Below are 72089 nucleotides of genomic sequence, written 5' to 3' on the forward strand. Positions count from 1 at the left end.
TACTTGAAGGGTATGGAATTAAACAGGTCTTCTCCATTATCTACTATCCTTAAGGAAACGGACAAGCGGAGAGTACCAACAAGACACTGATCCAGATCATCAGTCGAACAGTGCATGACAATCCTAGAGAATGGCATGACTAGTTACCAATGACGCTATGGGCATATCGAACGTCACCCAGAAGCTCCATTGGAGTTTCTCCATACTCACTTGTTTATGGTGCAGACGCAATTCTCCCAACAGAGATCAAAATCCCATCAACCTTTTCTTCTTCCAAGATAACCGGGGTCCAGAGCCGGCTCGATCAACCTTGATGATGTCAAGACGCTGACGCAACCAACCCACATTGAATTCCATCAATTCACATGTAGACACCATGTTCTCCCACTCTTCAAATTTTTATTCAGCAACGTTATGGATGGAGATACCCTCCATCTCAGCAATCAGGGGAAGAAGGCAGTTTACCGTGGTAACCAAAGCAGATGCACAGTGTTGAACTACATTCCTGGTTGCAATATGGCCATACCTCTTCCATACTTTTGTGTATAAGGGTACGAACTTCTTCCGCACCAAGAATCCGCCGACGGTTCGATAGCTAGAAGACAGACATTTCATGTGAATATCGAATGGAAGACCTGCGTTGGGGTATTCGTAAGACGAGATACCTAGATCAGCATCAGCGAGATCCGCAGGAGTGGGCGTATTCGAATTTGAAGGAAGGGGACTGGTCAAATCATCATCATCGACCACTGTCACACATAGGCGTCTCTGCAAAAAAGAGGAGGAGCGAACTGGTACGGTCTTCCGGCGAACACGAACAGGAGAGTCATCGCAAAGATGTTCATCCTGAACCTCAGATGGGTGTACACGTTTAACAAAAGGTCCTGGGTAATATGCAGAAGATGATCTGCTGTTGTTCGACATGTCAAAGAGATAGAGTTTCTGCAAGAAAAGCCTAACAATGAATAACGGTTTTTAAACCCCGCATACATGTTGAAGGAAACCCTAAAGGAAGACCAAATCAGCTACAACAGAGTTTATCCGGAGGTCTCGACGCCGACCGAGTCGTGCTTTTCTCCCAAACCCTAATTTGACCAGCTCCACCTGGCGATGTCTATCTATGCGGTAAATGCGTATTTACTTTAACTTAGTCATTTCCTTATACAAATTTGTCACCATCTCATGCCTAAACCACAATAGTGCAACCATTATGTGCTAGGCAGGGGACTTAATGTTGATGGTGGATTTTCATTTAAGATAAAATTGAAAAAGCCAAAACTATGCGCTAACATCCCGCAAACGATAAAGACACTAATAAAGTAGAGAATACTTCTTCACTATAAACTTATAGCATTACCAATTAATGCATGACCAGCCTTGTATTTCCTGTACTACTACATTCTCATTATTGGTGCGGCATGACGACTGAGTGATCGCTCTCAGCAGAGCAACACGAACCTCCAAGCATTAAATAAGGAGGCATGTACGAAATTCCCGTACAGGCTATAACTCTCGGAGTGTTATACTAGACCGATAGAGCATCTGGACTGTCCGTATCAGTCTCAGAAACGATCACGACCATCCAACTTCCCCAGCATGATTGGATGGCTTAGATCGAATCCATAACCCTCAAGCAGGTATTGGAATGTTCAATACCGCACCAATGGGGACCCCGCATGGTCGGCCTCCCCAAAAGGGTAGCATGGATTTCCAATTCGTCCAGCCAAAGCAGCGTGGACGAGAAACCCTAAATTAAGGTTTGCAGCACATTACATTTGTCGCAAATCAGTCTCAACCATCCATCTTCGCAGGCATAGATGAAGGGTGTAGATGTAGATTCAAAGGGCCAAGAGCATGTCAACAGAAACATTGTGGGCCCGCCTACATACATGACCGATCGGTCAGGACCAAACATGGATGGTCGTCCCAATTAGTGCGCCCAAACAAGGCATGACACACGGATGGAAGAACCATAATTAGGGTTTTCGATCACAAGCGTCCATTTTCACCTGATCGAACGAAGGGCCTAGGAGTCGATTAAGCAGGTCCAGTAAGTATCAACACGATCACTGTGGGCCTACATATCTCCACACCCGATCTTCAAAGGCATATCATGCCTGGTCGTCTCGATTCGCACTCCCAAACTAGGCGTGGTCACACCTCCCAATTGCAAACTAATCTCGACCACTCAATTTTGCCGGACAAATTGAGTGGCTCAGTTCACGTTTCTATGGGGTATTAAGGTATGAACGTGTACACCAGCCCGTCGTCTGTATACCAGACTAATCGGCCAAGACCTACCAAGCTTGGTCGTCTCGAAATGCGCGCCCGAAGTTGGCATGACACGCGGCTTTTGCAGCACCGGATTTCTGTCGCATATTGATCTCAACCACTCAACTTCGCAGGACAAATTGAGTGGCTTAGATCACACTTTCACGAGAAAATGAGGTATGGGCGCCTACACTGGCATGCCGTCTACACGCGTGCACGATCGGCCCGACCAAAATTGTGTCCCAAGCTTGGTTCGACCAAGCTGAAGAGTGATGCTTGCGCACCTCTTCATAAACCCTAATTCCACTAACGGTCACAGATGAATGTCTCAAAGATCATCTCGTCCGTTCAATTTCACCTGCTTGGTTATACAACCCTGGTCAGGAGTTAACTGGTCAATGAGGTGTTGTGGTGGTTACCATCCGCCACTCTACCACACCAAATGATCGGTCAAGTCAGGACTTACCTGTACAACCCCAAACGATCACTTGAAGATGGCTAGACACGCATCTATTTTAAGACGCTTAATCGTGACTTACTCCATTAAGCCTTAAAACAGCGATGCTTCATACATGCTGAATATATTCGATGCATTACATGCATAGAATTCACGTGATATTTTACAAGTATCAAATTCCAAATAACTTAGTTATTTAACCTAGCATTACATGCCACCTTCTGTGTGTCCCACGATCCACACACTCGAGACATCAATCATGTCACAAACTGGGGGATACATACTGGGGTATTGGTCTGGCGGTTTACAGTGTGCAGCGCACAACGCGCCATCACAAGAACGTGTCAGGAAGTCATGGACGGTTAGTGATGATGGGAGAAGTGGGCAAGACTGATTGTGTAACACTAACACCCGCAACTCCACTACTCCATCACTCCACTTTCTCCACTTCCCACGAGATACGTGAGTAAGGCTCAATGACTTGTATAAATAGGTTCTCCTCCCTATTTCGACGGGACAAGACAACAGAAATCAAGTGTTGATACAATCGTATTCAAACACCAGAACTGATAGCTTACACTCTGCAAGCCAGTTCGGTCTTCTGATACAAGTCATACATAGCCAACACCTTCACAATATCAACACCTTCTTCGCTTCCCTCCCTAAGACCAACCTCATCTCCTTCACTTTGTGACCGAAACAAGTCTGGAACGGCCATTTCTTGGTTTAGGCCGGACTTGCACAAATTGATTTCTCGAATCACAAGAACTCCCGTGCAGTGCATTTGTTTAGGGTTTAGATTCATTTCTCATCCACACACCCCAAATTACCAAAACCGGCAGAAATAGTTTTCACCCATACACAACTTGATTTCTAGTCTACTTATAGCTATGTATCGGATTAGGATAGAAGTGTGTAGTTGAGCTTTAGACTTCACGGCGTAGACCAATTGAAGAAGAATATCTACTAAAGAGGTGGAGGAACTTCATCAATAAAAGGTATGTGGAGACTAAAATTTATATATCATTGAGAAGTCGTATAGCTAAAGAGACTAAGTCGTATAGTTATAGAGTTTTACATAATACACATTTGATATTTTGAGCTGAGTTTATCTCTCTTATCTATTTCTCGAAATATGTGCTAGAAGCTTTTAACTTTAGCTAAGTTCATCGTATAATTGATGAATTTAGTTGGAGACAATTTATTTGATGAAAACTAAATATTAAGTCAAAGATGATCATGTAAAAATTACCTTGAACATTTTACATGATTTGTGTGAGATAGTCATTTGATGTTAACTTGGGAAGTTTCGTATTAATCGATTAATCACTTGAGATTTTCTTCAAGCTAGTGGTATGTGTAAGATTACCATTGTTTTCTTCTACGAATGTTCCAATGATTAAATGAGAGTTTAGAACGACTACCAATACCTGGATATATTACAGTATGTGCACTTTGGAAGTCTAGTTCAGGTCCGGAACTATTGTTTGCGAACCTTGTTTGCGAACTGGTTTACCTGTAAAAAGGTACGGAACTGTTTTTCGCGTACCCTGTTTGCGAATGTCTAGACAAAGGCCAAGTACGGAACTGTTGTTCGCGTACTCTGTTTTCGAACAGCTGGACAAAGCCAAAGTCCGGAACTGTTTTTCGCGTACTCAGTTCGCGAACACATTGATCAAGTTCTAAAATCGGTAAAGTGTGATTTCCATACTCATGAACTCAGGTTCGTTTGCGAACTTAAGTCCCTGGAAATTTAATGATTAAGTTATGTGAACTAGTTTTACAAACCGTGGCATTATGTTCAGGAATTGGCTCTTGTATAATACTTTGTTTAATTACAAACCAAACCGATTTTGTTTCAAATGGTTCATATATATTTCTATGAGATGATGAACATTTGAACAAATCTCTTAAAACACATTTAGATTCATTTGATTATCTATCATGATTGATTGATCATCATATTCGATCTAGAAGTGTTAGATGAATATGACTCAGTTATAAGTGTTAATATGGCCAACTTCGGTTAACTATTATTGAGCCAACAAGGTATACACCGTTTGGGTACGGTTCATCCATATCTAAATATAATTATATTTCATTTGTGTGTATCAAGATAATACCATCTAACGATGGAGATTGATTGCTTAGTTTCTAAGAAGACTTAGCTTGAATCTTAAATCAAGAGTTCATCTAACGGTGAATATCAATTGCTTTGTTACTAAGCTTTCTTACCTTTGATTGTAAGAAACCTTGATTTGAAAGACTATATACGGGAGAACTCTAACAGCTGGGAAGCCTAATCCTGACACGCTCGTGTGTCCTAGTTGTAAACTAGAGTCGGTTCTCCTTTAACCTAGGTTTTTCCAAAGCCATTATTAGGTTAAAGACTTGAAGACTTCATTTGGGATTCATGAAGCCAGATCCAACTATTTTCTTTGTAGTTGTGTATTCTGATCTTACTTGTTCTATCGTATTGAGTTTTATCTTCTATAAGATTTACTCGAGAATCATCTCCGATATGTAAGATATAAAAATTAATCACAACAGTTCTTCATCTCGGACTTTTATGATTCCGTAATAACTTCTTTTGTTAATCAGTTAAGTTATTGTGAGGTGACTAATATTTCTAGGCTGCTCTTCGGGAGTGTAAGACCGGATGATTAGTTGGTTCCTATTCACCTTGATCTTTATATCAAAAGAAGAGTAAAATTAATAAAAGATAGACATATTTGTGGGAGACAGATTTGTTTATAAGTCTTCGACTTTGGATCGTAGCAACTCTTAGTTGTGAGTGAGATCAACTAAGGTAATTAAGTGCGCAGAGTCCTACTGGGATTCAAGAGGCATAAGGAACGCGGCTGTACTTTAATCGGTGTGAGACTTGGTTAGGGCTCAACTACATTCTAGTCCAAAGTTAACTTGTAGTAGGCTAGAGTATGTAGCGGCTTAATACAGTGTGGTGTTCAAATCTGAACTAGGTCCCGGGGTTTTTCTACATTTGCGGTTTCCTCGTTAACAAAAATTCTGGTGTCTATGTTATTATTTTTCGCATTATATTTGTTTACATAATTGAAATATTACAGGTTATGCGTAGTTCAATCAGTTGATAAATCCGACCTTGATTGTTGGATAGAACTTGATTGACACTTGGCCATTGGTCTTTGGTAGCATCCGATTTATTCTCATATCAATCAGTCTCATGGATTTCTATCCAGTTGATTTACTGATAGTATTGATAAAGCTCTTTGATATCATTCTTGATTAACTCTCACTTTTAAGTTGGTGCTCTCAGAATTATATTGGAGTTTAGTCCATACAGATTGTCGAACGAAATATTGGGTGTGGTTGTTATACCCCCGCATTTTCAATTGGTATTAGAGTAGGTAAACATGCTAAGACATTATAAGTTTCTGTTTGTAGCAATCCGACTCTATGGACATAAGTGCTATCTCTATATATGTACCACCTGTCTTCGATGACTCGAATTACTTATGGTAGAAAATTGATATGCGTGCCTTTCTACAAGCACGTGATTTTCAATCATGGGTTTGTGTTGTTAATGACTATGATCCTCCAATGGTTACAGTAGACAGTGTAACTGTTGCAAAGGATATTTGTAGATATAGTGAAGTCGAGATTAGTGCTGCAAAGCAAAATTCTGACGGACTAAATGCTACCAACCATGCCATTACCCCAGATCTTCAGCACAATGTGACTACGTGCACTAAGTCTAAAGATGCTTGGGATATCTTAGAAACCGTATTTGAAGGAATACCTCTGAGAAAGAAGCTAGGCTTCAAAACCTAAATTCTGACTGGGAAAACCTTCGTATGGATGATGAAGATTCATTTGATGAGTTTAATCACAAAGTGTCTAATAATGTTAATGCATCATTTGTATTGGGTAAGACTATTCCTGAAAAGGACATTTTGCTGAAAATCCTCAGATCTCTACCATCTAGATATGATCTAAGAAGCATGCCATCGTTGAGGGAAATAACCTTGTAACTCTTTTCAGGAATACTCTCGTTGGAAATCTTTGATCATGAACATCTATCCAAAACTGGAAAGGATAGTGCGTTCAAAGCATAAAAGAACACTAAACTACTCGATAAAAGTAATTGGAAACTCTATGGATGATCCTATTGAAACCGTATCATCAGATGAAGATCTTGAAAATTAAGTTTCCCTGATCACAAGACAGTTTAAAGATCTCCTTTTGAAGAGAAGTAAACGGTTCACTAGAGATAAACCTAGATCATAAGTTAAACCTCATGATCGTGTTCCTCCTAAAAACAGGGTTACTGTCAACACTGATGATGAGGATATGTCACAATGCTTCAAGTGTAAAGGATTTGGTCATTTTTCTAATGAGTGCCCAAATCGTAGAAAATGCACTGGGAAAAAAGGTCTTGTTGCAACTCTTGATGAAACATCTGATCACTATGATTCAACTGAAGATGAAAAATCAAGTGTATCACTCCTTGGTGAAAACATCAATTTTGATAACTGTAGCAATACTCATATTAACCTTGATATTTTTCCTGGAGAAACATCATCGACCGCATTGAAGGATGCAATGGATTTTCCCCTGTCTAACGAAAACTCTACCTCTTTTGATTGAGGTACTTCACTTTGTTTAGCAGCATGTTCGGCTATGGTGCCCGAACCATCCTCCACATTGACATGTCCTTATTGTATAATTAAGGGTCACGAACTCTCAAATTGTTTCAAGTACAAACATAAAGTAAGATATGTAAACAAACTGCAACGGAGAGTCATTCGATTAGCAAACAAGCTCAAAATTGTTTTAAAATCAAATCCATCCGAGGTATGTAAATTTAACTCATCTCCTATGAAGTTGATTTCTAAGGAAAAGGTTAAAACACTACAGAAAAGAATTAGGTCTAAACGATCTACGAAAAGGGATGTTGATAATTCCGTGCAGGAATCCTGTGGTGAGCAAATTATTGTTCATCCCAACACAGTCTAACTGTGTTGAAAGTGCTTCTTGTCTCATGTGCCCGCATTTAGAAAAGAGACAAGAATTGTGCACAATCAGGTTTCAGGGTCAGAAACTACTCTAGTTTGTATCTTGAATATTGTTACTTGAATTTCTTATTTCAAATACTGGTGTCGAAAATATTTCACCCTATTTGAATAAAAAGGTTAAAATCGAAATTTCTACCCTTTTAGGGTTCTTCATGTTGATTGTACGTGAACCTTACATATCTTGTATATAGGTTCCGTTACCTTATAACCTTTTTCCTTCTCCAAAACTTTTTTCATCAAAAGATTGCTTGTGGAGCTGTTTTTCTTGTGATTATTTTCACAAACCCATATTCCAAAATTATGGAGACTCCAAGTATCATCTCTTCGCATATAAAAATATTAATATGATTGTTAAGCCACCAATCATGAAGGAAAAAGAGAAATCCCATTCTTCTACAACTTTGAAGAGAAAAAGGAAGAATATGAAGAAACCAAGGGCTAACACCTCAAATCTTCAAAAGTTTTTTGTTGTTCTTGAAGAGTTAAAAGAAAAAAGGATGGAAATACAGCAAATAAAGGCTATTGTTTTAAGATCTCTTGAAATTCAGAAGGCCTTGGTTCGACAACAGTCAAGAAGGAGTTCGGGGACGATAATTTTTTTTCTTCAAGAATCTTAATGTCTAGGAAACTTCTTATGAGAATTTATTCTTATGTTTAAGAAGGATAACCAGAGTTTGGTATAGCAAATATTGTAACTACACATAGCTATTTCCAACATTTTTCATCTTGCACTGTTTTTGGATTTATTTATTTAAATTCTAAGTTATTTGGAAGATGATCTTGCAGTATTTAATCTTATTGGTTTTATATATTGCAAATGAATGAGATATATATGTGTTTATGTTCGTGAACCGTTCTTATCTCATATATGCTCAAAAGTTAAGTCTATTATGTCTTTATACAAATATTGATAAAAGATATAATGAACTTTTTCAGAAAATTCCGCAGTATTAATCTTTCCCTGATCCGCTTTTATGTGAAAGAACTGTATTGACTCCGTAAGTTTTCTTTTGTTGAGTGATTTCCGGTTAACTTAACCATAAAGGTTCCCTTGTGATTACTTTAATCGATGATATTTTGGACATTAACAAATCGCGTCCAAATAAATTCTTTTTTTTCTCTTAAAAGTAAGGTCGCTCATGTTGTTCTCTTGGGAATGACATCAAATGGGGGAGAGTTCTTAAATGAACTTGTGGTTAATTGCCATATCTTTGTGGGGAGAGCGGTTGTGGAATTTTGTAGGAGTTCACTTGGATCTTAATAAACTCCTTGATGAATACACTAAGTTTCGACTATGTGAAATCATAGAAACAAAGTTGATATGTCCCTTTTTAGTCCTGAATTATCTTTTGAGATTTTCATTATGATCCCATAATTTTCGTACCTTTGCCAATTTATATTGACAAAAAGTGGGAGAATTATTTAATAGTTCACCATATACATATGGTTTACGGATCATTATATAAGGGGGAGTGGTTTTCATTATAAGATGGAAGTATTGACGAGATACATATCACCATAGTATTATTTAAAAATTGTGATGTAATGGGAGTTTGATTCTATATAATAATACTATGACACTGAATAACAATACGAAAACATATACATTGTTACATATTGTTATTGATGCGGATCTTAAACAACAATGATGTTGAGTTGAACACATTCAGAATTGATGGTGACTTGAAGTAACGAAGAATTCAAGGAAGTTGAAGAGCCAAGGAAATCAAGCATGATGGATCAGAAGCTACAAAGTTTATTTATATTGTGATCCATATGTATTAATAGTTTGTCACTAAAATTGACAAAGGGGGAGATTGTTAGAGCACTGCTCGGTCGAACTCGCAAGCGTTGTTATCTCAAGCTTGTTTGTCAAGTTTAGTTGATCAAAACTATATACTTGATTTCTAGTCTACTTATAGCTATGTCTCGGTGATCGCTGTCGTAGGCGTCAAAAATAATTACACTTTCTTACTACTCAAAATATATAATGAAGCAAGGGAAAGAAAGATTCGTTCCCACAGAGAGGTCTTGGGTTGTCAAGATGTTTCGGTTTCATATATAAAACAATGGGGGTTTTCTGATTTTTATAAACTAAGTTATTCTAAAAACAAATAAAGCAGCAAAACACTCAAATCAAGATGTAAAGATATTGGTTAAGGATTTCATTTTTAGTCACAAACATGTTTTTTAACAATAACTAGAATTGATTTTTAATCTCAACTTAATCAAAGGCCCTAGGATACCTTGATCGCAAGAATATCCCGCTAATTTCCTCTTGTCATCAACAAACACATTAAAAGATGCGAGTATGAGTTCTATCTAAGAGAACAACCTAACGTGTAAAAGCACTAATCAAGTTTAATTCCCTAGATAAATTAAATTCTATGAGATCAGGCCAATCAAAGCAATCGAACGTGTAAAAGCACTAATCCGATTTAACAAAGGTTATGATCCACTTGTGACTACTAGGATGTATCACTACAAGCAATATTCACAATTATACTACTTGCAATCAGAAATTTATCACTTTTGCGTATAATAAATTCTAATCTAGCAATAGAGATGAAAGTAAACTCAATCGATTCACGACTCGACTAAATAAGCATTCAAATCATGTGACGATATTAATGTGAATCATAAACGATAAAGCATGGAGACAAAACTAATTCATTGCATAAAAACTAGGTTTGGAATTCCAACATATTCCTTAACCAAAAGAAAATTAAGTAAACATAATAATGGAGTTCATGACAAGAAGGAAGAGAACACCTATCATGTTTCTAAACCATAAAAGTAAAAGTAGAAGAAAAGATAAATTCTCCCTCCTCGAGAGATGTTAGGTTTAGAGAGAACTACTCTTTTATATGTTTCTGAATTCTGCCGATTAAAAACCAAACTTCCAAATCCCGTCCATCCAATCTGTCTGGCCCAGTTCAGGCCTCAACAAAGTTCACAAGCCCATAAATTCTAAGCTTGTCAGTATTGTAGAACTGACAAGCTCCATCCCATCCAGCAACATCAAGACCACAGCTAGATGAAACTAAGTCTTGGTAAAGATGTCATAGACCAACCCATGTTGCCTTCTGTCATTCCCGTCCACAATGCAACACCATATCATGCCAGAAACAAAAAAACTCAAACAATAATCCTTTTCATTCTTGCATCTTCTCAGGTTCAGAGCCGCTGTCTTAGTCCATTGTAGATCCAAGACTGAGCTCATAACCTCATACCCAGCTTTTTCGCAGCAGCAACAGCATCACCAACCTTTCCAGCTCCACACAACAGCAAGACACCACTTGAATTGTAGTTGTACATTCATTATCACTTGCAACATACCACCAGAACTGCCTGTAAATTCATCTTAAGTTCAGCTTTCCTGCTTGTATCTTCTTAGCAATAACTCAGGCAATTCACATCCCTGCTCAAAGTTAATTACGAGCACCAGTTTTTCAATCACAATTCGAGAAACCCAGCGAATACCCATTTCGGATTCTTATGCTTCTTCCCTTGTACCCAACAGAGACATGTTCTCAAAACCAAACCTAACCCTTGAACATCAGCACCATCAATTCCAACTGAACCATTACCAACTATTCCCAGTCACATTCACTGTTCTTCTCTGCAATTCCATGAGCAACAACAACACTCCATTCCAACCTTGCCTTTACTAGAATCAACTGCACCACCAGATTCCTTCTCTTCCTTTTGATTTCGGCATCAACACAATCCACGCTGTCAACTCCTCCACTGAGTATTTCATGCCAGTCTAAACACCCACCAGATACTCAAGCCATAAAACCCTTGTAAAATCCATGGAAGCAAACAAAATTTAGTCAACTCATTTACTTCAACAGCAGTAACATTTCATATATCTCATGGATGGTTTTGTTCCCATATGATTCCAATTTCTTCATTCTGCTACCTGCAAGTCAAGCCACAACACCAGACCAACACTTGACCTGAAACCATACCTGTAGCTTATTCTTGTAGTCTTATCATCACCTGCACAATCCATTAACCGCGAACAAACTCTTCTACCTGAACCCCTGTCCTAAAACAAAGCATACAATCAACAAAAACATCATCTCAGCTCCCATTGCACAACCACTGCATCACTCCAACTCCATTTCAACCTTAGTGATTCTTGTCAAATTCAGTCTCAACTCAAACCCTTACTTCCTTGTTCTTCATTTAAATCAAGCTACAAATTCAATCTCCAGCCTTCCTGCAATTTCAGTTCACAAGAAAACCACCAAGTTCACCACGGTATCGAACAACAGCCTCCATCAGCATAATTGCAGCAGAAATCATCCATTTGACTGAAACCCATCTCTTCAATTTCATCTCTTCTTCATCAGATCAACAGTCGTAACAAACCCTAACTCCATATTCTATAAACGCATTTCTTCACAGCTTCAATTAATCAAACTCAGGTCTTACGAAACCCTGAATTTGAATCCTCTCTGATTCATGTTTTCCCTGCTACTGAATTCAAATCAAACCCTCTGTTTTATCACAGCATCTCGATCTCTTTCATCTTCCTCATCAATTCATACTCTGAATCTGCATTTCCAACTCTAAAACAGCCATCACTGGTTTCGGGTAAAAGAAGAAATAAATGTCTCTTCTCTAAATTTCAGGTTATCTGTAGGAATGGGAATTGACAGAAGCACCCATCAAAGCGAAACAGGCCACCAAAGTGATATTTTTCCTATCAGTTTCAGATAACTGACAGCCTACTCTGTTTGCTTACTCAATTGTCAGTTGAGAGGAACTGATAGTTATTCTTCACCTCCTTTGGTGCATGACCTTCGCTGGTTCCAAGTGTCACTAGTGAATTGACCTTTTTTCCTTCTTGCTCAAAATGGACGCTTTCTCATTCTCTTGCTCCCAAGGACTCAATTGCACCTAATAAACTCAAACTCACACATAAGATACATAATTTACATGAAAACTCGCAAAAAAAGCATAAAAAATAGATAAATATCAAGGTGTTTATGACACCTATCACTCGGATTAGGATAAAAGTATGTAGTTGAGCTTTAGGGTTCATGGCATTCACCAATCGAAGAAGAAGATCTACTGAAGAGCTTGGAGGAACTTCATCAACAAAAGTTATGTGAATACTGAAACTTATCTATTACTCAGAAGTCTATTATATTCTATTTCTAAAAAGACTAAGTCGTATATATATATATATATATACTTTTATATTATATACATTTGATATTTCGATCTGAGTCTATCTCGCTTATTTATTTCTCGAAATATCTGTTGGAAGCTTTTAGCTTTAGCTAAGTTCATCGTATACTTGACGAGTTTAGTTGAAGATGATTTATTTGTTGGAAACTAAATATTAAGTCAAAGATGATCATGTGAGACAGTCATTTGATGTTAACTTGGGAAGTTTCGTATAGATCGATTAATCACTTGAAAATTGCTTGACGCTAGTGGTATGTGTAAGATTACCATTGTTGTCTTCTAAGAATGTTTCAATGATTAAATGAGAGTTTAGAACGACTACCAATACCTGGATATATCACAGTATGTGCACTTTTGAAGTCTAGTTCAGGTCCGGAACTATTGTTTGCAAACCTTTTTTGCGAACTGGTTTACCTGTGAAAAATCAAAAGGTCCGGAACTGTTGTTCGTGCACCCTGTTTACGAACGGATAGACAATGGCCAAGTCTATAACTATTGTTCGCGTATCCTTTTTGCGAACGGCTGGACAAACCCAAAGTCCAGAACTGTTATTCGCGTACTCAGTTCGCTAACACAGTGGTCAAGTTCTAAAATCGGTAAAGTGTGATTTCCATACTCATGAACTCAGGTTCGTTTGCGAACTCAGTTTGCGAACTTAAGACCCTGGAACTTTAATGATTAAGGTATGTGAACTAGTTTTACAAACCGTGGCATTATGTTCATGAATTGGTTCTTGTGTAGTACTTTGTACAATTACAAACCATCAAATGGTTCATATGTATTTCTATGAGATGATGAACATTTGAACAAATCTCTTGAAACACATTTAGATTCATCTGATTATGTATCATGATTGGTTGATCATCATATTTGATCTAGAAGTGTTAGATGAATATGGCTAAGTTATAAGTGTTAATATGGCTAACTTCGGTTAACTATGTTAGAGCATAGCTCGGTTGAACCCACCAAGCGTTGTAATGTCAAGTTCGGTTGTCATATTTTAGTGAGCCAAAACTCATTTAAGAGTCGCTTGATTATGTACTAGAGTCAACTTCGTATAGGTTAGCTTGAAAGTATTAGGATATGAGACATTACAAGTATTGCGAAGACTTGAAGAATTGAAGAAGTAAGGAGCTACAATAATAACGTCATCCTTCCACTTGAGGTTAGTGATATTTGACTTGTACGGTTTCATTCCCTAACGTATCTTTCAAGTCGTGCATATTGAAAACAAAACTGCGAAGCATGAATGATTATACTCTATCTAGACATAGTATTAAGGAATACAATATGAGGTTTATTGCTTAACCATTAAACTTTGTAGATAAGACATCGACATAATCGGTTGCATGCTATTGTGATTATGTATGGGTATAAGGTGAAGATTTCATCTTAGGAATCAATGTTTTACATTTTTTTTAAGGAAGTAAATTCACGAACTTGTTTTTTGAACCGAAAGAGAAATCGCCAGGCATTATTGGTATTGTTATTCATTGCATATCTTTTAAAATACAAATATGTGTGTGTTAAAGCATAGCTCGGTCGACCTTGCATGTGTTGCTATATCAAGCATGTTTGTCAATGTTAGTGATCAAAACTATGAGTCTTGATTTCTAGTCTATTATAGCTAAGTCTCGAACTAGGATAGAAAAGTGTAGTTGAGCTTAAGGACTTCATGGCGATTCATCATACAACGACGAAGATCTACTCAAGTGTATATGGGGAAAAACGATTTGATGGTTTTTAAGGAATTGAGGAGATGATCGTACGGAGGAGACTCCTCGAACCGAGCGAAATATTAAACCTCACACAGATCCACCGCTGCAAAGGGGGTGCTTTAGATTCGAGAGATCAATCTCTAGTACTCCGGCCTAAATCAAGACAATGACCATTCCAGAGTAAATTCGGTCACAAGAGAGGATGGGTTGATCTGTAGGAGGGAAGCTGGGAAATGTATGGAAGCAATGGTAATCAAAGATTGTGGGTATGTGAATTCTGAATATGATAAGCTCTGAATGATTGAAATTGCTCAATTGAGAGTAGTTACTCAATTGATGAGTTGATGATCTCGTGTTTTCGATGAGACGTGAGATTGATGATACTGATGATACTTCAATCATGATTCAGAGACTTATTTATATTGCTGGAATTTTAGACACCATGATCCCATGAAGTGTGACAGTTGATGGAATCAAGGAGTGGGGAAGTGGAGATCGTGTTTGAAACCAGTTTCTCAACGTGTGGAGACTTGGTCGATTTTCCACCCACTACCTCGTGAATTCCTTCAACTGATTGCACGACTTTCTCATATTCCATCATGTGTTTGAACACACGTGTCGCAGACCGCCAGACCAAAACCCTAAGTGATATCCCCCCAAGTGACACGATTGACGTCTCGTGGTTTGTTAGTCAATTGATGACTTCGTGGTTTGATGGGACGATGAGTCCATGTAGTCGTTGAGTTGAACATGATGTTCTGAAACTCGTGAATTGAACATGTCATGAGACAGAGGTATAGTTCTTACGATGAAGTGAGCAAGTATTGCTCATTCGGTGGATCGTTGAATATTGATTGTTGAACCAATATTCCTTGGTTTGAACAAGTATTTATCATCTGAGAAAGTGTTGCTCATGTGATGAATTGTTGAATATTTGATCGTCTGAGCATGTGTTGCTAGTCTGATGGATTATTGGCAGCGTATCAAAAATATTAATTAGAATACTGGTCGTTGAACCGAGCATAATTAATAAAATTAATGACCATGAGGTCGTCGTAAAATTATTAAGGTTGGAATCCGGAATGATGATCCTTGGATTCAGAAACCCTAATTTGATCAATTGATGATCAATTCATGGTTCGTCGGAATTTTAACCATGGGACGAAGGAGGGAGCGACTACATGGGACCGTGGATCAACCATGTAGTGTCCATATGCTCACGTGAGCAAATACGAAGAACTCCTGAAGAGTTGACGATTCGTTGGTGGAAGAATGATTAAATGCTGGCTTAATCATTTATTTAGGTGAAAAAACCTGATTAATTATGACGAGGCGAGGGACCGACCATGGAGTCCTGAAACCGTCCCTGGGTTGTCCCGTGACCGCCTGACGATCACTTCATGAAAATCCGAAGTGTTTGGGAGAGTTTTGGACCTAATACGAGCAATTGTGCAAATTAGGTCAAAACTTGTGAAAATTGATGGGACCGGCTTCCGTGAGCCAAAGAGCCAATCTTGGTCAGTCAAGATAGCGTGCTCGTGTCCCCAAGGCGTCCGCGTCTCAGTCCTGAGAATTTTGATATTTTTTGGCGTGCAATTGAGCATCCATTCGAGAAAATATGCCAAAATTAGGGTTTCGACGAAACTGAGGAAAATACCATGAGATGATGAAATATAATTATAAAATAAGGAAGGAGGCGTGGGACCGCCGTGGTCAAGGCATGGTCGGACGGTCGTGACCACGGTCCTGTGGTGCCTTTTCCTTAATTTTATAATATTTGATGATTTTATGAAAAATTCATGAATTTTGAGAAATTTGATGAATTTTGGGAGTTTCCATGAATTGAAGGAGTTTTCATGAGTTCAAGGAAGCAAAAAATATTAAAATAATAAAATAAGGGCGTGTGGGACCGTGGAAGGCATGGTCGGCCGGCTAGGGCCCGGTCCCACGAGTTTCCCTAATTTTATAATGATTTTATGAAAAATTCATGAATTTTGAGAAATTTGATGAATTTTGGGAGTTTCCATGAATTGAAGGAGTTTTCATGAGTTCAAGGAAGGAAAAAATATTAAAAAAATAAAAAACAAGAGTGTGAGGGACCGTGGAAGGCATGGTCGGCCAGCTAGGACCCGGTCCCACGAGTTTTCCTAATTTTTTTAATATTTTTAGGTATTTTGATGATTTGACGGTCGGTCGGTCGTGTGTCCGTGCTCCGAGCACCCTGGTCAAAATTTTTAATTATTTATTATTTTCTTCTCTATTTTGCATAGATTCATCGTTTCGTTGTATTTTTGAAATACTCGTTCATGCGGTGACTGTTAGTGTATCATCGTTGAATACACCTTCACCATTTGAATCGGGGCTTACTCAGAGGTAGCTCAGACGCCCGGTTGTTGATTATTTATTACTAATTGTGGAATTCAGTGAGAATAATTCACAAAACTGAGTAATAAGATGTTTATTATTAATTCATAGGATCAGCTGAGGTTTCGACTACGAATTCAGAATAATAAAGTGAGCATTACCATTCCATGGGATCGTAGATTCGACCATAGAATCGGAGTAATTAAGGTTTATCTATTACCATTTATGATACCAGTTGTGGATTCGATCATGAAATCGGAGTAATGAGATAATATAGTTATTGCTATTCTATGAGATCAAGCTGTGGATTCGATCATAGAATCCGAACAATTGTTATTGTCATTCCATGAGACCAGTCGTGGATTCGACCATGGAATAGGAGCGATTGTAATTAGGAATAATTAACTTTGTGGCTCTATACTAGCAGAGCAAGCTGTCTAGGAGCATTAATTATCCTGATACGAGCTTGCCGGTAAGTCATATCCTTTATATAGTCAGGGTAAACTTGTTGTTTGTTCATGAAGACGTTATCGCTCTATTCTAGCAGAGCAAGCTGTCTAGGAGATGTCCATCTCGTGATACTACATAGAAATAATCACTGAAAGTATTCAGTATTCATGAGATATGTCGTTGTCCAGTCGTGAGACTACATACCTACATGTACTCTGAGAGAAGGTACTCTCCGTTGATAATTCGATGAGAGACCCGTGTCTCGATATTCACGTTTGATTGCTGAATCAGAGCTTCGTATAATTATGAGTTTACGAATTTAGCCTTTGTCGAAAATCCACCATCTACATTAAGTCCCCTGCTTACTGAAGAAAGTTGTGTTCCTCAGTCAGCATTAAATGGTGATTTTCCGGCCATAAATAATAATACCAGTAATTGAACTTAGTAGTAAGTTGAGACGTTACCGGATTTAGAGAACATGAGCAAGACACGACTTGATGAAGGCTTCAATGTCATGATAGGAGCGTCGTTTGATGAGCATAAATTGGTGTTGAACCGCTGGTTTGGACGACGAGTCCGTGGTCGGTTAGAATTCGCGGGTCGGGCCCAATAAGGAAATCCTTAGAAAATTAGGTTTTGGAAATAAAAATTGATATAAAAGGGATTAATCCTTTTTTTTTTATTCCTCCCTCACAATACCAGCACCTTGATCAACTCTTCATCTTCATCATGCCAGCAGTAGGAAGTCGCCGAGTTCCAGCGCCGCCAGCCGATTTCCGGCCGAACTATCCACGTGCGTTTTTTTTTTTTTTTGATGTTTGCTGATTCTATGACCTTCATGAATTGTTCATGCTTTTACCATGATGAAATTATATACATGTGTGTATATTAGTGTGAGTTTTATGCAAAAAATCCTCATTTTTTGAAAACGTACGTTCGTTCGATCGTTAGTTTTAAAAACTAACTATAATCCCTGATTTAGGAGAGCTTTTTTTTTTTAGTATATGAACCCAGGTCCAGTGATAAAATTTAGTTTATGAGCTTTCATGTGTACCAAGGTTTTATCATAAAAGAAGTGAATTTTCATGAAATCGGAATAATCCTTCGTTTTAAAGACAAATAACGATGACACGAAGGAAAATATGTATGATGAACTTGTGTCCAGTGATAAAATTTTGCTTATAAGATTTCATGTAAATACAAAACTTTATCATATGTATGAGATGTGAGCTTTCGCAATATTTTTGAAATAAACCTTCGTTTTTAAAGACAAATAACGACGATACGAAGGAAAAATAATTTTTTTTATATATATATATGTAGCCGTGACATATATTGTGTAAAATATGATGGAATATTTTATTTTCATGAATTTGTTTTCATTAGATAAAATTCTTGAGAATTTATGTAAGCAATGTTACATTAATTGTTGTTTATTCGAAAAATCAGAAACGTGGGTTTTGAGGAACCTTCGAAGATAGACAATATCTATGATGAAATATTTTATTGTTGTAAACTTCATAGGTCAGTTGTGTGAATGTTCACATTACGAAAATTGTGTTCGTGATTTCATGAAAAATTAGTTTCGGAAATTAAATAAAGTTTCGTTCGTTTTTAGCAGTTTTCGAAGAGACGAACGATTTTGAGGTGTTAACTCTAGCATTACTATCACTATTGTTAGTGGAAGTATAAAAGGTAAGAGTTAAGAGTTACCATTTTTGCTTGTATTTCCTTGATTTATATCTGGACGGCATATTGAAGTAGAATGTAGTGTGAACCTTTTCAGCTACTTAGCAAAGATGTCCAATTCCCAAGCTGACGACGCCTCGAGGGAAGAGATGTGTGTTGATGATGGTATCTCCATATATGAGACATGCATGGATGAAACTTCCGTTTGGGGAGACGAAGACGAAATCCCTGGGATTAAGAATGTCCCTAACATAGATGATGCATTCTTTGAAAAAGATATTCCAGGAGCTGAGCAATATTTGAAATCCCCAGTGTATCGTCTTTTGATAAATCCCAGAACTGTTACTCAGAAGAAATTGGTGACTCCTAAGACATTGATTCGATTTTTTCTTGAACGAGGAGTCTTCGCCTCATCAATCATAGAGTTTAAGCTTTCTCGACGAACTTTGGAGAAATTTTCCGGCTGGGCGAGGCACATGTTGGGTTTTCCTCATGTGAGGACTATGCTCGACCAGGCGCAGATGATGAGAGCTATTCAAGCTTCTGGAGAGTTGTTCATTTATCATGACGCAAGTGGTATTGTGGCTCTGTTTGCTCGCTAGTGCATTCCCACTCACACTTTCATATGTAGATGGGGAGAGTTTACCATTACCTTGGAAGACGTGGTGGCTCTGATGCATCTCCCGATCACGAGCAATCTTCCTGGGGATCTTTCAGATGAGGAGACCGTCGTTTCTTATGTCTTGACAGCTGCAATGGAGAAAGCGAATAAGGCTGGTAGTAAAGGATGATATGCTTCCTGGTTGACACACTGGTGGCCCAAAGACGAGGTTTCTGATAAACCCATCGACGGTATGTTACCCATTGCTGCTTTCTTATGTTTATGGTTGTCCAGAGACGTTTTTGAAGACAGTCGAAACTTGTTGAAGCCTTTTGTGATTCCCTTTGCTATTAAGATGGCTCAAGGTGAGCAACTTCCGATAGGTAGTTTATTCTTAGGCTCCTTGTATTACAACCTGGACTCCTTGATTATAGACTCCAGTGTGTCGAACGGCTCTATGAAGATTGAGTGTTATGCCAACACGATGTTTCTTCAAGCTTTGATGTGGGAGCATTTTAAGAATTATGCACCTACTCCACGTAATGTTCTGCAAGGACCGAATACTGATGCGCGCCATACTTTCCCTGAGAAAGATAATGCTAGGATCATGCGTTGGTCCACCAAGCAGCCTCGTTCTAAAATACGTTTTATTGATGTGTTAGATGAAGAATCTGAGTTCAATTTTCCCGTGGGTGTCAGTCCCTGATTATGTTTCTCAGCCGATGACTTTCAATACTGGAGAAGGCACGAGTTTGACGTCTGGTGCGCATCTGAGTGATGGCGAAAGATCTTTCATGTTGAGTTGCACTCCTGGTCATTTGCTATCAGTCACGTTTGGAGAGCTTTCAGTGGAGGAGTATAATATTGATAGAGCAGCTCGACAAATGGGTATGGATCAGTGTGTTCCAACCATACGGAGAAGGAAGCCATCAGTTGAGCAACTCAGGACTCATTTGGATCATACTCACGTGGAAGGGAGTAGCTACTGGTTTCCTGGTTCTGATAGATTCGCCTATGTAACCCCAGGTTATGTAGAATTCTGGGACCAGCAACTTGGGCGTTTGCGTGGCTTTGTAAGATTTCCCAGACCTCCATTCAAGGATTTCCTTCGGCTGAGATGATTTCCAGTCGACCAAGATTGAAGTATCTTTCTGGTGATAAACGAAAGTCGTCTCCAGGATGCTCTCAGGTATGTTTCTTCATATAATCTTCACGAAATTATAAGAACTGTATTCTGATTATATTACTGGATTTCACCAGGACGGTCGTAATATACGACCTCGAATCGGTGTAGATTTCTCAGAGACTGAGGCGGTTATTCATGGCGGAGAAGGAGGCATAAAGGTTATAATGTTACCTAATACCGTAAAGTCCCCAGTTGGTGCTTTGGTGAGTTCCCAATATTTCTCACTGTGACTTTCATTGCTATTAGCATTAGAATCATGAAGCCAACGTTGTTAATTTTGTTGCAGTTTTACTCCATCAAGTCTTGAAGGTCTTCAATTTTCTGCTACTGAACAAGCAATCGCTGATTTGAGTGACGAAGAAACTGTAAGTATTTCTTCACATGTTCAAATGGGTGCTTCATAGATGAAAATATTGATTGTAAAGGACGTGTACAGGAGGATGTCGTCATGGAGATGGAGAATTCTGGAACTCAATCATCCTCTGGGATAGGAATGGAGGTAATTCCCAAGATTCGGAGCCGGATGGAAGTGATGTTATCGGTGGATTCAGCGTTCCCATTGGATATGCACGCTTGTACGAGACGATATGGAAGAAGTTTGGCCACATGACCGTTGACAGGAACCCTGGGCGTGCTTATGCTTTAACCATGAAAGTAGGCGTTATCTTGCGTGTCGTGAGTGATATTCATATGAGACCCAGGAATACCGTGACTCCAGATATACTCTTTGATTGGGAGTTTAACTTGGAGAATTCAGAAAGACTTGGCCTCAACGAGAAATGGCTTCGTAAGCAAATAAACGTTATCAAGGATTCATGTGAGAAGAACATACCCTTTACAAATGATGTTGTGAAGGAGAAGGAGGAAAAGATTTCCAAGCTGACCGAGGAGTTGAACAAGGAGGGGGCGGCTTTGCAAATCTTTAAGGATGTTGATGAGCGAAAGCCTTTTCTTGTTGATCTCTTGAACTTCTGAACTTCTGAGAAATGTGAGGTTTATACTTGGGTTTTGATATTTAGATGGTTTTGGATTGACTGATGGTTAAGGATTTTCTTGTAGATTCGATAGAGATTTTCTTTTACGAAATATGAACTGAATTTTGATAAATTGTTGAATTCAAATACTGATTGCAAATGTTTTGGAGGAATTGAAATACGAATGAAAGAAAATCCTAAATGTTAAATCCCAACGCCATGAGTGCTTCAAACGCCCAATACCTTAAATGTCCAATAATTTCAGATAAACGCCTTGAGCCAATTTTCGTGAATTACTGGTAGGGTTCTGCCATCCGTGTTGGTCAATTTGTAGTATCCTCCGGCCACGGACTCAACAACCATGAATGGTCCTTCCCAATTGGAGTTCCTTGTAGAATGAAGACCGCGCTGAACTGCTTTGAGAACCAGGTCCCCTTCATGAAACTTGTTGGGCTTGGTCGATCGTGCTTTGAATATCTTCCGCTGATTCGGAATTCCCTGCTTGATGGAATTCCACGATTGTGGACCATATGGACAATCGCGCGGAAGAGAGTATCCAGCATAGTGTTGATCATGCTTAGCCAAGTCTTCAGCAATAAACCTCTCGATGGAGTGACCGATTTGAAGAAGTTCTGAACCCAACCATTGAGTGTAATATTTCTAAGGTGAAGTTACCCACTCATAGCTTTTGATGACTGCTAAATTATTCATGGGGAGAAGTCCTTGGACCATAGTAGCGTATTTGAACATTGGTAATATTGGAGCAAGAGGAGGAATAAGACTTTCCTGAGCTCGAAACCTTCTGACAAAGGTGTGCGGATTATCTCCAAGTTCCTGTGTAAGTCCCATCAGAGTTTTTACTTCTTCCAGATGCTCAAACGGTGGTGCGTCCTCTGCTTCGTCTTCCGACTCGGAATCCTTGTCGATGACATGATGTGTTGAAGGCATCGTTTTCCTTTCAGCATGAATCCAAGTTCTCCCAAGGACCATGTCGTATCCAGGGTCTTCCTGGATTATGAAAAACTTGGCCTCAGTGCAGATCGATCTTTACGTAACTTTGAGAGTGATGAAGCCGTATGCGTTTCTGGAGATTCCTTCGTGGTCCCTGATTGCTATGGGAGCGTGGGTGGCTTCCCGTCGAGTAATACCAGCAACTATGAGAGTTTTCAAAGGGATGATGTTGACGGCGGTACCAACATCGATGAACACCCTCTTGAACTCATTTCCTTTAATGTACACTGTGGTAAGCAGTCCCCAGTCATACATTTCTGTGTCAGTGGATGAAGGTCCGGTGATAGTCTCTTGGATCAGCGGACGTCTTCCGGACACGATGTGGTTCAGTGCAGCAAACATGTCTTTCCTTTGAGCTTTCGAAAGATACAAAATCTCGCAGACATGTTCGATCAGAGGAGGTTCGGAGATGGTAAAAGTTCTGACTGGGAGGGGTTTTTTGTGCACCCCCTCAGTCCCCAGGTTGAGCTCTCCTGATTCGACCTTTTCTTTGAATATGCGCTTCAAAATTTTGCAATCACTCGTGGGATGGATGACGTATCTATGGAAGCGACAATATCGAGGATTTTCCATGGCCTCTTCAGTTGGTTCCTTCTTGACATAAGTCAATTTGATTGCGCCGTCTTGAATCCATTCATCGAGTAGTTCATTAACTTATTCCATTGAACAGGGAAAATCAGGTGCTTCTGGATCTTCCGTATGCTGAGGAGGGATTTTCGAATTCTCCTTCTTGTGTGTCTTTGAAGGGGTGGAGGAAGTCTTCTTGTATTGTGGTTCTTCTTTTCGCTTACTCCCTTCCGCGACAACATTCGTTGAAGGTTGCAGGTTATACTGCTTGTTGATCAGACGTCTGCTTCCTCGAGTGTCTTTTGAATCTTCAGTCTTTGTAGACTTTGCTCTTTCCAAAAGAGCGGGTGCAGTGGTTGCCTACCTTTTCGCGGCTTCTTGAAGCTATGAGAAAGTCTGGAATCGAAGGTTTTATAGCAAGGCCCTGTAGACCGGGAGCATGCCATTGATGCACAAGTCCACCATTTGTTGCTCCGTGACGTTTGGGTCATGACAATGCAGGGCTTGGACTCTGAACCTTTTCACATAATCATTGGGATTTTCACTGACCCTCTGAAACATTCTTCCAAGGTCGGAGAGGGTGACTTGTTCTGACACGAAGAAGTATTTCCTTTAAAATGCGTTAACCATTACTCATCAATTGTTGATGGTCCCTGGTGTGATGCTTTTATACCAGGTGTATGCCCTGCCTTTCAGAGATTTTGAGAATTCCTTGAGACAGACGACATGATTATGTTCATGTTCTCCCAAGGCTTTGAGAAAACGAGAGACATGTTCCCGAGCATTGCCAGTTCCACCATACAAGGTGAAAGTTGGAGAAACGTAACCTTTGGGGAGTGGAATCCTCTGCGTAGTGGCAGAATAAGGAGGTTGATGACGATGGTCATGCGATGTCTTGACTTTTCCATGGTTCTCTAAGAGGTGCTCCAGATCCTCGCGAGTGATGAAATTCGGTGATCCCTTCGCTGATGAGTTGTCTGCAGCAGTTTTGTGGACTTCGTCGTCTTCTACTGTATGAATTGGAATTACTTCAGGGCCGTCGTCCGAGGATTTCTCCTTCTCCTTTCCCTTCTCTTGAGTCTTCTCTGACATCTTTTCAGTAAGAGTTTTGAGATAATTACACAGCTCCTTCTATGTAGCATCCATGTCAGTCTGGTTCTTTGCAAGAGTCTCCTGCGCTTTGATAAGATCAGCAATGGTAGGCGGTGGATCTCCTCTGACTTCTTCAGGGTATCGTCCGGACAGTGGATGACCTTCGGTGTGAGGAGGAGTAGTGTCACCACCATCAGTTTTGGAGGTCGGAATTGTCTCCGGGATATTCTGATTGTTGTTGTTGCTAGTGCTAGCACGGTTTGTGTTAGGATTTGTAACTGAACCTGACCTGAGATCAACCATCTTGTGAAATTGTGAGATTGCAACCGATAGAATGATCTCCCACTGTGGTCGCCAATCTATATATGGGGAAAAACGATTTGCTGGTTTTTAAGGAATTGAGGAGACGACCGTATGGAGGAGACTCCTCGAACCGAGCGAAATGTTAAACCTCACACAGATGTACCGCTGCAAAGGGGGTTCTTTAGATTCGAGAGATCAATCTGTAGTACTCCGTCCTAAATCAAGACAATGACCGTTCCAGAGTAAATTCGGTCACAAGAGAGGATGGGTTGATCTGTAAGAGGAAAGCTGGGAGATGTATGTAATCAATGGTAATCAAAGATTGTGGGTGTGTGAATTCTGAATATGATAAGCTATGAATGATTGAAATTGCTCAATTGAGAGTAGTTGCTCAATTGATGAGTTGATGATCTCGTGTTGTCGATGAGACGTGAGATTGATGATACTGATGATACTTCAATCATGATTCAGAGACTTATTTATATTGCTGGAATTTTAGACACCATGATCCCATGAAGTGTGACAGTTGATGGAATCAAGGAGTGGGGAAGTGGATATCGTGTTTGAAACCAGTTTCTCAACGTGTGGAGACTTGGTTGATTTTCCACCCACTACCTCGTGAATTCCTTCAACTGATTGCACAACTTGCTCACATTCCATCGTGTGTTTGAACACACGTGTCGTACACCGCCAGACCAAAACCCTAAGTGATATCCCCCCATTTGACACGATTGACGTCTCGTGGTTTGTTAGTCAATTGATGACTTCGTGGTTTGATGGAACGATGAGTCCATGTAGTCGTTGAGTTGAACATGTTGTTCTGAAACTCGTGAATTGAATATGTCATGAGACAGAGGTATAGTTCTTACAATGAGCAAGTATTGCTCATTCGGTGGATCGTTGAATATTGATTGTTGAACCAATATTCCTTGGTTTGAACAAGTATTTATCATCTGAGCAAGTGTTTCTCATGTGATGAATTGTTGAATATTTGATCGCCTGAGCATGTGTTGCTCGTATGATGGATTATTGGCAGCGTACCAAAAATATTAATTAGAATACTGGTCGTTGAACTGAGCATAATTAATAAAATTAATGACCATGAGGTCGTCGTAAAATTATTAAGGTTGGAATCCGGAATGATGTTCCTTGGATTCAGAAACCTTAATTTGATCAATTGATGATCAATTCATGGTTCGTCAGAATTTTAACCATAGGACGAAGGAGGGAGCGACTACATGGGACCGTGGATCAACCATGTAGTGTCCATATGCTCACGTGAGAAAATACGAAGAACTCCTGAAGAGTTGACGATTTGTTGGTGGAAGAATGATTAAATGCTGGCTTAATCATTTATTTAGGTGAGAAAACCTGATTAATTATGACGAGGCGAGGGACCGACCATGGAGTCATGAAACCTGCCCTGGGTTGTCCCTTGACCGCCTGACGATCACTTCATGAAAATCCATAGTGTTTGGGAGAGTTTTGGACCTAATACGAGCAATTATGCAAATTAGGTCAAAACTTGTGAAAATTGATGGGACCGGCTTCCGTGAGCCAAAGAGCCAATCTTGGTCGGTCAAGATAGCGTGCTCGTGTCCCCAAGGCGTCCGCGTCTCAGTCCTGAGAATTTTGATATTTTCTGGCGTGCAATTGAGCATCCATTCGAGAAAATATGCCAAAATTAGGGTTTCGACGAAACTGAGGAAAACACCATGAGATGATGAAAAATAATTATAAAATAAGGAAGGAGGCGTAGGACCGCCGTGGTTAAGGCATGGTCGGCCAGTCGTCACCATGGTCCCGTGGTTCCTTTTCCTTAATTTTAGAATATTTTAATGATTTTATGAAAAAATCATGAATTTCGAGAAATTTGATGAATTTTGGGAGTTTCCATGAATTGAAGGAGTTTTCATGAGTTCAAGGAAGCAAAAAATATTAAAATAATAAAACAAGGGCGTGTGGGACCGTGGAAGGCATGGCCGGCCGGCTAGGGCCCGGTCCCACGAGTTTCCCTAATTTTATAATGATTTTATGAAAAATTCATGAATTTTGAGAAATTTGATGAATTTTGGGAGTTTCCATGAATTGAAGGAGTTTTCATGAGTTTAAGGAAGCAAAAAAATATAAAAATAATAAAAAAACAAGGGTGTTTGGGACCGTGGAAGGCATGGCCGGTTGGCTAGGGCCCGGTCCCACGAGTTTCCTAATTTTTTAATATTTTTAGGTATTTTGTTGATTTGAGGGGATTTTTCCTAATTTGAGAGAAATACCATGAAATCAAGGAATTTGATGAATTCAAGGAAAACTAATAATAAAATAATAAAACAAAGGGGCGTGTGGGACCAGCTAGGGCATGGCCGGACGGCCAAGGCCCGGTCCCACAAGTTTTCATAATTTATTTTATTTTATTCTTATTTGATGATTTGTGCAAAAATACCATGAAATCAAGGAATTGTTTCATGAAATTAGAGAAATAATAATAATAATATTAAAATAATTAGGAACCGTGGGTGTGGGGCCTGTTGGGACCAAGGCATGGCCGGTTGGCCAATGGTCACGCCCCACACTCCTTTCCTCAATTTTATATTATTTTTTTTGGATTTATGGAAGTACCATGAAACCGAGGAGTTTCCTCAAGACGAAGGAGATTTGATAAAATGAGAGAATTTTCATCAAATCATGGAAAATAATAAAAATGCATTAAAAATATAAAACTGGCGTGATTGACCACGACACGGTCGGTCGGTCGTGTGTCCGTGCTCCGAGCACCCTGGTCAATATTTTTAATTATTTATTATTTTCTTCTCTATTTTGCATAGACTCATCGTTTCGTTGTATTTTTGAAATACTCGTTCATGCGGTGACTGTTAGTGTATCATCGTTGAATACACCTTCACCATTTGAATCGGGGCTTACTCAGAGGTAGCTCAGACGCCCGGTTGTTGATTATTTATTATTAATTGTGGAATTCAGTGGAGAATAATTCACAAAACTGAGTAATAAGATGTTTATTATTAATTCATAAGATCAGCTTAGGATTCGACTACGAATTCAGAATAATAAAGTGAGCATTACCATTCCATGGGATCGTATATTCGACCATAGAATCGGAGTAATTAAGGTTTATCTATTACCATTTATGAGACCAGTTGTGGATTCGATCATGAAATCGGAGTAACGAGATAATATAGTTATTGCTATTCTATGAGATCAAGCTGTGGATTCGATCATAGAATCAGAACAATTGTTATTGTCATTCCATGGGACCAGTCGTGGATTCGACCATGGAATAAGAGCGATTGTAATTAGGAATAATTAACTTTGTGGCTCTATACTAGCAGAGCAAGCTGTCTAGGAGCATTAATTATCCTGATACGAACTTGCCGGTAAGTCATATCCTTTATATAGTCAGGGTAAACTTGTTGTTTGTTCATGAAGACGTTATCGCTCTATTCTAGCAGAGCAAGCTGTCTAGGAGCCGTCCATCTCGTGATGCTACATAGAAATAATCACTGAAAGTATTCAGCATTCATGAGATATGCCGTTGTCCAGTCGTGAGACTACATACCTACATGTACTCTGAGAGAAGGTACTCTCCGTTGAGAATTCGATGAGAGACTCGTGTCTCGATATTCATATTTGATTGCTGAATCAGAGCTTCGTATAATTATGAGTTTACGAATTTAGCCTTTGTCGAAAATCCACAATCTACATCAAAGAACCGTGGAACTTCATCAACAAAAAGGTATGTGGTGACTTGAACTTATCTATCACTCAAAAGTCTATCTATTCTGTCTCCTACTTCTTATGAGACAAAAAGTCGTATGCTATATAGACTAGATCATACACATTTGACATTTTGAGCTGAGTATTCACTACTTATCTTTTTCTCGAAACCGTGTGTTGGTAAAAGCGTTTCGCTTTGATCAAGTTTACCTTCACCTAGTGACGAAAGTCATGAAAAGTTTCAATTACTTTGAGAATTGCTCTGACGTGAAATGGTATGTGAATAACGGCTATATAACGTCCTCTGAGAATGTCTCAATGATTGGAATGAGAGTTTAGATTACATAACCATGTATTCTTTAATACGAAGTTTTCGAACTTTGTTGATTGAGAGAAACCGGAGGAATTGGTTTGCCAAGTACGCGAACTCAGTTTGCAAACTCAGTCCGCGAACGGACGGAAGTTCTCTTGCCGAGAATTTCTGCTGGGATTTTCCAAAAACTCATTTGCGTGTTTAGTCCGCGAACTGGCGGAAGTCTCTTTGCTGAGATTTTCTGCTGAGTTTGGAAAAACTCTGCCGGTTGCCTTAAGTCCGCGAACTTGTTTGTGAGCTTAAGTGGTTATGATCTAAAGATGTGCTCTGAACATGAAACTTAAATTACTAAGGAATGCTTTATGAAAATCGTGGCTATAAAGTTCATGAGACGATTCATAGAATCGAATCATCTTGGTTTCAATTATGTCTTGTGTAGTTACATAAGATCTCATAGCAATTGAACAACTCTCTAACTAGTTCATTTGAGTCAATTGAACTAGTTATGGTGAAGAAGAACTAGGTTAATATGAATTGCTCATATGGTTAACCTTTTGGGTTACTATGTTGAACCAACATACACGTACACGTTTGGGCACGGTTTTTACAAACCCAGTAAATGTCTACCCAAGTATGTGTGACAAGCTAAGTTTTCGATCTAACGGTTGAGAAATATTAGCTTGAATCTAAATCAGGTTTTCATCTAACGGTGAATACGGATTGCTTTGTACCTAAGGCAAAACCATGATTTGAAGGCTATATAAAGGAGACACCAAGCATTGTGCAAACCTAATCCCCACACGTCTGTGTGATACTAGTGCGCTCGCTAGAGTCGATTCTCCTTTAACCTTTGGTTTTCTTCTCTAAAACCAGGTTAACGACTTAAAGATTTCATTGGGATTGTGAAGCCAGACCGATAATACTTTTATCGTAGTTATGTGATCTGATCTTGCATCTTCTATCGTACGAGTACAATCTATTGATTGGCTTGAGATCGTGAGAGTTCTCCGATAAGCAAGATAAAGAAGACACAAACATCTTCGTCTCACTGTTTGTGATTCCTCGACAAACCGTTTGTGTAGTCAAGAAGGATTGTTGAGAGGTGATTAATTAATCTAGGTTGTTCTTCGGGAATATAAGACCAGATTATCAATTGGTTCCTGTTTACCTTGATTTTATATCTTAAGACGGAACAAAACCTAGGGTTTTCTGTGGGAGACAGATTTATCCTTTGATAGACTTTTCTGTGTGAGACAAATTTGTTTATTATCAAGTCTGCGATTTTGGGCTGCAACAACTCTTAGTTGTGGGTGAGATCAGCTAAGGGAATCAAGTGCGCAGTATCCTGCTGGGATCAAAGGCGTATGAGTACAACTGTACCTTGAATTAGTGGGAGACTGATTGGGGTTCAACTATAGTCCAGTCCGAAGTTAGTGTCGGATCAGAATCTCGCAGCAATAATGCCTTAGCGAAATTATCAGCAACACAACACAACAACGTCGCAGAACAATTTCAGAAATGACATAATAAACGACGTCAACTAAATCATGAGAAAAATGTGACGGTCCTGCGAAAATTAGAGAGTTTGCGAGATTAACATTTGTAAGGTCGCGAGAATGTCGCAAACCATACCCGAAAATAAAGGACATATTAGCTGTCATCCACTATGTAATTCCCTATAAATAGTCGCTCAGTTGTAAAGGAAGGAGAGAGATCTTTTTTGATTGAGAAGCAAGTAAATAGGAGAGAGAAAATCTAGAGTAGTGGTTATTCTTGATTCCTTTATCTTTTCTTGTAAGATTGTTAAAAAATTCATCAATAAAAGTTAAGACTGTTAATCTAAAATGAGTTGAATATTTATGAAATCTTGTGAGGGGTGTAGTGTAGGATTTCCTGCAACTACATAATGGCGCTAGAAACAGGGAGACTGAAGATTGAAAATTGAAGATTGTTGTTGAGATTGTTCAAATCAAGAAAGTGATTAAACAAATCAGTGAACCAGTTAAAAGAAAAATGATTAGAGTCAATGAAGATGACAAAAGATTGGAGTGTAATATGATAACAAAATAATGGTTAATGGATTTCATGAAAACATCAAAGGAAGGATACATAAACGAGATTTTGAAGGAAGGAAGGTTATGGCGGTAGAAAAGATATCACCCTTGAAAGATTGGGAAAAGCAAAAAATCACATTCATGGAGACAGAAATACCAAAAGAAAATTTGAACCACACATCTCCATTGGTTATTACAGTGCCTATTACGCGAAAAGAGAAGGGGACAACGACAAAATCCACGGAGGAATGGACATTGAACAAAACTTTAGTCGATACAGGAAGTTCAGTGGATATAATATTTTATCATGCGTTCAGGGGAATGGGATTTAAAGATGAAGAAATGTCCAGTTCAACATATCTTGTTCATGGCTTTGGAAAATCCACAACAAAATCTAAAGGAGAAATAGTGGTACGAATTCCACTAGGAGAGATCGAAACACACGTGACACTATGCGTGGTGGATATGGAATTGCCATATAATATATTGCTAGGAAGACCACGGATACATGCGATAAAAGCTTTAGTATCAACGTTGCATCAATGTATTAAATTCCCCACACCAAATGGAATAGGTGAAATCAGAGGAGATGTTGACAATGCGAAATTATGTCATAAAATTGAAGTAAAGCATTATTAAGGACGAGCAAAAAAGAAACAATTTCGCAGAAAGTTGGCAAAGGAGGCAAAGAAAGAAGAAGAATTTAGAGTGTACACGATAAGGGCAAAAGAAGGCAGGGGAATACCCAGCGAAATTTCGGAAGAAGGAGAAGGACCTGTGAAAACAATAAAAGAACCAACACCGATGGGAGAACCGAAGTCCAGTTACACTGCCGCGGAACCAACAAAAGAAGTAAACGTTGGGACTATAGAAGAACCTCTAATATTGAGAATTGGAACCAAGATGGATGTAGAAGAAGAAGAAAGAACTGTTAACCTTTTGCGAGAATATAAAGACATTTTTGCAGGGAGCATGGATGAGATACCGGGAATAGATCCATCAATTGCATGTCACAAGTTGGAGATTAACAAGAATGTGAGACCATTTAAACAAAGAATAAGAAAAATCACAACAGCCTACCATTCCCAAATAGAAGAAGAACTACAGAAAATGCTTGATGCAGGAATTATAAGAGAAGCTAAATACCCAGAGTGGATAGCGAACATGGTCATTGTTCCAAAGAAAAACAAAGGAATAAGGATTTGCATAGATTTCACTGATTTAAACAAAGCCTGCCCTAAAGATAGCTTTCCGTTACCAGATATTCCTCAAATGGTGGAATCAACAGCGGGAAATGATAGCGTATCGTCTTTAGATGGGTACAAAGGATATAACGAAATCCCTCTCGCTGAAGAAGATCAAGAGCATACTGCTTTTTTCGCCCCTAGAGGTTTATATTGTTACACGAAAATGCCATTTGGTTTTCAAAATGCGGGAGCAACATACCAAAGAATGGTAGAGAAGGTGTTCACGAAATGGATACACAAAACATTAGAAGTATATGTGGAAGACATGTTAGTAAAGAGTAAAGAATCCAAAGACCATGTACATGACCTGAGGGAGATTTTTGAACAAATGCGGCAGTATGACATTAAACTGAATCCTGAGAAGTGTACCATTGGAGTTACATCGGGAAATTTTTTAGGCTACATTGTGTCAAAGGAAGGAATACAAGTTGATCCATAAAAAGTGCAAGCAATTCGTGACATGCCAACACCAGCAACAATAAAAGATGTACAGAAGTTTAATGGACTTTTAGCTTCGCTAGGGAGATTCATTTCGCGATCATCAGAAAAATGCAAGCATTTTTTCGATATACTCAAGAAGGGTGCGAAATTCAAATGGATTGATGAATGCGAAAAATATTTTCAAGGGATCAAAGAACATCTTATGAATGCATCTATTTTACAAAAAGCAGAATCAGGAGAAGAGTTGTTAATCTATCTTGCGACGACGTCACATGCATTAAGTGACGTGTTATTGCGAATAGACGCAGGAGTGGAGAAACCCATCTATTACATTAGCAAAACTTTTAATACTGCCGAGAAGAATTACTCAAAGATTGAGAAGCTAATCTTAGCATTAGTTTATGCATCATTTAAGCTCCATGTATATTTTCAATCGCACAAAATAAAGGTATTAACAAAAGTACCAATTGAATAAGTGATGAAGAATTCAAAAAGATCGGGAAGAGTGGAGAGATGGAATGCACAAGTAGGCCACTTTGATATTAAATATGAAATTTTGTCTTCACCAAAATCACAAGTTTTTGCAGATTTCTTGGCGGAATTTCCTTGAGAAGAAGATGAAGCAATAGAAGAAATGATGGACATAGAAGAAGAACACGGAGATCCAAAAGACTTATTAACAGAACCAAATAGATGGGAGATATTGGTAGATGGATCATCAAATGGATAAGGCAATGGAGTTGGAATTATTTTAACTTCGCCAGAAGGAGTCAAAGATGACTTTTTCATTCAGGTTGGAATTCGCATCCATTAATAATGAAACAGAATATGAAGCTGTGATACATGCCTTAAAGTTCGCAATAGAAATGAAACTAGAAAATGCCAGGATCACTAGTGATTCGCAGCTAAATAAAGGGAGAGTACACTACAAATGAACCATCCTTGAAGAAATACAAGAAGCTCGTTGAAGAATTGTCAGCGAAAATCCCAATAATAAAAATGGAGGCACATTTCAAGGAAGGATAACAAACTCGCAGACGCTTTTGCTTTCATCTCAAGCATGATGACAGATCCAACTGCGAGATGCATAAAAATACAGACACTTCTGTCACCATCAATCAATAAAGAAGAAGACGAAATGGACGTGATGACAATAGATGGTGGAGAAGAAGAACAAACGAAAATATCGCAGATTGGAGAACAGAACTTCATGCATATTTGGCGAAAGGAGAAACACCAAGAAATAGATTGGAAGCACATAAGTTAAAAAGGCGCGCAACAAATTATGAATTAAGAGATGGGCTGCTATATCGAAAATCCTTTAATGGACCATCACTCAGATGTTTGACACGAAAAGAAGGAGAAAAGGTGCTAAAAATGTTACATAGTGGGGACGCTGGCAATCATAGTGGGGGAAGATCTTTGGCACATAGAGAAAAGATGCAAGGCTATTACTGGCCATACATGCACGAAGATGCAAAACAAATATCAAGACGTTGCGAAGATTGTCAGCGGAATGGAAAGAAAATACATGCACCTGGAGCACCATTGTCATCTTCAACCAGTGTGTGGCCTTTTGGAAAGTGGGGCTTAGATATTGTGGGGCCATTTTTACCAGGATCTGGACAGAGAAGATACTTACTAGTTACAACAGATTATTTCACAAAATGGACAGAAGTGAAGGCAGTACAGCATATTCGCGACAAAGATATCTTTACATTCATATTCGAAAATATCATTTGCAGATTCGGAATTCCTGCGCAGTTGGTATCAGATAATGGGAAACAATTTGAAGGACAGAACATAAAATTGTTACTTAATGTATTTAAGATAAAATGTGGAAAGTCTACTCCTTTGTATCCACAAGCTAATGGTAAGGTAGAGGCAACAAAGAAAACAATTGCAGATATATTAAAGAAGAAATTAGAAGGACATCATAGAGCATGGTGCGAACAAGTACATAATGCAGTATGAGCTTATAATACAACTAGAAGAGAAGCTACTGGAATGTCACCCTTTTGTTTAACATACATATTTGAAGCGGTGTTACCAACAGAAGTTGTTATTCCGACAACAAAGAGAGAAGCTTGGGAGAAAAATCTTAGTGCGGGTTTGATCTTAAGCAAACTTGATGAATTAGAAGGAAAAAAAGAAAGAGCTTTACAACATATGGAGAATTATCAGCGAAGATTTGCCCGAGAATATAATAAACGTGTCAAAGTACGCGCATTCCAGCCAGGAGATTTAGTTCTGAGAGAGACACCAATATATCAGCGAGAAAATGGTGGAAAGTTAGCGAAAAAAATGGGATGGACCTTACATCATTAAGGAGATAGTTGGAACAAGAGCTTATAAATTAATGGATCCAGAAGGTAGAGATGTTGGTCATAAACTTGACAGACCATGGAACAGATTGTACTTAAAAAGATATTATCCGTAAGAAGCTTTGAGAAGTTATGGATTATGAAAGAATAGTTGCGAGATTATTCATATCAAAAAAAGATCATGATGTGCGAAGCTTTTGCAGAGATAATCATAGAACAATGACATAAAAGAAAGGGGCGAACCTTTATGGCGTACACCCTAGTTCGCGAATAAAATTTTGCAAGAGGAAAATGTAAGACCTAAAGTACGTCATATAAGGGGGTACCTGTTGCATGGCTCAGGGAAAGGCTACACCACCACTGGAACCTGAGTCATAGAGATTTGGGGTCAATAAAGCCCATCCGGGAGAGGCACCTTGGATTCTCAGCTTAAGCATATGACTTAGGTTGGGCGACTAAGGTAATAAGGACTCTCCCAAGGAGTGCAGAATCTGATCAAGGCGCCGAGGTACACGGTTGAGTCAAGAGTGTCAGGGGCGTCTGGAGCGTACCTTGCCATTCTTGACAAGTCTTGTCTTATACTGCATTCGGCCCGAAAAAAACCCCACTTAGGGTGCAGTCTCATAACCATAAACCCTATAGGTAAAAGGGATAAGAGGCTGCGAAAACAACTGGTTGTTATTAAGACTGGATGGGAGGAGCTAACCTTGTATGGTAGAAGTACACCTCCTTGAAGGGGCAACCAGGGGGAGATAAGGGCAGCACCCTCCATTAGGGAGATGATAAGTGTCTTAAGACGTAAATGTCATGAGACTTTTTACTCTCAAGGGTATTAAGGCTTGTCATATTTGTTCAACAATCCCGAAGAGGCAATAATACTAGAGAAAAAGATAAGACGAGATCAATGGGTTTTCGCATGAAAGTGCGAAGACAACCTGCGATTTTGTCGCAAGACGGCAATGTAATGGGGCTTTATTTTCGCAAGAAAATTTAGGCCTATCATATTCTCGCAACAATCCTGAAGAGGAAATAATACAAAAGAAAAAGTTAAGGCAAGATCAATGGGTTTTTGCATGAAAGTGCAAGGACGTCCTGCGATTTTGTCGCAATGACAAGAGGTGGCATAATAAGACCTTTAATTAGGAAGGCAAAATAAGACCACATGACAAAACAAAATATTTGTAAATATTCATAACAAATCATTTCTCGCAAGAAAGATAATGAGAGGAAAGTATGGGAATCAGTAAACAAGAGGCATTATCTTTCTCGCCAGCAAAATACTAAAGAGAAAATTAATTCTAAAGGTTGTTGAAGAATATTATTCGCAAGAAATAATAAAGTTGAAACAATTCAAGAAGATAGAACTAGATAAGAAGCTCATGCTTCAGTATTAATTCCAGTAGAAGGAGACAATGGACGCTCTTCGCCAATGTTCTCATTATCGCCAATCTCTTCTTCATTTTGATTATGATCTTCACCAACAATAATTCCTTTGAAAGGGACTTCTTTTTCGCTGTCACCTTGATTATCGCCAGCAATTACTTCTTTAGAAGAGATTTTTTTTTCGTTTTCATCCTGATTAGCACCAGCAACTGCTTCCTTAGAAGGGATATCTTCTCCATCTTCCAGAAGACTATTCTCTCCACCACTTTCATAATCATAATCACTGTCAGCAGGACGAGGAATTTCATCATCATCTACTTCCAAAGGTTCGATTGATGTAGGAGGAAGAGATTTGGAAAATAAAATATCATTTACAAGGACTTCATCCTGGAGATGAACTTGACGAAGAAGTGCTCTCTGATGATTCCTATCTTGAATATCCTTAAAGTAAGCAAGATAATCAAGTCTTCTTTATGCTCGGTCACGAGAACCAGTAAGGACAGAGACGAGTAGTGCATTTTCTTTGCGAATTTTGGCATATTTAGCCTCCAAAACATAAATGGAGGAATGAAGATTTTTCTCAGATTCTGCGAAAAGTAGAATACAAAGTTTCAGTAAGATAAAGAACTCAAACAGATATAACAAAGAAAAGATAGTTAAGGCAGTCAAACTATTATGACTGCCTTCCTTTTGCGAAATAAGGTGTTAAATCAAGGTCAGACAACTACTCTCCCAACGGTCCATTGCATCATCAAATTTATCTCCAACTAAACCTTTAAGTCGAGACTGAAGATTTTTCTATTTAGAAATAAGAAAGGCATTTTTCTTCGCAAGACAAGAATAAGATTCTTCTAATTTGAGTGTATCTATTTCAGCGATATATGACTCTGTTACTTCTTTAAGTTCATTTCTCAAAGAGCGAAGAGATTTTTCTTGGTCATCACATACTTTCTGAAGGATGCTAAGTTGTTGCGAAGATATCGCCATCTTATTTAAACAAATTCGCTTCTCTTGAGATACAATTTTATTCTCATCTGATAAAGATTTCATCCCTAAATTATATTTAGTTAAAGAATAAGAGAGGCGAGATATTTCATTACTTAATAAATCTTGCCTCCGAACTAATTGGGTATTTTCATTGGTAAGGTTATTTATATGATCAACAGAGTATGAATAGAGGTTATCTAATTGGTTATATTGATCCATCAAAATCTCTTTATCAACACCGGCTTCTTCAACAGCAGATTCAAATTGATATCTCTCCATTATTCATTTCTGGTTTAAGGTTTAACATGCGAAAAAGGGATTTCAAGGATAATTAAATATGGAAAGGATAAAATCATTAGAAAGGAAAATTGAAGACACAGTAAGGAAATCATACCTCTCAGTTCATCATTCTTCTTGCGAAGATTGTCGCGATCCAGCAAAACATTCTGGAGCTTTTGATTACACTCTTTTTCCAAAGCTGTTTGCGAAGCAGCTCTGTCAGAGCCAAAATACTTACTCAGAATTTCGCAAATACCAGACTTGACAGGATCAATGGGAGACTTCTTTCCATCATCCAGGACCTCAGACAAAACTTTGAAAACAATATTTATTCCTTCCACGGTTTCTTTCGAAAAAGGAAGAAGCTCGGGTAGAGAACTGGCAATGACAGAAGGTTGAGAAACATTATCAATAGGAAGAGAAGAAGTTTCATTCACAGAAGGATTAATAAGGGGGGTTTCAATCATTGAAAGGTCAGTTGAAGAAATGAAATCTGAGGCAGCCTTTTCGCGAATTGGAGATAATGGTTTAACTTGCGAAGATGTCGCGGGAGATTTAGAAGAAATAAGTAAGTGGAATGGAACAGAGGTTTCAACGGTTTTAAGGTGGCGATATTTATTGAGAGGTCTTTTGGCATCCTTATCACCCTGCGAATCACAATCCAGATAAGAAACAGAGGCAACAATGTTTTTATTAGAAAAGAATAATGTTTCTTACTACGTTCTGATTCGCAGACTTTCTTTTGTTTACAACAATCTTACGCTGCGATTTGGGAATATTAGGGTTCTGAACCGTAAATTTGGTGTTAGAGGCGTTTTTGCTGAAATAAAAATAGTATGGGAATCACGTAAGCAGCATCATCAAATAAAGCAGTAAGCAAGATGAATTTCAGCAAAACCCATAAGAAAGAAAAAAGAAAACTAACCTTGATGAATCCATGGAAAACACCAGCAGGAAGATTAATTCGTAAAAATTAAAAAGGAAGAAAATTACGAACAATGAAGATCTACATAGGGAACAATATGGAGATGAAGAAGAAATTAAAAAGATTAAAATAAGAAGAAAGAAGAAAAATTTGTAATGGAAGAATTTATGGAAGAACAGTAGATTTGTAGAGATGAGAGAATAAAAAGAGAAGAGAAAGTAAAAAGAAAATGGAAAGAAAAGTACTAAGAATATATAGAGAAGAAATAAAAACTATTAATACGAAAAGACATGAGCGGTTGAAAAGCAGTGGTTACAGAAGACGTGTCAAGAAATAGATGGAAGAAAAGATACGTGTGATAAATGCAGAATATGAAGAGATGGACAGCTGCGACATTTCTCACATCGTTCTCTACTTCGCAGAAAAGATATGAGAAAAGGCAAGATGTTGGATCAGAATCTCGCAGCAATAATGCCTTAGCGAAATTATCAGCAAACAACACAACAGCGTCGCAGAACAATTTTAGAAATGACATAATAAACGACGTCAACTAAATCATGAGAAAAATGTGACGGTCCTGCGAAAATTAGAGAGTTTGCGAGATTAACATTTGTAAGGTCACAAGAATATCGCAAACCATACCCGAAAATAAAGGACATATTAGTTGTCATCCAGTATGTAATTCCCTATAAATAGCCGCTCAGTTGCAAAGGAAGGAGAGAGATCTTTTCTGATTGAGAAGCAAGTAAATAGGAGAGAGAAAATCTAGAGTAGTGGTTATTCTTGATTCCTTTATATTTTCTTGTAAGATTGTTCAAAGATTCATCAATAAAAGTTAAGATTGTTAACCTAAAATGAGTTGAATATTAATGAAATCTTGTGAGGGGTGTAGTGTAGGATTTCCTGCAACTACAGTTAGCTTGTAGTAGGCTAGTGTCTGTAGCGGCTTAATACAGTGTGTATTCAATCTTGACTAGGTCCCGAGGTTTTTCTGCATTTGCGGTTTCCTCGTTAACAAAACTTCTGGTGTCTGTATTATTTCTTTTCCGTATTGTATTTTATATAATTGAAATACTACAGGTTGTGCGTTAAGATCATCAATCGGAAATCCAACCTTTGGTTGTTGATTGATATTGATTGATCCTTGGATATTGGTCTTTGGTACCGTCCAAGTTATTCCTTTTGTTTGATTAAAGACTCGCTATTATTTTAGCTTGAGTAAATCAAAACAAGTGAGAGATAATGACTCCTTGAGATACTTTAATCTAGATTGAGTCTGACTATCTAGTTGATTCTCTAGCAAAGTATTTCGGAGTTAGTCCATACAGATTGCTAAGCGAAATATTGGGTGGTGTTGTTAGACCCCCGCTTTTTCAGTTGGTATCAGAGCAGGCAAACACATTAAAGACCTTATAAGTCTGTGTTTGTGGCAATCTGAGTCTGTGAATAGATATACCAAAAATGCCTCCTAAAGCTGTCAACTTTGTCAAGTGTCTCGGAAATACCTCAAAGGGTCACTCCTATGATGGTCATTCTTCCTCCAATGAGACATTGGACATAATGGCAAAGGCTGAAAAGGAGCTCACCAGAATTTCAAAAAATTCTATAGAGTTTGTTGATCTTAAGGATCATGTACAGCTCATTGATGAATTTGAAAAGTCTATTGATCGTGAACGGGTACTGTATAACATTATAGGGTCATTCTCTAAGGAAATTGAGAAACTTCTTCAAGAAAAAAATATACAGCGTGAAAAGATTTGTGATCTTGAAAAGTTGGTTAAAGAAGGCTCAATTAGAGAAAAATGTTTGATCAAGACGCATTCATCAGATCTTGACAGACTTCGTGTTAAGAAAAAGAAACTTGAAGCATCACTTGTCATAGCCCATGGACAGTGCAATTCCTTGGAAAAGGAAAACTCTGTTTTACAGAAAAATTCTTCTGCACAAACTAATTCTCATGAATTACTATACAGAATGAAATTTTCTCCAGATGAAGATTGTGTCAAGAAAAGTTTTCATAACTTACAATCTTCTCCGGTGGCTATGAAATTTAAACAAGTACCAGTTATTGCTTCTCCTCCACGAATGTGTACCTTCTGTGGAAAAGGAAATCACTATGCTATCCATTGTTTTTCCAGAAAGAAACGTGTTTCTGAACTTCATAAATTTCTCCTTTCTACTATCAATGGAGTAAACTCTCAGGCTACCAATGAAACCATGTCCTGTGCTTATAAGAAACCAGGCATCTTATAAAAATGATCTCTGTCATAGAAATCATTACAGGACATTTGTAAACTCTCGGGCTACCAATGAAAGCATGTCCTGTGCTTATAAGAACAAATCTGGTAAATCTAAGTCTAGTATGTGGAGACCAATTTCGGAAAATCCCCTAGAACCTATTTCTAGAGGTCCTAGACTTTGTTATCAGAAAGGTTTCTCACCATTGATTCCCAGAAGGACTGCGAGACACACCCTTTTTCCTGGAAGTTGCAGTGAAAGGAAAATAAATGCTGAGATAAGATATCCTGGAGGAAATTACAGCTACTCTCTCAGATCCTATGGTGAGACTATGTCTGCCTCTGCTACCTAACATCAAAATGTTCTATTATTGTGTCTAACTTGAGAGATACAATGATAAGGATTTGAGAGATGCTCAAGTATTGTGCTATTTTTCTCCAGCTTGTATATCTTTTGATGTAATGCTCTTCTCTAGTTTCTTTTTCTCTTGTCACTATGACCTTTTGGGATGGAGAATCTTTGAAATCTGCACAGTGTGCAATATTTCCTCTTAGGGCAATTTGTCTTTTGGTCGGCCCACGAACGTCTGCATCTCCTCAAGGATATCTAAGGTTTCTAGCCAGGGCATTCACAAACATATATAACTCTTATACGTGTTTCATTTTTCTTCAGAAAGGAGCTCTATGGAAACTGTTCCCAAAGAAGAAGTTAACCCTATGGCTGAGGATGATCTCAAAGGATGTGATTCTGGTCAAGAGTTTATACTGAAGAATATGCTTGAAAGAAAAGAGTATAACTCTTGGATTGGAGAATCTGTCAAGGATCTGATTCGTGCTCAGAATGAAGCTAAAAACGAACCCGCTAACCTTCAATTGCAGATAAACCATCTTATTGATGGACAGGAGAAAATCTTTGGTACTCAGAATATCTTGATCAGAAATCAGAAGAAATTTATCCTTGATTGTGCAAAGGCTCGTCATTATGCTCGCACTGTTGATCGGAAAGTTAATGTTCTGACTTATGAACATGGTGTGTCTACAGTCAACAGGATCAAGGATATCAGTGACTCATACTTTGATGGACCATTTCAGAGGTATGAAATTATCAAGGAAAACTGAGGATATTTTCAGATACCTAGTATGTCTTCTTTTGAATTAGTTGGAAGAATAACTAGCGTTTTGAATAGCGAAGATTGTGACTACACATAGCTATTTTTGTTCTCATCTTCTTATGTTTATTTTTTAGGTTTTTAAATTCTAAAAATATTTGGAGGATGATATTATTGCAGTATTAATTTGTTTTGAAGTATTGCAATATTTATGTATTGTTTGCGTCCGTGAACTTGAAGGTCCCATATTGTGTCAAAAGTAAAGTCGTTCATAAATTTGTGAATGGGGACGATTTGCTGGTTTTTACGGAATTGAAGAGTCAACCGTGTGGAGACTCCTTGAACCGAGCGAAATGTTGAACCTCACACAGATGCACTGCAATAAGGGAGTGCTTTAAGTTCGAGAGATCAATCTGTAAGACCCCGGCCTAAACCAAGAACAATGGCCGTTCCAGAGTCAATTCGGCTACAAGAGAGGGTGGGTTGGTCTGCAGGAGGGAAGCTGAGAAATGCGTGAGATCAATGGTGATCTGAGATTGTAGGTCTGTTGTGAATTCAGCGTAAAATGCTCTGAATGATTGAATTTTGCACAATTGAGATTAATTTCTGTGATTTCGTGTAGAAGAATGATTGTCTGTATGAACTTTGATGAGAAATTGCTCGTTTTGGCGAATGTTGTTCGATTGTTCAAAAAACTTCTTTTCTTCAATCAGGATTCAGAGACGTTTTATAATGCCGGAAACACCATGATCCCATGAAGTGTGACAGTTGATGGAATCAGAGAGTGGGAAATGGGGAAATCGTGTTAAAACCAATTACTCATCGTGCGGAGACTTGGTTAACTTTCCACCCACTACTTTGCTGACTCTTCCAACTGATTGCACGACTTGCTCACATTCTCGTCGTGGGTGAACACACGTGCCATAGACTGCCAGACCAAAATCCTAGTTAATATCTCCCCATGTGACACGATTGAAATCTCGTGATTGTGGAGTCAGTTGCTAACTTTATGGGACGATGACTCCATGTAGCCTGAGTTGAACATGATTAGCAAATGTTTCGAAACTCATGAATTTATGAATTTAATGTGTCTGCTGAGACGAGGTATCATTATAACCTAAGACGAGCAGAACTGTGTTGCTAAATTGTTGAATATTGGTAGTTGAACCAATATTCTTTGATTTGATCAAATATTGCTAGTCTGAGCGAATATTGCTAATTGAATAAATATTGCTAGTTCGAGCAAATATTGTTCTTTTGATGAATTGTTGGTAGTTGGACCAAATAAAATATTAATTTAAGTTACTGACTGCTGGGTCGAGCAAAATAAATATGAATACCAATCATGGAATTAACATAAAATTATCAGAGTGTTCGAATCTGCACAGAATCACGTTTCTGCAGAGCTCTGGATTCGAAACCCTAATTTTACCGAAATGATGATTTATTGCAAATCAATACGGGACCAGCTACATGGGATGACGGTTTCACCATATAACGCCCAAATGCTCGAATGAGAAAAAAATACCAAAGTCTCTTAAGGACCAGTTGGTGAAAGAATGATTAAATGCTGGTTTAATCATTTACTGAAATAATGCTCGTGTGAGCAACAAATCATAAAACCTGATGTAGAAAATATGAGGGGCCGACCAAGAGGTCATGAGACCGTCTCTTGATGGTCGTGGGACCGGTAGATGGTTGTTTGAGCGAACTTCTAATTGTTTGGAAAGAGTTCGAACCTAATATGAGCAACTGAGCAAATTAGGTTAAAATCATTAAAACATGCGGGACCAGCTGTTTGCAAGCCTCAGGGTCACCCTTGGTCGATCAAGGGGATATGCCCGTGCACCATAGTCTCTGTGCTTCAGTCCTAAGAATTTTGATATTTTCTGATGCACGTTTGAGCAACATTTGGAGAAAATATGCAAAATCCATGGTTTTGCTGAAACCAGCAAAAATACATGAGATGATGAAAATAATAAATAAACAAGGAATCACAAGGTGTGGGACCGGCCACGGCTAGGGCATGGTCGACCGACTGACACGCGGTCCCACATGCTTTTCCCAGTTTTATGTGATTTTATGTATTTTTCTCTGATTTAAGGGAAATTCCATGAAACTGGAGAGTTTGGCGAAATTAGGGAACTTCCATGAGATGAGAGACATAAATTAAAATATAAAACAGGAAATGGAAGTGTGGGACCGGCAATGGCCGTGGCATGGTCGGCCGGCCAATGGGCACGGGTCCCAAGGCACTCTTCCCAATTTTATGTAATTTTGATGATTTTAGATAATTTTCATAAAATCAAAGGGATTTGTTGAAAATCAAGATATTTTGTTGAAATCAGGGAGTTTTCATGAAATCAGGAAACAAAACACCAAATAATAATAAAATAATGGGCGTGTGGGACCGACTAGGGCATGGCCGGCCGGCTAGAGCCCAGTGCCACAAGTTTTCCTAATTTTTTAATATTTTCCATGATTTTAGAGAAAATATATGAAATTAGGTAATTTTAGGGAAAATTCATAAAATCAAGGAATTTTCATAATTTGAGAAGGAATAATAAAATAATGGTAGGTGAGGTGTGGGACCGGCCACGGCCAAGGCATGACCGGCCGGTCGGCGGTCCCGCGACGCCTTTCCCTAATTTTATTATTTTTGATAAAGTCATGTGATTTAGATAAAAATACATGAAATTAGGTAATTTTCATGATTTTAGGGAAAATTCATAAAATCAAGGAATTTTCATAATTTGAGAAGAAATAATAAAATAATGGGACGTGAGGTGTGGGACCGGCCACGACCAAGACATGGCCGGCTGGTGCTCGGTCCCGCGATACCTTTCCCTAATTTTATTATTTTTGATAAAATCATGTGATTTAGATAATTTCTTCGAAATAAAGGAAATTTGCTCGAACAAGAGGATTTTCATGAGATCGTGAAAATAGTAAAAATATGATAAAATATAAAATTGGGCGCGGGACTAGTCATGGCATGACTGGCCGGCTGGTGAGCCTAGTCCTCTGGCGCTTTTGCTTAATATTTTATTATTATTATTATTTTCCCTTCCTATTTTGCATAGGTTCCTCGTTCGTTCGTATTATTGAAATGCTCGTTCGTGCATTCAAAATGCTGGTCTGTGTATTATCTTTTAATTACACATGCACCATTTTTTCAGGGCTTATTCGATGCCCAGATGCCTGTTTCGTTGAATATTTATTACTAACCTGTGGAATTCTGCTGAGAAGAACCACAGATTGAAGTAACGAAATATAACGAGGAATCGTAGAATATTGCTGAATATTCAGGCGATTAATTGACGACTCGTAGAATATTGCTGGATATTCAGACGATGGCTCGTAGAATATTTCTGGATATTCAGACGATTTAAGATAATTAATTGCTGACTCCGTACTAGAAGGGATTCCTGTCTAGGAGCATTAATTATCTGAGGGTTGAGAAATATGAACTTGCTGGAGTGTCATATTCCTCTTGCATAGTCGGGGAAAATCTGGTTACAATCCCGAAGACGTTGTCGCTCTATACTAGCAGACATGATGTCTAGGAGCCGCACAATCTTTCGATTCTATACAGTATGAGATGTGTCGTGGCCTCAGCTGAGAGATTGCACATCTTCATCTTCTCTGAGAGACTTTCTCCATCAGAGGTGGCATGAGCTTTCATGCACAGAGACATGAGTCTCGATACTCATCCGATTGCCGGATCCGGAGTAATTACTGAAATTGCTCAGTATTCATGAGATGTGCCGTGGCCGCAGCTGAGAGACTACACATCTACACGTACTCTGAGAGACAGCCTTCTCAGTCAGAGATTTATGACATGAGCTTTCATGCTTTAATGAGAGACATGAGTCTCAATACTCATCTGGTTGCCGAATCTGGAATATATTTTTACAATTCTACCCTTTTTCGAAAATCCACCATCTACAAAATTGATATTCATATTGATGAAAGGACGAATGGACTTTTGACAATTACAAAATCTATGCCTATGCAGTCATTTATTTGATGGAAAATAGGATGAAATCTTTTGTTTGACAAGGATAAAGTCTATTATGTCGTTATGCAAGTAGTGATGGAAAATAGAATAGATCCTTGTATGTTATCCACGGTATTGATCTTCATTGATCCATTTTGTTATGTTTTACCGTGAAGGCTCCATTGTGTATCTTATGTTGAGCACCTTACAACTATGTCGATCAATAATGTCCTTGTTGGTTGTTACATGAGATGCTATATGTTGAGCATTCTTGAACTAAATTAATCATCTTGGTTGGTTATTTAGTTATTTGCTCCGAAAGTCTTCTTTTGTCGAGCAAAATCTTTTGACAATTAAATCGATTGCTTCGGTGATTAGTTTGGTTGTGTATTCCAATTAGATTAATTATAGGTTCTCTTGTAATTAATCTAGTTGAGTTTTTCATATATTCCACAAGTTCTTGTGTTGAGTATATGAACGGCTATACTAATCATGTTCTATTGGTTTTCGTAGTCGTATATTTCGTAAGGTTTTTCTTATGTTGAGTATTTGAACGATTAAGATAGTCATCTCCGTGTGGTTATCTTAGTCGTAGCTCTGTGAGTTTTCTTATGTTGAGCACAATCAATTAAATTGATCACTTTTGTGGTTTGATTTAGTTGTGTATTCTGATTAAATTAATCATGGGTTTACTTGTGATTAATTTGGTTGAGTTTTGGATATAAAAAATCATTTCCATGGTTTTTGGTGTCCAATTAAAAAATCTTTCTTTTCTTTCGAAATTAAGGTCGCTCTTGTTGTTCTTTCAGGAATGACATCAAATAGGGGAGAGTTCTTTTGAACTTGTGCTTAATGGTAATATCTTGCGGGGTGTGCGGCTGTGGAATTTTATAGGGGTTATCTTGTATCTTAAAACTCCTTGATGAATGCATTTAGCTTCGGCTTTATGATAGCATCCAAATTAAGTTGGTATGTATTTTTTCTGTTAGTCTATGAAATGTCTCTTGTGGAAATTTCAATATGATCCCTTCTTTTACCTTTGCCAATTTTATTGACAAAAAGGGGGAGAAATAATGTAGTTCACACTACAAATACATATGGTTTTCGGATCATTGTCTAAGAGGGAGTGGTTTCCATGATCGAGATGGAGTATTGACTAAGGGGGAGTGATACATATCACCATAGTATTGTTGTTAAAGTCGTGATGCAATTGGACTTTGATGTTACATAATGATACTATAACACTGTATAATAATGATCGAGAATCTCGATTTCTCTCATTGTTATATCTACAAATCTTCAACAACGGTGGTGCTAAACTTACAACCTTTGGGATCATTGGAGTACTTGGAAGGACAAAGATTTCAAGGAACGTTGAAGATTAGACTATGGAATAGGAGCCACTAAAGTTTATCTTTTTTGTATTTGATGGTATTTTCAATGATGTTGTAGTAAAGAGTTCGTTGAGGCTTGTGAAGGCAATGAATTCTAGACTTAATAGAACTTAAAAATATAGAAAACTTAACTCAAAATTGATTTCAAGTGATTGGAAAATAACCAAGACACTAGAATCCACTATTACACATGAATGATGTCAAATATTTCATAACTCTAATTATCCTTTTAATCCTTTATTTCTTAATCCACAAATAATCAAACATATTCTCAAAAATTAATTGTATCCCTTAAGCATAGATTATCTAACCAAAGCATAACCTATCTAATTGAATCACAACTAATGAAGAAAATTATGCAAACTTTTAAGAACTCTGCAAAAGCAGTGATTGAGTGAATTATAATTAAATACTAGAGAAAATGAAATAGTTACCCATTGTTCATGTATGAATAGCTTCATCCATTGCCTTGGTTACTAGAGAATTAGTCGCTCATCATGTTGGAAACACGCTCAAAAGTTAATTTCATTTATGCTCAAAGGGTTACAAATGATGAATAAGGGAGAATTATAATAAAAATCGGGTTTGCATGATTATAACTGTTGCAAAAGCCATTATTGTACTGTTGCGTTTTTTAAGTCTGTCTCTGATCTGCAACCCACAGTATGAGTCGCTGACACTGTTTAAAAACGGCGGTTGTGGCAAGTCTGTTCTTCGTGTTCTTCAGTGTTCTTCAATGGCAGCAGCAGCAGCAGGTGGTCTCTCTGCAAATTCGATTTTTTGACTCTGTGGTTCTCTAAACTTCTCCCAATCTCTCCGTCCCCCTTCTGCTCGACCCCAATAGCCTATTTATACACCTTTGGACTAAGAATCTTCCCTCATTACTCAAGAAAATTTTCCCATATCTTGACAGTAAAGAAAAAATAATAAAGGAAATTTTCTTTCCTTTCTCGCCTCTTCACACGCCTGCTGATGTCGATATACTCTCAGGGCATTGTTTTCACGTTCCACCAGAAGTAAAACTCTATCAATCCACACGCCAACTACACAGAACTCGTGATGGAGCAACCAAAACTCGAGCAACCCTGTTTTCTTCACTGCCGATTATCCAACCAAATCCGGATGATTTTGAAGCCCATACCACGCCTGTATATCTCAGTCAAGTGTTCCCGGGAAGTTTTAGCCATTGAATCACACTATAACATCTTCAAATTTCGATCAAAAATTCTCACAGAGCTGCCACATTTTTCCCGCCAATTTTTAAGTTTCAAACGAAGAAGATGGTGTCCCCCTAACTAGTTTTGGGGTGCGAATAGCAGCTGCCTTTTTGGGTGCCCCTTAGTAATTGAGGTGCCCCTTAACCAAATCTGGTCTACGTATAACAAGTGTCCTCCGGGGGTGTTCCGAGTGATTTTTCGAGCCGATTTTTCCAACAATATTTATTTTCCAAAAATACCTAAAAATACACAAAACACCATAATAAGGACGAAAACGAGTACCAACAATACGAAGCATTGAGGACAATTTAGGCACATAATTGCGCCTATCAAATACCCCCAAACTTATTATTTTCTAGTCCTCGAGCACAACTAAAAAATAAAACCGAGTTGGTCTCGGGTGGGTTTAAGAGAGGTGTACCCACAAAAACCATGACTTCTAATTGGTCACAAGTATCCAAAGAGCTATGAGGACATACATATTCTCAACCTATCTCCAAGTAACTAGAATGCCAGAGAAATTAAAGATGTCAGCTCTAAAGCTGACTGAAGAAAAGGGGAGACACATCCGCACCACTGCTAGATAAAGAGATATCCGCTACACAGCTAGATAAACATTGTAAGATGCGTCCGCTGCTTTACAGCTGGATAAGATTAGAAGAGAGATAAAGATGAGAGGGACATCTGCTACACAGCTGGACTAATTACGTGTGATGAGTTAAATCAGTGCTAGAAAGATCTTGTGCCAGATTGAAAGCGGACTAACAAAGCAACCAAATGTATCTTTCTTCGACTCTCTCATAGTGCTCAGTAGAAACAACGTCTTCTTCGGTCTTCAACTATTGATGATAAACTATCAAACCTCATAGAACCTTGACAATTAACTCTTCTCTTCGATTTCTTGCTTGACTTATAAATTTCTACTTCCCTTTGGCCTTATTGAACAAAATGTAACGATGATTTTTTTTCATTTTTTTTTTGTTTTGTTTTGTTTTTTGTTTTTTGTTTTTTTGTTTTGTTGTTTTTTTTTGGGAACAAAAAAATTACAAGACAAAAATTTACATGGTCATGAGAGAAGGACTTTGAAACTTGGATCTTTGCAACTTGTGATGTCTTGGTATCATGGATTCTAACAACTTATATCATTTTCTCTTATAACTTCAACTTTTATTTTTCAATTATTTTCTTCTATTTTTGCTTCTAAACCTAAAACGTCTTCAACTTTCTTCATAGATTTTGATGTCGCTCCGCTTGTTGATGATGATAAGTTTCTACTGAGAGAGAGTCGCAATCCAGTAACTAAGACTACATTGTGAGGTTGCTTTGTCTTTCTGGCATTTCCCTGACCTACTTGCCTTTCCATCATGTATGGTTAGGTCCATCACGATTACCCTCTAAAAGGAACAAGTTCTCTCCTGAATTTCAAGGATCTCAATGTCTTTTTCTCTAATGTCTCAAAAGGTTGTTATCCCTAGCATTCCAATTTCTATCTTTTCGGTGAGAAACAATATTTAAACTTAGCTAACCGGGTACCATGTGACGCTAGAAGTTTCAAAAGTGCAACTAAAAAGTTATTCCCCACCCCCAAACTTAAATATAACATTGTCCTCAATGTTTCTAATGAAAGAGCAATACCAAAAGTAAAATAACACGAGGAGAAGTTGGAAAGATAGTACCTGGATGAAGAAAATCAAAAACTAATATACAACATACAACTTCCTCGATGGTCAATCAAGGGTAAACAGGGTCCTCCAGAGGGACCTCCTAAACATCACCTGTAGGAAAGGTCTCTAAAAAGGGTTTCAATCTCTGACCGTTAACCTTCGAAGAACTACTACCATCCGGTGTCTCAATTTCAACAGCTCCATGAGGAAAGACAATGCGAATAATAAAAGGACCCGTCCACCGAGAACATAACTTCCCAGGGAAAAGATGTAAACGGGTATCATACAGTAGAACTTTTTGACCTGGAGAAAATGACTTCCGTAAAATATTTCTATCATGCACAAGTTTCATTTTGTTCTTATACTCCTTCGCACTATCGTAAGCATCTATACGAATCTCGTCCAACTCATTGAGCTGGAGTTTCCTATGGGATCCTGCCTTGTCAAGTGAAAAATTTAGTTGCTTAACAGCCCAATAAGCTCTATGTTCTAACTCAACAGGTAAATGACATGCCTTGCCATACACAAGCCGATAAGGCGACATTCCAATGGGGGTCTTAAACGCAGTACGGTAAGCCCATAAGGCATCAGTAAGCCTAGACGACCAGTCTTTCCGATTAGGATTAACTGTATTCTCTAATATATGTTTTATCTCCCTATTGGAAACCTCAACCTAACCACTAGTCTGTGGATGATACGGGGTAGCTACCTTATGTGTAATACCATATTTCTTCATCAAAATCCTAAAAGGTCCATTATAAAAGTGCGACCCACCATCACTAATTATTGCTCGCGGTGTACCAAAACATGTAAGAATAGTGTTTTTCAAGAAATCAATCACAACCGTATGGTCATTGGTTTTACACGCAATCGCCTCAATCCACTTAGAGACATAGTCTACATCTACGAGGATCTATAGGTTACCAAAAGAATTAGGAAACGGACCCATAAAGTCAATACCCCATACATTAAAGACCTCGACAACTAAAATAGGGTTCAAGGGCACCATGTTCCTACGGGAAATGGTTCCTAATTTCTGGCAACGTTCACAAGTAACACAGTAACTGTGGGAGTCTTTAAACAACGAAGGCCAATAGAATCCACACTGCAATATCTTAGCAGCAGTCTTCTTAGCACTAAAATTACCCCCACACGCACGATCATGACAAAAGGAAATAATACTGGACTGGTCACTCTCAGGCATACATCTCCTAATAATCTGGTCTGGACAATACTTAAACAAATAAGGATCATCCCAAAAGAAGTTCTTAACCTCAACTAAAAATCTAGAACGCTCTTGTTTACCCCAATGTTGGGGCATTCGACCAGTAACAAGATAGTTCACTATATTCACATACCAAGGTAATTGGGTAACAAAGAACAATTGTTCATCAAGAAAGCTGTCCCTTATAGGAAGGGAATCATTAAGGGTATCCACAAAAAGTCTAGACAAGTGGTCTGCTACTACATTTTCTGCACCCTTTTTGTCTCTAATGTCCGGAGAAAACTCTTGTAACAACAGGTTCCACCTAATCAATCTAGGTTTCGTATCCTTCTTATACAAAAGATATTTCAAAGCAGCATGATCAGTATATATTACGATCTTAGAACCTAAGAGATAGGGTCTAAACTTGTCTAAGGCAAACACAATGGCTAACAGTTCCTTCTCCGTAGTGGTATATTTCAACTGCGCATCATTCAGAGTTTTGCTAGCATAGTAAATTACAAGTAACTTGTTTTCTCGCTGACCTAGCACAACACCAATAGCATAATCTGAAGCATCGCACATGATTTCAAAGGGTAGGTTCCAGTTGGGTGCCTGGACTATGGGGGCGGTAGTGAGTAAAGTTTTAAGCTTCTCGAAAGCCTCTAAACAAGCATCATCAAAGACAAACTTAACATCTTTTGCAAGCAAATTGCAAAGAGGTCTATAAATCAAACTAAAATCCTTAATGAATCGACGATAAAAACCAGCATGCCCTAAGAATGACCTAATACCTTTTACGGTTTTTTGGACCGGTAGAGTTTTAATAAGGTCAACTTTGGCTCGATCTACCTCTATACCCTTTGAATATACAATATGCCCTAGAACAATTCCTGAACGAACCATGAAGAGACATTTCTCCCAATTAAGCACTAAATTATTTTCCTTACACCTAGTCAAAACTAATGACAAATGATGCAAGAAATCATCGAAAGACGAACCAAACATAGAAAAATCATCCATAAAGACCTCTAAGAACCGTTCTACCATGTCAGAAAATATGTTCATCATACAACGCTGAAAGGTCGCAGGGGCATTACATAGCCCGAAAGGCATGCGTCTATACGCAAAGGTACCAAAGGGACAGGTAAAAGTAGTTTTCTCTTGGTCTTCTGGGGCAATAGGAACCTGATTATAACCGCAGTATCCATCTAAAAATCAATAATGGCTACGTCCAGCTAATCTCTCTAGCATTTGGTCGATGAAGGGAAGGGGAAGTGGTCCTTCCTAGTGACCTTGTTCAATTTTCTATAGTCAATACAGACACGCCAACTCGTGGTCATTCGGGTTGGGATTAACTCATTGTTATCATTATGGACTACAATAATACCGGATTTCTTGGGAACAACCTGACGGGGCTGACCCACTTACTGTCTGAAATGGGGTAGATAATGCCTGCATCTAACAGCTTCAGAACCTCGGTTCGAACAACTTCTTTTATATTAGGGTTCAGTCGACGTTTCCCTAGAAGGTTTGGTGTCACTCTCTAAATATATATGATGCATACAATCAATAGGACTTATACCCTTAATGTCTGCTATGGTCTACCCTAAAGCTTCCTTGTTATTCTGAAGGACAGTCACTAGCCTACTTTCCTGATCACTATCCAAGTCGGATGCTATAATCACAGGTAAAGTTTCAGAGGGGCCTAAAAACACATACTTCAGGGTATCTGGTAATGGTTTAAGGTCCAACTTGGGAGGCTTTTCCAACGAAGGAACTAGGGTAGACTCGGAAACGGGTAAAGGTTCGAACTTAGGTTTCCATCCATTACTAGTGTCTAACAAAGGGGTTAAATCTAACAAAGCATTCACCTCATTAATCACATCATCATCATAAAAATCAATCCCAAAGTGAGCTAGGCATTTCTCTAATGGATCTTCTATCAAAGTGTTTGGTAATGACTCCTCTACTAAGGTGCCTATCATGTTCACCTCTTCTACGCTCTAGTCGTCCAGTTCATGGGGTAGATTACTAATGTGAAAGATGTTCAGCTCAATAGTCATATTACCAAAAGACAAATTCATAATACCAGTTCGACAATTAATGATCGCATTGGATGTTGCTAAAAATGGGCGACCTAAAATCACCGGTATCTGGTTCTCTGGGTCAGGGACAGGTTGGGTATCTAGGATAACAAAATATACTGGATAAATAAACTTGTCGACCTCAATAAGAACATCCTAGATCACACCACGAGGAATTTTAACGGATCTATCAGCTAACTGGAGTGTCATCTGGGTAGGTTTCATCTCACCAAGTCCTAGATTAAGGTACACATGGTATGGAAGTAAATTCACACTGTATACTAAGTCAAGAAAAGCTTTCTCAACACGGTGTTTACCTATTGTGCAAGAAATGGTATGGGACCCTGGGTCTTTATACTTAGGAGTAGTGGTATTCTGAATAATGGAACTCACGTGACTAGCTAGGAAGGCTTTCTTCTGGACACTAAGCTTACGCTTTCGTGTACACAAGTCCTTAAGGAACTTGGCATAAGCCGGAATCTTCTTAATTGCATCCAACAACGGTAGGTTGATAGTAACTTGCTTAAAAACCTCCAATATATCATTAAAGTTGGAATCCCTCTTAGTCGGAACTAGCAGCTGGGGAAACGGGACTCTGAGAACAAATCCGGGATCAACAGGACCCTCATTGGTTTCTTTGGAGACTCTATCAGTTTTCTCATTCTCTGGCTCAGAAGGGTGAACTACAACATGTTCACTATTAGGCATGGAAACCTTGTTGTCTATCTCTCTACCACTCCTAAGGGTTTTAATAGCATTTACATGATCGGATGGTCTTTCACCTATTTCATTAGTTACTTTAGGGTTTGGTTGAGTTTGACTAGGAAACTTACCTCTTTCTCTTAAACACTCATTTATATGACTAACCTGGGGTTTCAACTCGGAAATAGCCTGAGAGTTAGCCTGACCTATTCTCTTATTTTATTCTATACCTTGAGCAACAGATTGCTGAAACTGCATAGTGTTACGAGTTAACAAAGCAAGAGACTCTTCTAAACTCATAATCTTCTTATCCGAAGGGTTCTGAAACTGTGCCGGGGCTGAAGGATTCTTAGGATATCCAAAACCTGGGGGAGCTTGAGAGTTACTAGACTGACCTTGATTCTGGCTCTTAGACCAAGAAAGGTTGGGATGGTTTCTCCATCCAGGGTTATATGTTTCTGAATAAGGGTCAAACTTCTGACGGTTATCGAATCTAGTGTTGTTATAAAGAGCATTGGCTTGCTCTTCAACAGTATGGCCTTCCAAAAAAGGGTCTATTCTACCACTAGTAACACTAGAATGACCTAATTCCAAGGCTTCTAACCTTTTGGCTATGGATGCTATTTTAGCATCTGACTCATAAGATCCTTCTACCCTATTGACATTTCCTCTACTTAGAAGAATTGTTTTCCGGGGTTCCCTATTATTTTCCCATTGTTGGGTCTTATTGGTGATTTCATTCAAAAATGCCATCGCCTCATCAACAGTTTTATTCTCAAACCCACCTGTGCATAAGGACTCAACCATGGTTGTTGTTGAATAATCTAAACCCTCGTATAGGATCTAAACTAACCTAACCTTCTCTAAACCATGATGAGGACATTGAGATATTAAGTCATTGAACCTTTCTAAATACCTATATAAAGATTCTCCCTCTTGTTGAGCAAAAGTACAAATTTGTGTCCTAATAGACGATGTTTTGTGCCTTGGGAAAAACTTATGTATAAAGGCAGATGTAAGTTGTTCATAGGTTTCAATTGACTCAGAATCCAAACTATACAGCCAAGATTTGGCTTTATCTTTTAAGGAAAAGGGGAATAACCTAAGTTTCAGTGCATGATCACTAAGGTTTTTAATTTTCAGAGTACTACATACTTCCTCAAATTCCCTAATATGAAAATAAGGGTTCTCATTCTCTTTTCCTAAAAAGGTTGGGAGCATCTGTAAAGTCCCAGGTTTGAGTTCATAATTTTCCTCGGTTTCAGCTAAATTGATACAAGACGGACGAGAGGTCCTAGTTGGGTTCAATAAAGCTTTTAAAGTTGCCATTTCGGGCACTACCGAAGGACTAGGAGTACTTTCTTCACAAAGAAGCAGATTCTCAAAACTGAAGTTTCCAAAAACGGGGCTCTCTAAAGAAGAGTCTTCGAGCTCCCCTCCTTCACAAGAAGAACTACTAGGTTTATCACTAATCAGACGACCTAAAGTGTTTCTTTTCCAAGCCCGTTCTCTAATGACCTCGCGCATACACTAGAAAAACAAAACTAAAATGGAAAGATCTAAAAGGGAAGGGAAGTTATATGCAAACACAAACAAGGCTGACTCCACCACAGCAAACCTACTGAATTCTAGCAAACAAAAAGCATGATGGCTCCACTTAGATTGTTTCTAGACCAGCTTCTAATCCTTCGAAAGGGAATTCTTTACAATTTAAGCAAACCCCTCTGGAATCAATCCGAGTCAAAGTAAGTTGAATTTAGGCGAGGGAATCTTAGTGGAGCTTTGATACCCAAGGCCTCACCGCTATCACAAGGCGGCGCAGTCACGCATTCAACTCACAGAAACCATCATGAACTTCGAAGTATGCTAAAAGAGTAACCAATATTTTTCGAACGACTTTCCTACTAAGCTCGTTACCCTATAGGTCTCGTTCTATTCCAAATTTTAAAGCTTAGGTTCCCGTTTGGTTTCATTTTCCTAAGGCGGGCAAGAAGAGAACGGTGATGAAATCCGAACCCTTATCTTGTATGGCCAGTCCTTGCCCTTTACTAGGAATTTAAAGAAGCCGTTTTCAGTTCCTCAGCATATATGCAAACGAAGGAATACAGTAACTCGCTGACAGGGGATTCACGAGTGTTTCGACAAACTTACCTCCCACTCCAGACGGGGGATGAACCGTTGTCGTCAACTCGGGCCACAACTCCTATGTTATGTACGAACCCGAGGGTCCGAGGTGATATCGTAATCACCGTCCTTCTCTGCAAACAGTTTAATATTTAATCTACCCTTCCGTAGGGTTTAAAAAAATTAATGTCCAAATGTCCAAAGTTCAAAAGAAAGGTCCAAAAAATAAAGTGCAAAAAGAAAATGAAAAATACAAAATAAAAAAGAATTCCTAATACAATCTAATAAAATAACACTCTCTTTTTTTTCTCTCTTTTTCTATAAAATAAAAAAAAATTCTTCTTCTTTAGCTCCTTTCGCTTTGCCTTTTACTTCAGGTCTTTAAATATTCGCCAAAAGCTTTGGAAAATTTTTCTTTCGCTCCAAATTCCCAAAATCTGAAAGGAAAAGACAAAAACCAAAAAACGTAAATAAGAACAAAAAAAACTTAAAAAAAATAAATCTAAAAACTCTATCCTGGAGACAAGCCCGCGTCGGCGGCGCCAAAAATTGATGGTATTTTCAATGATGTTGTAGTAAAGAGTTCGTTGAGGCTTGTGAAGGCAATGAATTCTAGACTTAATAGAACTTAAAAATATAGAAAACTTAACTCAAAATTGATTTCAAGTGATTGGAAAATAACCAAGACACTAGAATCCACTATTACACATGAATGATGTCAAATATTTCATAACTCTAATTATCCTTTTAATCCTTTATTTCTTAATCCACAAATAATCAAACATATTCTCAAAAATTAATTGTATCCCTTAAGCATAAATTATATAACCAAAGCATAACCTATCTAATTGAATCACAACTAATGAAGAAAATTATGTAAACTTTTAAGAACTCTACAAAAGCAGTGATTGAGTGAATTATAATTAAATACTAGAGAAAATGAAATAGTTACCCATTGTTCATGTGTGAATAGCTTCATCCATTGCCTTGGTTACGAGAGAATTAGCCGCTCATCATGTTGGAAACACGCTCAAAAGTTGATTTCATTTATGCTCAAAGGGTTACAAATGATGAATAAGGGAGAATTATAATAAAAATCGGGTTTGCAATGCTTATAACTGTTGCAAAAGCCGTTATAAAGAGCCGTTACTGTACTGTTGCGTTTTGTAAGTCTGTCTCTGATTTGGAACCCACAGTATGAGTCGCTGACACTGTTTAAAAACGACGGTTGTGGCAAGTCTGTTCTTCGTGTTCTTCAGTGTTCTTCAATGGCAGCAGCAGCAGGTGGTCTCTCTGCAAATTCGATTTTTTGACTCTGTGGTGCTCTAAACTTCTCCCAATCTCTCCATATCCCTTCTGCTCGACCCGAGTAGCCTATTTATACACCTTTGGACTAAGAATCTTCGCTCATTACTCCAGAAAATCTTCCCATATCTCGACAGTAAAGAAAAAATAATAAAGGAAATTTTCTTTCCTTTCTCGCCTCTTCACACGCCTGCTGATGTCGATATACTCTCAGGGCATTGTTTTCACGTTCCACTAGAAGTAAAACTCTATCAATCCACACGCCAACTACACATAACTCGTGATGGAGCAACCAAAACCCGAGAAACCCTGTTTTCTTCACTGCCGATTATCTAACCAAATCCGGATGATTTTGAAGCCCATACCACGCCTGTATATCTCAGTCAAGTGTTCACATGAAGTTTTAGCCATTGAATCACACTATAACATCTTCAAATTTCGATCGAAAATTCTCAGGCTACCACAATTTCCCCGCCAATTTTTAAGTTTCAAACGAAGAAGATGGTGTCCCCCTAACCAGTTGTGGGGTGCGAATAACAACGACCTTTTTGGGGGTGCCCCTTAGTAATTGAGGTGCCCCTTAACCAAATCTGGGCTCCGTATAGCAAGTGTCCTTCTGGGGGTGTTCCGAGTGATTTTTCGAGCCGATTTTTCCAACAATATTTATTTTCCAAAAATACCTAAAAATACACAAAACACCGTAATAAGGACGAAAACGAGTACCAACAATACGAAACATTGAGGACAATTTAGGCATATAAATGCTCATATCAGTATTCCATATGTATTAGTAGTTTTGTCACTAAAATTGACAAAGGGGGAGATTGTTACAGCATAGCTCGGTCGACCTCGCATGCGCTGATATATCAAGCATGTTTGTCAATGTTATTGATCAAAACTATGAGTCTTGATTTCTATTCTATTATAGTTAAGTCTCCGACTAGGATAGAAAAGTATAGTTGAGCTCAAGGACTTCATGGCGATTCATCATACAACGACGAAGATATACTCAAGGAACCGTGGAACTTCATCAACAAAAAGGTATGTGGAGACTTGAACTTATCTATCACTCAAAAGTCTATCTATTCTATCTCCTACTTCTTATGAGACAAAAAGTCGTATGCTATATAAACTGGATCATACACATTTGATATTTCGAGCTGAGCATTCACTACTTATATTTTTCTCGAAATCGTGTGTTGGTAAAGCGTTTCGCTTTGATCAAGTTTATCTTCACCCAGTGACGAAAGTCATGAAAAGTTTCAATTACTTTGAGAATTGCTCTGACGTGAAACGGTCTGTGAATAACGTCTATATAACGTCCTATGAGAATGTCTCAATGATTGGAATGAGAGTTTAGATTACATAACCATGTATTCCTTAATCCGAAGTTTTCAAACTTTTTTGATTGAGAGAAACCGGAGGAATTGGCTTTGCCAAATCCGCGAACTCAGTTTGCGAACATCAGTCCACGAACTGATGGAAGTTCTCTTGCCGAGAATTTCTGCTGAGATTTTCCAAAAACTCGTTTACATGTTTAGTCCACGAACTCAGTCCGTGAACCTAGTCCGCGAACTGGCGGAAGTCTATTTGCCGAGATTTTCTGCTGAGTTTGGAAAAACTTTGTCGGTTGCCTTAAGTCCGCGAACTTGTTTGTGAGCTTAAGTAGTTATGATCTAAAGATGTGCTCTGAACATGAAACTTAAATTACTAAGGAATGCTTTATGCAAACCGTGGCTATAAAGTTCATGAGCCGATTCATCGAATCGAATCATCTTTGTTTCAATTGTGTCTTGTGTAGTTACATAAGATCTCATAGCAATTGAACAACTCTCTAACTAGTTCATTTGAGTCAATTGAACTAGTTATGGTGAAGAAGAACTAGGTTAATATGAATTGATCATATGGTTAACCTTTTGGGTTACTATGATTGAACCAATATACACGTACACGTTTTGGCATGGTTTTCACAAACCCAGTAAACGTGTACCCAAGTGAGCGTGACAAGCTAAGTTTTCGATCTAACGATTGAGAAATATTAGCTTGAATCTAAATCAGGTTTTCATCTAACGGTGAATATGGATTGCTTTGTAACTAAGGCAAAACCCTGATTTGAAGGCTATATAAAGGAGACATCTAGCATTGTGCAAAACTAATCCCCACACGTCTGTGTGATACTAGTGCGCTCGCTAGAGTCGATTCTCCTTTAATCTTTGATTTTCTTCTCTAAAACCAGGTTAACGACTTAAAGACTTCATTGGGATTGTGAAGCCAGACCGATACTACTTTTATCGTATTTGTGTGATCTGATCTTGCATCTTCTATCGTACGAGTACAATCTATTGATTGGCTTGAGATCATGAGAGTTCTCCGATAGGCAAGATAAAGAAGTCACAAACATCTTCGTCTCACTGTTTGTGATTCCTCGACAAACCGCTTTTGTAGTCAAGAAGGATTGTTGAGAGGTGATTAATAATCTAGGATGTTCTTCGGGAATATAAGACCGGATTATCATTTGGTTCCTGTTCACCTTGATTTTATATCTTAAGACGGAACAAAACCAAGGGTTTTTCTGTGGGAGACAGATTTATCCTTTGATAGACTTTTCCGTGTGAGACAGATTTGTTTATTATCAAGTCTGCGACTTTGGGTTGCTGCAACTCTTAGTTGTGGGTGAGATCAGCTAAGGGAATCAAGTGCGCAGTATCCTGCTGGGATCAGAGGCGTAGGAGTACAACTGTACCTTGAATTAGTGGGAGACTGATTGGGGTTCAACTATAGTCCATCCCGAAGTTAGCTTGTAGTAGGCTAGTGTCTGTAGCGGCTTAATACAATGTGTATTCAATCTGGACTAGGTCCCAAGGTTTTTCTGCATTTTCGGCTTTCCTCATTAACAAAACTTCTTGTGTCTGTGTTATTTCTTTTCCGCATTATATTTGTTTATATAATTGAAATAATACAGGTTGTGTGTTAAGATCATCAATTGGAAATCCAACCTTTGGTTGTTGATTGATATTGATTGATCCTTGGATATTGGTCTTTGGTACCGTCCAAGTTATTCTTTGTGTTTGATTAAACACTCTCTATTGTTTTATCTTGAGTAAATCAAAAAAAGTGTGAGATATTGACTCCTTGAGATACTTTAATCTAGATTGAGTCTGACTGTCTAGTTGATTCTCTATCAAAGTATTTTTGGAGTTAGTCCATACAGATTACTAAGCGAAATATTGGGTGGTGTTGTTAGAACCCCGCTTTTTCAGTGTGATTAGTATAACTGCTCATGACTTGGTTATGTTCTTGGTAAAACTATTCACAAAGGCCTGATTTTTGTATTGGTATGGCCTTTATTAGTGAAACCGATCTTAAGTAATCACCTGAGATGGTATGATTGATTTAATGTTATTAGGATGACCGACTCTGGGTAAAGGGGAACCGATCCTAGTAAGAGGTGTAACCTATCACAAAGGGGAATCGATCATTGTATGAGGTGCATCAACTTTTTAGCAGAAAGGGGAACCGATCCTATGGACATGTGCAACACGTTTTTAGGCAAAGGGAAAAATATCCTATGGACATGTTCAGCAGTACAAGTTAGATACCATATATATGTGGGGAACCGATCCTAGTACCTAGTCAACCGAATTTTGGGTAACTAGCGTGACTATGCAAAGTACTCACATGGAGGTAGAACCGAAACTTGTTTTGGTAGAATCGTGAAACCCATGTTTGGTGATTGAGTGTTTTTGATCAATCACGTAGTTCTTGAAAGTCAGATGAACCAAATTTTAAACTTGTTTTGAAGTGTGGCATATCGGTTTCAAGATTGTAAGTATGAAAGAGGAATTACAAAGTAAAAATGTCGACATACTTTGAAAATGTGCAGTAACGCTTATCTTTAATTGTTCAAAGTTATTCTTTAAGAGCTAAAGGAAGAGAATCCCGTATCGAATAAAATAAATTGAGAATCTTTTATTTAGGGTTTTTAATTTTATTTTTTGAAAATGAAAATTAGTGATGTGCATTTACTAGTTGGAGATTTTCTAAGAGATTTTCGGTCATTATTTGGACAAAGCATTTCCAGGAATTATAGAAACCGAATATAGAATATACTGCATATCTTGAGAATATTTTCGGTTTTGGAAATTCCTTGGTGTACAAACTTCCTTGGTCTATAAATATGAAAGTTTGCATTTCGAGCAAACTAATCCTCAGAGACAGCAAAACTATCTCAGTTGTGCTGCTACTGGTGAAGCCGCCTATTCGGAGAGGAGAGTAACCTAATTAGGAGAAATCACTTACGACCGCTCAGTTTAAAGACTTCTTTGGGATTGAGAAGCTCTATTAGTACCGTTGGTGGGAAACTAGATAATTGCGGTTTATCTTTTGTTTTCGATTGGTTTGATCGACTAACTGTGGTTGAACTTTGATTGCACCTAGTTTATTTATGCTTGAGAATCTTCTCTTCTGATATAAGATTCACTCAAACTAGATCGAAGTTTCGATGGGGATCTTTAGAGTGTTTGTAGATCTAAAGACGTCTCGTGATAATCCATTGTTAACAGACTCCGTTCTGTGCGTGATTGATTACAAGAGATTCAAGTTGATTGTGTGCAGGTGTTTATTGAAGATCTAAGAAGATTTTACGACAAAGAAGACTTTGAAGATTTCTGATTTGGGTTCATAATCTTTGGTGTGCACAATACTTGTTTCGGTAAAAGAGGATCCAACTATAATCGGTTTATCCTTGTGGTAGATTAGATTGATTAGTTGTGTAGATCGACATCAATACAATTCTTTGTGATTAAAAGTATTGATTGCAAAATCTTAACAATTACTTTGGTAGTTGATAATAAGATAGATTTAAGAACCTGACAAAGGATTTTATTGAGATAAACAGAAGAGCCTTTTGTCGAACTCACATCACTTGGTTGAAAAGAGTTGATACCAAACAGATTTGTTGTTCCTTTACTATTTGGAATACGAACCAAAGGAATTGTTCCAAGTACGTGACTTATTACAGGTCGGAGGCGTGGGAATACAGACGGAACTAGGTGAACTATAGGTTTAGTTGCTTGGTCTCAACTATACGAAGTTGGTTTGATTTTGTATATTGTCTTAATCCTGAGAGTATTCAATTCTGGACAAGGTCCCGGGGTTTTTCAGCATTTTCAGTTTCTTCGTTAACAAAATCTTGTTGTGTCATTTACTTTTATTTTCCGTAATTATAACTGTTGTTATTATAATTTAAATTCAATTACACAAACGTTAGTTCCTATTTACTTGATAAGTAATCCTATTGTTTTTGGTTAAGTCCGAACCTTTTTATCAAGTAAACATACTTCGTTGTTGCATTGTCTAGATCTTGTATCCATAGTCAATCACACAAGTTATCTTGTTGTCGTATTGTCTCGATCTCGTATCCATAGATGATCACACGAAGTGTGAACCGATTTTTTGTATTGTCTCGACTCAGTCCATAGACAATCACTTTCGGATAAAGGACTTATAGGTGGAAAAGTTTTAGTTTGTGGTATATTTGGGTACCTTCGTCTTTTCAAGTGGTATCAGACCAGGAAAACACGAAAAGATCTAACAATCTGTGTTTGGTGAGATCCAACCTATAAGACATGAGTCAAAGTAGAGTTAAGCGAGAGCGAAAACTAAAGAAAGACTCAGTTAACGTATAGCAAGAGGCTATTGAACCACCCTCAGAATCTGTCTGTAAGCAATTGCTTACTTATAAAAAGATATATGAGAAAAATCGGATGATTTTAAAGCATTAACTATTGAATGTGAAAGGATGTGTCAAAATCACAAAAATTTTAGGGAAGATACTTCTCAAAAAATACAGGGTCTTGAAGAAAAAGCAAACGCTAGTCTCTCTCAAGCACAGTTATCAAAAAAGGGAGCGTGATGCTGCTCTTGAAAAAAATTCTCTTGTTGGAAGAGAAACTTTTTGAATCTGATGCAAGGATTAACACTCAACAAAAGAGTTTTGAAGAAAAGGAAGGTGAATATCTCTCACGAGAAAAACGCCTTGAGGCTAGTCTAGCTGGTGCCTTTGATAAAATCAAGACGCTGGAAGAAGAAAATTTGAACTTGAAAAAGTTCAATGATAGCACAAACAATTTAACCTCAATGTTAGAAGCAAGTAGAAACCATCGTGATACACGAGGATTAGGCTATAAGGGAATAGATGCTTCAAATATTAGCAAAGAGGTAAAATTCGTTAAAGCTACAAATTTTTCTAAACCAGAGGCTTCCACCGATGTAAAAGATGCTCGTACTTCTTGTAAAGAAGTAAAACCAGTCAAGCCTAAGAATCGTGTTCAACCAGCAGCAATCAAAGAAAGCACTTCTTCTAATGTCAAGAAACCAACAATATTGAACAAAGATAAGAAGAAGAAGAAGAAGAAGAAGAAGAAGAAGAAGAAGAAGAAGAAGAAAAAGAAAAATCGTCAAGCTCCAATGCAAGAAGATCCACAAAAAGGTAACATTAAAACTCAGACTTCGTATGTTACTAAGCGTTGTTGTTATTGTGGTAATAAATGGCATGTGGAATGGGATGCAATATTCGTAAGATAAAAGATACACTTTCTTTCGTATCAAACGAATTGGCTAAGATTGCTCCCCAAAGGAACTCAGATCGATATTGTCCTAAGTTTAGGCAAAAGAATTGTTATAATGATAGTTCAAATTTAATATATCGCTCGACAAGGTCATCTCATAAAAGACCCGAATATAGAAAGAGAGATAACTTTGTAAATGCAAAGACAAGATCTGATGTTCCAAATTGGAGAAAGGGTGTTTCGCAAAATATTCAAAAGGACAATGATCCTAATGGTGTGAAGGAGAAAGCTACTCATGCGAAACCCAACTCTAAATGGGTCCCGAAGTCCTCTATATCCAAGAAGGGACCAAAAGTTAGTCACAAGAATGACTCTCAACTGTTAATTGTTGATGACAATAATTATAAGAGTTTTCTTGAAAGACTAAAGAAAGACATCATGTCTGAAATCTCTTGTACTAGTAAACGTTGTAATAATGACACTCTTCATCACAAGTCAAAGAATAAAAACAAGAGATGGAACAAGAAAAAACAAACCAAGCAAGAGGTCAAGAATGATGATTTTTTCTTAGTCACTCGTCGAACATGATAAGGCACAACTCAACACAACCTAGTTGTGTTAGAATGTGCATGCTCACCTTGGTGCTCAATCTTTTGAAAAGTGAGGAAGCACATGAAAAACTGAGCACATGATCTCTCGGTTATTATATGACTAATTAACATCTTTAGAGAGATTGATTTTCTTCTATACTCATACCTTATTTATCTATATTTTCTTTTTATAGAAACGGTAATTTTAAGTTTATGATGTTGATATCTACTGATCATATATGTATAACTCTTGGTTTTACGGTTAAAACGAGCCAAAAATCACTAAATTCGGACATCGTATGCAAAAGTTATGTCAAAAACAATTTAGTATTGTAATCCTTCACTAGCAACACATGGGTACCGATCCTAGTGAGAGGTGCAATACGAAGGAGTGTAAAACTGTTTTGCCTATAACTTCTTCGTCCGAACTCGGAACGACCTCATTCTTTTTGGGTTAGTTTCACAATTCAATTCCCTACAAGGTAGAGGATTAAGTTCTAGCCCATTTTGGTAGGATTTATCAAAGGATCATGAGGGGTTCTGATAGAAACAATATGTGAAAAAGTCACAATATGTTGAATCGTTTGGTTTAGAATAAAAGCATATGTGTTTCGGGGTTTTCAACTTTTGCTTGCAATAGTTAAAAACCGGTTTTCAACCTTTCTCTGTTAAAGGTTGGTTGTTGTTATTCTTTTGTTTTTAATAAGGATGACAACATAATGATATTTCGATATCAATTCTCCCTGGAAGAAGTAGCAAACATATTGGAGAAGAGGATGCGAAATTGGAGGTAAAAATCTTGTTAGTTAATTGTTTTCCTGTTTAAGAAAAGCCTGATTTTATTACGTATATTTATTTCTTTTGGTTAACAAAATTTCGGTACAATTGATGTTTTATGCCATTATTTGTGTATGGATGTGTGTGAGATTCAATTGGTTCCGGTTAAGAAAAACTATTGTTATCTTTCTTTATTGTGGGGTATCATTGTTTAGGCTTACAAAATTTTGGTGCAATTGCGGTGCATTAATGTCTATATTGTTTCAATTGCTTCCAGTTGAGGTGAATAATTATGCAAGTTCATTTATTTGGTTTGTATGAATTTTTTATGGCTTAACGAAAGAAAAGGTTTACGGGATGAATTGTTTAGTTTAATTCGATTCCGGATAAGAGTAGCTAAGTTAATTCTGATTTTAGTTAGACTTATCAAAGAGGAGTTTTCGCTTATTCAAGTCTAATCAAATGCCTTAACAAGAAATGCTAGTTAACTAACCTAGTACTTGTCTTGTTTAAAATTTAAAGGTCTAAGTTATATGGATAATTAGAACCTGATGAGAAAAATAGAGTTATCTTTATTTTGGTCTTATCGAACAAGCGATTGTATTTGTACAATCGGTTTAGCAAAGAAACTAAGGTGCTTAGTTGATTTTTGGTTTGCTAAACTATTAGGGAAAATTGCTTCGGGAAATTAATTTCTTGGTAACATATCAAAATAAAATTACTTTGTAGTTTCGGTTTTGATATTGGTTATCAAAAATGGTGTGTGGAACCCTCGTGCTTAACTCTATAGGTTGCAAGTCTATTAAGATTTGTAAGATCCTTTCGGTTTGTCCTTTATTTTTTCGTTTCTTTGTCATTTTGTGACAAAAAGGGGGAGAAATATATGGAGTAAACAAGTTATACTGGTATTGATTTATATTGATTGATATCACTAAGGGAAAGGACATTGCTGCTTAAACGTTTATCTAATGAAAGAGTAAAAGCATAGACTAAGGGGGAGTAGCATATCATATGATACTTGTAGTTATATGGACTACAAAGGAATAACAAAGACGTGCGGATTGATAAAATCTACCTATCTTACCTTTAGGGGGAGTATTAGCTTTGTTATTATAATGTCAACAACGGCATTTAAGGATTGAATGTATACAGGTTATTGTGTTGTTGAATTCGGGAATCAAGCATATGTGTAATGAATTCATTTAATTTGTTTATCCATATGATGTGAGAGTTTGTCACTAAAATTGACAAAGGTGGATATTATTAGAGCATAGCTCGGTTGAACCCACCAAGAGTTAGTATGTCAAGTTTGGTTGTCATATTTTAGTGAGCCAAAACTCAAGTTTGGTATAGCAATGGCGCCATATCATAGCCACCCATGGAAATCCTTACTCCTGTGGCCGTTTCCACACTACGGCCTTGCCAAAGTTCCTTTGGCTTAGCTATGGCACCGTTTGCACAAAAAAGTGTCATCATGCCGCGGCCGCATGCCACATGCACCAATTAGGGTTTCGACATGCCAAACCCTAATTTAGGCAAAGTTGCTACGCCAACCAAGCCAAGTAACGTTTCCCACAGCGTTGGGATTGATGTGGCAACAGGTCTAATGTTGCCACGCCACATTTGGGTCTAACACCGATGTGCCAAAGTCTAGCGTCCATGGCTACGCCAGGCGCTACTTCGTGCCACTGGCATGTGCTAACCATGCCAGCCACGCCACCATGCCACAGTCATGCCGCACGTGCTAAATAGAGTTGCGAAACGCCAAACCCCAATTTAGTTAAAAGTTGCCATACCAACTGGATCCAGTGACTCTCCTGAGACCTCAAGATTAACTTATCTACATGGCCAATGATGCCAGAAGCCATATTTGGGTCTAACACCAATATGCCAAAACAGCTGCCACGGCTACGCCTCTGGCATGCCTCTATGCCATGGCTCCTCCAGGATCCACTATGCCAATGGCGCCACTTCGGTATACAACAAGATGCGACCATAATCAATGGCCATCCTTCCCCATGAGATGCAATCTCAGCCATCCAAGTTCTCCACCGAACTGACAGACTTGTGGAAAGTTTTAGGCGACCAGCTGCCTAAATCTAGTGGTCATGGCTACGCCAGGCGGCACTTGCATCACCGTGCCACTAGCATGCACGAGCCATGCCATCCATGCCACATTGCCACTAGCGTAAACCAAAACACCACCGCGCCATTACCAGGAGCCAACACAAGGTAGCCATAATCAACGGCTACCCTCCTTCATGGGATGCGATCTCAACCATCGAAGTTCACCACCGAACTGAAAAACATGTGGCAAGTTTTAGGCGACCAGCCAAAACGAGCCTAATAGTATTGCATGCTGTTTTCCTGCGGTAAGTCCCTTGACTTTGAATTGCCACACGTAGCAAAGTGCTGCATGTTTTCCACGAAAACACTCGAGACATCAAACATGTCACAAACTGGGGGATGCTCATCAGGGTATTGGTCTGGCGGTTTACAACGTGCGGCGTGCAATGCGCTTGTTACAAGAAAGTGTCATGAAGAAGGACAATTAGTGGTGGTAAAAAGTAACGGTGTAAACGAATTCACTTCTTTCATCATGGAAGCATAATGACTGACGGTTACACGTTACTCTATTCTTCCACCACTCAATCGTTTCCACTTCCTACGAGACCAGGGTGCGTTTCAATATGACTTGTATAAATAGGCTTCACCTATTTTCACCAAACAACAAGTTTTTAGGTTGGCAACAACACAGTATCTAGAAATCACCTGGTAGCTTTCCATTCTGCTAGCCAGTTCTACTTTCAGATACGAGTCATAAACAACCACACCTTCAGAATCAACTATTCTGGTCTCAACACTCTCTTCGCTTCCCTCCTTAAGACCAACCCTTCTCATTCACTTTGTGACCGAGGCAAGCCTGGAACGACCATTTCTTGGTTTAGGCCAGGATTGTACATATTGATCTCTCGAATCAAAAGTACTCCCGTGCAGTGCATTTTTTAGGGTTTAGATTCGTTTCTCATCCACACACCCAAATTTACCAAAATCAGCAGAAACGATTTTCACCCACAAACAATTGGAAACCACAGTGGGAGATTAATCTCTCGGTTGCAAATTGAACTCTTAATTCCATTATCCTACCAGTAAAATGCAATGCTTCGAAGCGCATCATCCAAAAAAAGATGGATTCAGGAGAATTACGTCTGGGACTAGAGATTCTCCGCCTTACCGTGGATCGACATAAAGATGTTCTACAAACAATGAAGGATAACTGGGGACTTCTCGCGGAAAGGAGGGCGTCACATAAAGACTCGGATTTACTCCCTGAAGATTCAGTTTTGGTGAAAGACCCTATAGTGAGTAAGTTTTGTCAGACAATGTATACACGATCCATTGTTTGGGTTTTCACATTTGCAATGGAAGCCGGTAACCCAATCATCCCAAGATTTCATAAATTTCCTTTTCTCATGCAACATTCACAGTTTCACAATTTTCCCGAATGACCTTGCTACCTACATTCACAATTCAGATTTTGACATATTGATGGATCAAAGGGCCATTATTCCAAAATAATCCAAAAACTCTTATAAGAAACAATCATCTATCAATCCAAAAACCAGAAAACCAAACCATAAACTAGGCGTTTCTTTTTCCTTTCAAAAAAAAAAAAACCCTAAGAAAAGGAAGTTCAGGAAATAAAAACATTCAAGGAAAATTTCCTAACAACGACTCGTTATTCTTGGAGAAAATTTCCTTCATGCTTTGGAGATCCGCCTTTTTCAGCTTCAACTCCTGGGACAACTTATCGACTTCTGTCTCATATTGATTAATCAAATCCGCGGAAGGGCCGTCAACCGCTTCAGCCTGCAACCTTTGGATCTCAGAAAGACCTTCACAGAACCAAGAGACGTTGAACTCAAAGCCGATGCACATATCCCGGTAAAACTTCCAGCTCGAGATTATATCTCCGGAAATGGTATGGCCAGTCACGTTGCACATATCATGAATTGAAGATAATGTTTCTTGCACCCGCTTAACCAATGCAAACCGGCTGGTGATTTTTTTGGTTGTTGCAATATGACCATACCTTTCCCATATTCTGGTATACAACTCGGCATACTTAGCTGGTACACTGAAGCCTCCGACCAGCACATGATCTTCATGAGGAGTCAAAAATGGAGGGTCGAAAGTGGCGGCTGCAACTGATTCCGCGACCAGCAGGGATTCCTTGGCAATAATCGCACCTGCAGCCATGGGAGCGTTTTCCGTCATTTGAAACGTAGCAGCATCTTCATGACGATCAATCTCCATCTCCGGGTTGCTAGCAAGTACGACTTCCACGATTGGAGACAAAACCACATCTTCATCACGACGAATCTCCATCTCAGGGTTATCTTCGATGGCCTTTTCCTGTGATAACACTGATTGAGTATTTATTCCGAATAAATAAATGGCCTACAAAAAGTGTGGAAAACTCACTGACTCATTTTTGGGCCCACTGGAAGAAGACTCGCTATTTCATTCAAAAGTTCTCCTGTCACCACCGGATCTCGAACTTTCTTCCTCCTCGGATTCTTCTTCAAGATATTCAGTCTTGTCGCCTCCTACCTCAAGAGGCGCCGCCTTTTGGCCATGGGAAAGTATAACAAAGATATTCGAGTTGACAAGACCCTGAGTCAAAAAAAAAAAGGAGTCAGTGACAAAATGAAAATTTGTGTAATTCAGCCAAGTAAGTGAGGGAATCATACACACCTGCGTGTTGAAAGAACTGAAAGTCACAAGAGCCGTCGAATCCGATTGGAAGCCACCTGCACGATTTTTCGACCTTTGCTGATGTGTCTGGGGACTGTTTGCATCAGATCTAGAGGATTTTTGCTTGCCTGAAGGAAGCGGTTTCAAAAATTTATGCTTGGCTAGAACCACAGAGGAAAGTCTTCCACGTGGATTTTTCACAACATCCTGCACGAACTTATGAATGGCGAGAAACTCATCTTTCCAGAAGACATTATATTTGGGAGTCGTCATAGGTTTTCGTTCTGAAAGCAAGAAGGGAAGACTTTTAGCCGGTGCAAAGACGCTGTAATCAAGAATGGCGGGTAGCAATTAATCTGGAGATGTCAGTGGGCGACGAAATGGGACTCCCTGACCAAAGCCCATATGTCGAGAAGCCCTGTCAATGTTGTAAGAGACTACTCCACAAGATACTATGAAAAAAGATGGCACATACCCAGGTATGTAGCTTCGCAAGAATACAGTTTCTCCAATGCTCATATTCTCGTCAGCAGAATGCAATATCATGTTCGGTGCAGAAGCAAAAGTGTTTGGTTGAACTATGGAGGTGTGAGTCCAAGGACGAAAGTTAAATGCATGCGCATTATCAAGAAAATCAATGAGCTTTGAGTCAGGCCTTGGACGCCTATCCAACCAACGGAGTATCCTAGAACCGCCATATGTATCCGGAAATGAGGTTTTCGGGTTAGGAGCATAATTTTTGAAATGCTCCCACAACCATGCTTGGAGAAAGGAGACATGTATATACGAATCTATTTTTATGTACCCATTAGAGACGTACATGTCCGCTACTAAACGATCAAGATGGGTGTACAAAGAGCCAAGAAACAAGCTGCCGATGGGAAGAGCAACGCCTTTCGCTAATTTGATAGCAAATTTGATGAGCTTCAGACTTATCTCTTTTTTGCCAGAACTATTAGAGCATTGCTCGGTCAAACTCGCATGCGTTGCTATCTCAAGCATGTTTGTCAATGTTAGTGATCAAAACTATAAGTCTTGATTTTTAGTCTCTTATAGCTAAGTCTCGGACTAGGATAATAAGTGTAGTTGAGCTCAAATACTTCATGGCGATTCATCATACAAGTAGAAGATCTACTCAAGGAACCGGTGGAACTTCTCGACAAAAAGGTATGTGGAGACTTGAACTTATCTGTCACTCAAAAGTATATCTATTATATCTCCTACTCTTAGAGACAAAAGTCGTATACTATATATATAGACTAGATCATACACATTTGGTATTTCGAGCCGAGTATACCTCGCCTATCTATATCTCGAAATATGTGTTAGTAAGATTTTCGCTTCGACCAAGTTTATATTTACCTAGTGACGAAAGTCATGAATGTTTCAATCACTTTGAAAATTGCTTTGGCGAGAAATAGTGTAACAATTGTATAACGTCCTCTAAGAATGTTTCAATGATTGGAATGAGAGTTTAGATTACATAACCAATGGATTCCTTGAACCGAAGTTTTTCGAACTTTGTTGATCAAGAGAATCGGAAGTACGACAAGTGCCAAGTCCACGAACTGTCGAAGTTCTCAAACCCGAGAATTTCTGCTGGAGTTGACAAACTACTTGCGTGAGCCAAGTCCGCGAACCCTGTCGGAGAACCGACGTAGTTCTCTCACCCGAGAATTTCTGCTAGACTTTGTAAACTCTATCTGGTGTCTTAAGTCCGCGAACCTA

Source organism: Papaver somniferum, chromosome 1 (genome assembly GCF_003573695.1).
Source record: "Papaver somniferum cultivar HN1 chromosome 1, ASM357369v1, whole genome shotgun sequence".
Classification (NCBI taxonomy): Eukaryota; Viridiplantae; Streptophyta; class Magnoliopsida; order Ranunculales; family Papaveraceae; genus Papaver; species Papaver somniferum.